Source organism: Juglans microcarpa x Juglans regia, chromosome 1S (genome assembly GCF_004785595.1).
Source record: "Juglans microcarpa x Juglans regia isolate MS1-56 chromosome 1S, Jm3101_v1.0, whole genome shotgun sequence".
In the NCBI taxonomy this organism is placed as follows: domain Eukaryota; kingdom Viridiplantae; phylum Streptophyta; class Magnoliopsida; order Fagales; family Juglandaceae; genus Juglans; species Juglans microcarpa x Juglans regia.
In genome coordinates, this window is record NC_054595.1 from 13,928,815 (window position 1) to 14,000,903 (window position 72,089).

Sequence of the window (72,089 nt, forward strand, 5' to 3'; positions counted from 1 at the left end):
GCAATTACCAAAAAAAAAGAAAGTTATTTTGGAAGTTCCTAACCGATGGAATAGCACTTACCTAATGCTAGAAGCAGCCTTGGAGTTTAAAGAAGTTTTTCTGAGATATGAAGATAGAGATCAAGGTTTTCATTATGTTTCAAGCGTTGACGATTGGATAAAAGTGAAAAAATTTTGTCATATTTTGGGAATCTTTAAAGAGGTAACAAACATTATCACAAGAACAGAGTATTTAATCGATAACTTATTCCTTCCTAAGAAATGGAGAATAAAAGATGTGCTGAACAAGAAGCTCTTGACCAAAGTGGTTATATACAAACAATGGTTGCAAAGATGAATACAAAGTTTGAGAAATATTGAGAGAAATGTAACTTGCTTATGGCAGTTGCTGCAGTTTTGGATCCAAGGTTCAAAATTATGCTTGTTTGGTTTTGTTTTTTAGTAATTTATTCAGAACTTTAAGCTACTAGAAACATAGAAACCATCTAGAACTTGATAAATTGATTGGTTTTGTTTGGTTTTGTTTTTTTAGTGATTTTTCATTACCATCTAGAACTTGATAGATTGATAAGTCAGGCATTCCATAGCCCATGTTGTAAGTGGTAAGGATTGAGAACTTGTCCTAATTAATTTTTCTCTTTCATTTTGTAGAGAGAAGAACCAACTTATTAGGAGATTTTGTTGCCCTGATATGAATTGTGGGCAAGTTGTCAATTTGTAGTATAATCGTAAATATTTAATATTAAATTTTTATTTTGTTATATCTTTTCATTTGGTTCAAGTGTTGTTATTAATGATGTGATGTGTTTTGCATCATAGGTTAATGGGAATTGGCTACTGACTATTTTTTTAGTTTTTTGTGAATTGATCTATTATTAGCAGTGAAATGAAGTATGTTGTTTAAGTAAGGCTGTAACTATTTTTTGTGAATAGAACTTGTTGACTCATTGGAGGTGTCCAATTGGGTAAGGTTGTTGGGAATTTAGAATGTTAGTTGATAAGTTGTTGGTTTTTTTTTAATTTTTGAAAGCTTGGACATATAGGATGGTTTCATTACATGAATAGTTGACTTGCTTAAGTTGTAAAAGTATAGGGAATGTTGCAAACCATTGTTTTTGTAAGAGTCTAATTGTACATGATGGAGTAATATGGAGAACATGAAGTAATTTTTTGTAGAGTTTTATTTTGTACTTGGCGCTCAAAAAATAAGTTTGACATGTTGATATTGCCTCCTTGTTTGTTATTCTTGGCTCTTATAATTAGGTTGTTTATTATTTTTATTTATTATTCTATAGGTTATTATTCAATCTATTGTGCTTCATTCAATTTTAGACTAGGTGTTTATTATTAGTACTTTTTTTTTTCAATAAGTTGTTTATTCTTAGTTAAGATTAATGGATTTAAGTAGTTGAGCCTACCCAAAATAATTCTGGTGCATTGAGAAAATGTGAATGTGAGTAATTCTCAATATCCTATGAATTTCATCTAAATATCTTCTTATGCACAAACGTTATATGATCTTAGAGGAGCTTTTCTTCAAACTTCCATTCTCATGCACAAACGGTAATTTTGGTAAGCTAAAAATTCTGAGCTAGTGAAGCGTTCATATGATTTTATTCTCGCTAAATTAAAACCAACTTATCCACACTTATATAACTCTGTCAGATGTAGAATTGGATCCTATACTCAACGGTGAAAACCAAACTATTTACACTGATTTATTTGGGCTTCATTTGTGTGGGACCTTGCAATGAGAATGTTGTTTGAGTAATGCTATGTCATATATGCATCAGAAATGGGCTTGAAGTGAATAAGAGTTTGAGGACTTTTCTTCAATCATTTTTTAGTTTGTTTTCCAAGTTGATGCTATAATTAGTGGTCTATCATTTGAAATTGTAATTTATTAAGATACCTTAGAAGTTGGAATTATGTACCTATTTGTAACTACATTGTGGCAAGGTGGTGAATCATTGATTTGTCCAATGAGGGGTTAGATAGAATAAAAGAGCTCAATTTAATATTTTATTATCAAAATTCTAATTAAAATTAATTAAAAGAAATAATATTATTCCAAAAGAATTAACTCACGCTGGAGCTACTCAAGCTCTTGATCAACTCGTTTATTTATTTTTTATTCAAGCCTTAGTCGAGTTCTACCTTAATATATGTTAGGCGAGTCAAGTTCGATCAAGAGTTTTCAATTTTTCTCAATCTCGAGAACCCTTGTTCAAATTCTGCTCAACTCAGTTCGTTTGTAGTCCTAAAGGGTAATATAAGGGTGAGATAAATATAAGAAACGAGTAAACTTATTAATTTTGTCCACAATAATCCAAATAACGTAATAAGCTTGAGAAATAGACAAACCATCAACATATGTACATAGAAATACTCAACCATGGTTAATTAGGAATTTGCAAGGTTTGTGATAACCTAGCAAGGGAAACATTCTCAAACTTCATTTGACAAGTACCAAATTCACGTACAAATTTCTTCACATTAGAATGTTTAAGTAGGCAAAAAAATATTTCCGAGCTATGTGCAAGGTCTCTATCTCAACCTGCATGACCAGCCTTATAACTACCATGAGTCTACACAAATTGACTTAGTTTAGCTTCATTAATATGACACTGCTTCCATTCATCTAACCACCCTAAAATTGTGTATGATATCACAAACACCCTCCAAGCTAGCAGGGAGCAAGATTTTATTTATACCCATACATGTTTAAATAGATCCTTTTATGATTTGCGTGAAGAAAACCACCTGAAAGGGTTTCAACCCCTTTGTCCCTTAAGCTTGATGGCGTGAGGTCGGTGGCCGGTCTCCCAAAGGTAGGCAGTCGAGTAAACTTCATCTCCATCTTTCCTATTTCACAATTTCGTTCGATAAGATCTATATCGGTCTCCTGTTTCACTATTTCTTCCATTAATCTCCTTGTGTTTTATGATTTCAATGGTTCACACTTTACCTTTGCTTGGGTTCCTATAAAATAAACAGAGAGATTATAGCATTTGAAGCAAGACTCAAAAATAATAATTCGATTAGGCCGATTCAAATTAAATCGGTAAGATGCCCGAATTTAGTGAACTTTTTTATTCTTTTATCGAACCGCTTCAATGAACCAATTCAGGCTGATTCTAGAAAATTTTAAACAAATTTGAATTGATTCCAATACATTCAAACTGTATTTATTTTTACATTGTCTAACAATTGCGTGTTTTTAATTTTCCATCATTGTATTCAATAAGAATCGCAGAAAAATTGAAAGATAAAACATGTAATTCTTTTTTGTTTAGTTGAACAAAAAAAATTTGGAGATGAATAAGTGTTTTATATTAAATTTGTGAATGTGCATAAAATACTATATTTTTCATGTGCTTATAACTTAATAGTCATTGTCTTCTTCGTATATGGGCCAAAAAATGTTGACAATTGAGTTTAAATACATAAATTACATGTTTATTGAAACTAATCAATGAATTTATATTTTATACTCTTTTGTATATGATATAAAATGATTGAGTTGCATTATTTATGACTTTTAATACATTTTATCAATATTGAAATAATCAATTCAAATTTTTTATGAATCTCCCAATTCAATTTGTTGAAGTGCTCGATTCATTGAATTATTCATAGGAAACACTTTCACATAGACCTAGTCTCGGACTTCAAAATCTAGATTCCTTCTTCTGTTGTCAACGTAGCTCGTTTGCCAACTTTGTATCATCTTCATCATTTTTCTTTGATCATTAGGACTTGGTCCTTTATCTCGTATAAGACTTCTAGTCCAATCACTTTTTTTCCCGACTTTGTCGCAATATAATGGGGATCTACACTTTCTTTCATACAAAACTTCATAGGGCGCCATCTGAATGGTGACCTGGAACTTGTTGTAAGCAAACTCTACCAGAGGTAGCTACTTCTCCCAATTTCCTTCATGCTCCAAAACACAAGCCCTAAGCATGTCTTCCACAGTCTGAATCGTCCTCTCGATCTGTTCATTTGTTTGAGAATGGTAGGCACTACTGAATTTTAGACTAGTGCTCATCAAACTCTGCAAACTCTACAAAAATCGAGACATGGACGAGAGTCTTTGTCTAACATGATCGTTCTTGGCACTCCTTGCAGTCTAATAATTTCAGACACATAAATCCTTGACAATCTTTTCGCGGAATCTGTATTCTTGATAGGTATGAAATGGGTACTTTTAGTCAATCGGTCAACTATCACCCAGATAGTGATATTCCCAGCTGCAGTTCTTGGAAAATCTACCACAAAATCTATCAAGATATCTTCCCACTTCCACTCTAGGATCAATAGTAGCTACAAAACACCTATCGGCTTCTGATGTATATGAAGTGTTATGAGCCTCCCTTAAAACCTTATCTCTTAATTCTTGGTCAGCGAAAATCACTCTTCGATCCTTGAAATACAAAGTTCCATCTTCTCTGATTCTAAAGTCTTTTGGCCCTTCAGACTTCTCTATTTTTTTTATGATTTCCATTAGCTTCTTGTCCTCCCTCTGACAATCCTTGAGTTCTTCCCAATCCAATGGGACAAACTCCTAGATTGAGCTCAAAACAACCTCATGACTATGGTTTTCGGCTAACAAACCTATCATGCTACTCAAAAGAGATGTCATGTCTGATTGTGAAGCAGACGAATCTTCGGCTCTGCTCTTGCGAGTCAATGCATTTGCTACCACGTTTGCCTTTCTAGGGTCATACTTTATGTCGCACTAATAGTCATTGATCAATTCCAACCATCTTATCTACCTCATATTCAAGTTCTTCTGCTCAAATAGATATTTGAGGCTTTTGTGTTTGTGATCTGTAAAGACTTCACACTTTTCACCATACAAGTAATGTCTCCAAATCTTCAAAACAAAAGCCATGGCAGCTAACTCCAAGTCATGAGTAGGATAATTTGCTCATGGTTCTTTAATTGACGTGAAGCATAGGCAACTACCCGTCCTTCCTACATCAGTACACATCTGAGTCCTGCCTTGGATGTGTCACTATACACCACATAAGACTTATGGGGCTCTGGCAGTGTAAGTACCGATGTTGTAGTAAGCCTCTTCTTCAACTCAAGAAAACTCACCTCGCAGTTGTTAATCCACACAAACTTTGCATCTTTCTTGGATAAGGTGGTAAATGGTCCAAACAAACTGGAAAATCCTTCCATGAACCTTTTGTAATAACCAGCCAGTCTCAAGAAACTGGAAATCTTGTGCACATTAGTCGACCTTTACCAGTTCATCACTACCTCGATCTTACTGGGGTCGACTGCTAGTCCACCATTGAAAATCACGTGACCCAAAAACCTCATTTCACGAAGCCAGAACTCGCCCTTACTGAGTTTGGCATACATCTCCTGATCTCTAAGTATGGTCAACGCCATACTTAGGTGGACTTCTATACTCCTATTCACTCTTTGAATAAATCAAGATGTCATCAATGAATACGACAACAAAACTATCTAGGTAAGGTCTGAATATTTTGTTCATCATATCCATCAATGCGGCTAGAGCATTAGTTAACCCAAAGGGCATACTAAAAACTCGTAGTAGTCATACCTTGTCCTAAAGGCAGTTTTTGGCACGTCCTTTTTTTGACCTCCAACTAATGATATCCGAATAGCAGATCAATCTTCAAAAATACCGATGTTTATTGCAGTTGATCTAATAGGTCGTCAATTTGAGGTAACAGATACTTGTTCTTTATCGTCACCTTGTTCAACTTGTAGTCAATGCACATCCTCATTGAACCATCTTTCTTCTTCACGAATAGCATAGGTGCACCCCATGGCAAAGAACTAGGACAAATAAATCCCTTCTCTTATAGTTCCTCCAGTTGCACCTTGAACTCTTTCAACTCTGCAAGAGCCATATGATATGGCACTTTATGGATTGGAGTCGTCGTAGGTTCTGACTCTATTCCGAACTCTGTTTTTCTATCAGGTGGTAATCCAGGTAACTCGTCAATGAAAACTTTAGGAAAGTCTTCAACCACAGGTATCCCACAGACTCCTTCACTTTCGACTGACTCTACAAACGTCACCATAAATGTTGAGGCACCATCCTCAATGCACGCTTCTTGGTTTCGAAACGTTATTTAAACTTGCCATATAGTATTGCTCCTAATTGAAATAAGAAATGGTTGAATTTGGCTTTTGTAATAGCATGTTTTTATTGTTCTGAATGTTGAAAAAGCTTTCTATTGCATTCACTTTATAAAACACGGTCTCTTTTTTAAAACCAAAATATAAAACATTTTATTTGTAACCCTAAACATAACATAAATAACTTAATAGGATTGCCACATAGGAATTTTGTTTATAGAAATGTTAGAACTAAAAAAAATTACCTAAAGAACAACAAATAAATTTGATATATGTTAATTCATAAGTTTCCTTTTTGTACTTAAGAGTGTTGGGACCCTATTGTTAAGGCAAGAAGACTCATTGATCTTTAGTTGAGTTCCTTGATTCTTTTAAGATTTATAAGGCATGTTTGGATAATACCAAACATTCTCAAAAATTTTCATTACTTCATTCTCAAACATCACTCAAAAGCAAAATACCTCTATATTTTAAATTTTAAACCTTTTATCTAATCTTTACCATATCGTTACTCAAACACAAAAATCAATACCACTTTTACAAACTAATTTAAAACAAAGATTATATTAAAAATCATATTCAAACTATTTTTTAACTTTATCTATTCACTTTCACAAACTCCAACACAGTACATATTTTAAAAAATATTTTTATTCAAATTTTTTCTCTGTTCTTCACCAGAACCCAAACATACCCTTAGATGTTATAGTTTCAAGTATTGATCTGTCTCAAAATTTTGGTTGGTAGTGATCAAGAAAAAGTGATATATAATATAACAAAATCACGTCGTCCCGTAGAAGTTCTAGAGAATCTTTTTTAGCAGCATATAGGAACTCCAATTTCAGGCTATCTTTGCGCTTCCATTAATGGTATTGCTATTTTAAGGTAAACCCAATCAATGAAGCGTTATATAATATTTTCCATTACATTAAGAACATTGGTGGGTCCGTGTACACGTATCTAGTGGAATTTAGCTGGAGTGTACAACCCCAAGAATGGAGAAATGATGCCCATTTTTTGTATTAGCCATGGTCAGTGACTCAGTTACTACTACTACTATTATTATGACTTTGGTAAACCACCTACCACGAAAGAAAATCATTGCAAGAAAGTACATAAAAATGATATCCAAAAGGATCTCTTCTTGTGAATCTACGTATCATATAAAGAATATGTAACGTAAATGTTTTACAATCGGCAGCAAAGCTACCCTTGGAAGCCTTCGGCAATCAAAACCCAAAAAAAAACCAATATCGATCCCTAAGACTATACACCTGGGAGGGAGGGAATATTTGCTAGTGACCCAGCAGCTAAATAATAATAATAATAATAATAATAATAATCACTACAGCCATCATCCAGCCGTATGAAACGGAAAAGAAATCCTACATAACTTTTTGTATGCATGAAACCCACCCTGCTGCTGCTCTCAAGCCATGAGAGCAGAGATCCTATGGTTCCCAAATAACCCAAAGGGAATATACTCAACCCTAAGAAATTGTGGCTAATGAACATGAGAGATAAAGGAGGAAAGGACAACACGGACATTTCATTCGAGACGGGACAGCCATATATACCTCTGAATGCTGGACGAACAGAACACCTTACTAGCTCCAGTGTTCACTAATCCCACTGTATGTCAGTGGAACTTGTACAAGCAATGCTTCCATGAACTTTAGACCCAAGAAATCATTGGGGCTCAACGACCTTCCATGATCATCGAAACAGCCAGATGCTCCGAAAGAAGAGTGGGGGGGGGGGGGGGGGGGGGGGGGGGGGGGGGGGGGGGACTCGCAAGAACTGTCTCCAAACCATTACGGATTGGATGTAATATGCAAAGCAAATTTTTAGCCACAACATAGCATCAAAAGCTTAAGAACCACCAGCAGCCACCTTCTCCATTCTTTCCTTTTCAATCTCTGCTTTCCTCTGTTCGGCATGCTGGGCAACACCATTGGCAAGGGCTTGATAATGAAAGTCAAGTGTTTGCATGAGGTTCTGGAAGCTCAATGGATCTGATGCTTGCAAGGCTGGATATGAAAGAAAGTGAGGCAAAAGTAAAATGTATGTTGGGGGGAAGGGGGTGGTTACAGATTAGACACTAACAACAATATTTAAATTGTTCAATCTAAAACATGATGGAAGGGAATATTCTCACTTACATTTGACAGTATCCACAAAGAAAACAAAAGGGTCCACCTCATCAATTGGTGATTGCAACTCTTCATCATCACTATAGTCATCATCCGAATCATCATCGTCCTCATCATATGGGCGAAAAGCCTTAGCCTTTGCCTAGTGATAAAAAAACATCAAGTTATGATAATGTAAATGAACAAAACAGTGAAGCTAGATATCAAGGAATAATACTAAGCCATAGCACGAATTGAAAATGAATAGTGTTCTGATACATTAAGCAAGACTCTATCTGTATTGGATTGAACCCACAAACTAACCCTGGACTCCTTGTTTATGGGGTGAATGTCATCTGGTCCAAACACCATTGTAATCATTTTGACCTTCTAGAGTGTCTTGTGCATGCACTATGTGGACAATTAGGCATGCCCATTGGAGGGCACACTTTTTTTCCCCATTCCCACGAGCTGTAGAGTTATTTATCCCTTATCATCCCTGGTATTCCTCCTCTCTATGAGATGTGGGATGCACCCGTGAGCCTTCCCTTTCTACATCCTTTTGGATGATAAGGCATGCCTATCCATGTTTCATCCAGCCTTTGCTCCACTATCAACCACCAGAATGGTTATTTTGCCTGCCCCGCTTTCCTCTCGCTCGGAGAGAGCCTGTTTGCCAAGTCCAAACTCCCACTTTATCATCCCACTTCTGCTCGGGCCTTGATTTTTCTTCCTTTTCTCCACCATAAAAAGACCAGGCCTTGTATTCATGAGCTGGTTTTGAGTTGGTTTTGAGAGCTACAGGAAGGTCAAGTCAACTTCTGAAACATTGGTTTCTGCTTGTGCCTGCCCACAATGGCTACTTCACCATTTTCCTTGTTTCCCCATAACACCTCTTTTAGCAGTCTGTCATAGAAGCTTGACCCACCCCACATAGCACCGCCATGTACTTCAACTCCACCTGGTATCCCCCATGGCCCTAGAGCTTATGTGAGCTCCTCCCATGAGCCATTATCACGGGACAGGAAAACCAAAGTAGCAGCTTTGTGCGCAAGGATGCATTTCTACCTTCCCAGACTTTTTTTTATAAGTATTTCTCCCTTCCCAGACTTTCCACACCTTTCGGTATAACTCTGAAACCTTGCCGGCTTCTTCAACCATATTTGGCAAATGCTCTGTAGTGACCATGAGCATTAGAGCAATGTTGAGCCAAGTATGTTCTGTTCTCATAGCATGTATTCTTTGAGTCCCGGCTGTAACATCGTGACCACCAGCCACCCTACACTGATATGACCCAATGAGATCTCGAAAACTATTGATTCCACCCACAAGCTGCTCAACAAAACCATTCTGTTCACCAAATCTATCGTAACATAATAACCAGCAAGAAAAGTGTAAACACACGATGATGCCACTGGCTTGAATCACAGCAAAGATCATCCATCACGAAGAGAGAGAGACAACTTTTTAACTCATAAAAAACTATGCAAAAAATGCAAAACAAATATAGCACACGCAAAAACAAATGTCTACAATCTAAACTGTGTAACCATTGTCCTGTATTTCGCAACACAAACATAAAATTAATTTGAAAATCTGGGTTAAAATCCACACCTGTTCAGCCAACTTTTGAAGTCTAATGCTGTCAGCTTTATCCCCATCCTCGGTATCAACTCCCATTTCCTTGTCAGATACATCACCATCATCCTCTTCGTCATCCGTTTGAAAACCATCCATATCATCATCGTCTTCTACCTCTTCTTCCTTTGCAGCTTCTGCCCATCATATAAGTTTAGAAAGTAATAATATATGCAACTAAAAAGATAGAGACCTGCAATTTGACAGATATATATAGAAAGTAAATGACAGATATATCAATGAGGAGAGATAGAGAGAGACCTGCAATTTGATCCTTGTATGCAACTAAAAGATCAATGGTTGCTCTGAAAAGGCGTCCCAAAGCTTCCCCTGGCAAATGACCAGCAGGCAGTGCTAGTAGTGATGTCAATCCCAAGCAACAAACTTTCTTATCATGTTCCCTGTAACATAGAAATTCATATGACATGCCATCCTCAAGGGTAAACGAGCAAGTACCAGATCCATGGGCTATGATGGAATTAAAGAGACTCTTTCCCTTTGATCTTCTGGGGGAGCAGAAGGGCAAGTGGGGGGATGAAAAGATGGAGGGTTGGCAGCACTAACAACAGGAAAAAGAATTGAAAGTTCACCTTTTAAAATTAACGCGTACACCACTCTTTTTAACTTCTTGCAGCATCTGGAACCAAAGATTAAAGATTTCGGTTGCAACACCTAGCTTTTGCAATATGCAGAGTGTCAAAGCTGAATTGTAGAAAAGAGCATCTGCTATCTGCGATCATTTTTCTTTTTAATACTAATCACCTCAAAGATGCTTCCATCTATCACAGGTATTTTTGAAGCACATGACTAGGAAAAGTTAAAAGTAAATCATCCACTGTTAAATCAAGATAATAAGAAAAACTAGCACTGCTATTTGTATCAACTAACAAGGCTTTGATGGTTTCCTCTATTGGCTCGTGTATAATAAAAACCTCTGGTTTCAAGGCCATAGTGGTCTATTTAATTGGTTTATATCTACTTCTAATATTTAAGGGCTCATTGCATCCAACTCTTTTTTTAGGATTTCAATAAGTTAAAAACAACGGACAACCAGATATGTGCTGCTAGAGGAACAAAGGTATGACACGTGACCAAACCTTACAACCAATTCAAGTTTTGTACATCATGTCAGGAAACATTTAGACGATGTAGATTCTAAACAGATCAAGTCAGAGATATAATAGTTTTAGCAAGAGACAAGCCAACAAAACCATGTGTATTATGAAACCCATATCCAAGCCATCTAAATGCCTCAGTTGCAAGTTCAATGTTCACCAAAAGGTAGATGTGTTAAACTTGAGTAGCTTATCTGGCTAATGGGTCCGACACAAACATTATTGCAAGAATCACATGATCTCCAAGGACCATCAATGGTTTCATCTTTCAGTTACAAGGGAGATCAAGCTCGTATTTAAGAGTCCTATGCTGTAAATCTAGCTCCCCATCATTTATTCTGTAGAGCTACAGAGACTACACAGGTCAAATTTTCAATTCAAAAGGCAAAAACTAAAGCAATGGCTCTCATTTATTCTGTCGAGAGAGATGTGCTCCACATACCAAGTCCCCGCCCCCACCAGGCGGGGCCCTGCCAACAAAAATGGGCATACCAACAAGAAACAGCAACTTCCAAATTGCAACTCAGAAACACAATCCTTTTGTTAAAAGGAAAATTTGAATATTTGTAAAAAAAGTTTACATATGCTCCCTACCACTTGCATGAGAAGACATTTCAAGTATGACTTCTCTGCCCGACGTAATCGCTCCACTGTGATTCTGAGATATGGCTCAACCCATTGATCCACCTGCCCCTTGCAGTTCTGGAAGACAACTTGAATGAGCTTTGGAGCTGGCTCAATATCATTGTCCTCCATATTTTTATCTAACAAGATCTGCAAAATTAAAACAGCACACATCTTATCAGCCAAAGGGGAGGAAAGGAACGAAAACACAAGAAAAAATAAATAAATCAGTGTCACAAAAAAAGTCACCAAGATTTTTCACATTTTCATTTCAATGCTTTATCTTAATTGCTAGGCATCAAAACAAACTTTATTAAGCAGAAAGAACTCACAGATGAAATCATAGTCCAAAGGCTTTGCTGGTAATCTGGTTCTTTACAAGTGAGGAAATGTGCAGTTCCCCTGGATATGTAGTTGTCCAAAGGAACCAAGATATCTGCATGAAAATAGCACTTCTCAGAATTAAAATACAGGAAACGTACATGGAAACTGATTCTGAAGATAAATCGGGCTTAAATGCTTTTGTTTTTTTTTTATAAGTAAATTGAAAGCGCATTAAGCAGAAGGTATAAAAGAGAAAGCACCTACTTAGGGGGAAGATGAAAAACAAAAACTCCAATTCTACTCTTTGGTCAGGCGGTAGACAGAAAGTTGAATACATGATACCATAGATATATAAGGAACTTCCTTGTTTAATATTCTTTCCTTTTATTTGTTACCCATCAAATGTGTATATATATACACGAAACTCAACTTAAATAGAATACTAAAAGAGGGGTGCAAAAAGGTCTACAGAAGAGCCTTTTTCAGCTCCAAAAGAAATCACAGGAATACTAGGAATTGGTAGAATAGGCTGCCAATGTTACGTTGTAAATGATTGGTTTTATATAGAGCATAGACACGGATTTAATTTTTTTCTCTAGATTTGGTTTAATTTTACACTTTGGTTTTGGGCTAGATTGATTATGCATCCTCAAGGTGCTGGATTGTAACCACAGCATCCACTCGCCATAAGTGAGGGCTTATCAATAATATTTAGGTATCATCCTCTTCTAAAAAAAAAAACAGAAAACCCAAACTAAACAAAAATACTAATTGCAATAGTGCCAATAAATTTCCCTTGAATATCAAGCCAAGTATATAAATGGCAGAGAAGATCATACTTGGAAAGTAGTCAATAGCAAAATCTGCCAACGCTTCCATCATCAATGACCATAGACCCCACATATCCAGAGATATAGTCGGAGAAAAGAGAGTTATATATGATACAATTTCCAAAACTTCTTCAAAAACCTCTGCACAGGTAACAGGAAAAACAAAATATGTACTTAAGTGGGGAATAAGATATTGAACTCTAAGAAAAAGGGCAACTAAAGCAGCAAATCACACAAAAGTTAAGATTCCAGCAGCTAAATGAAACAGTGACAATATTAAATAGGTAAACTTTAAATCCCCTTTGATTTTCAATAGCAGGAACACTTCAAAATTAGGAAACTGCATGTGCTGCTTAGAGACTCACAAGAATCATTAATATACTGCTCTCATGGGACTCCACAAAAAGCCATCTAAAAGTGACAAAAATGGTAAACATAGTTTTCTGCATTGTATATACTTTCCAAGTGTACTGTATTATGTGGACTTTTTTATATTATTTATACAATTTGGTTGATGCAGGCATGAGAGGAGATTTAGCTGCTTTTTGTATGTGTGCTTCAACTTTCATAGTTTAGAATTTTTATATAAGTTATGATTCATGTTGGGTAGGTCCACGTTAACTTAAAATACTTTAGAGATCAAAATGCCAGGCGTTCAAAGTCCAGATACTCAAACTTACGACAAACTCCCAGAAACTTGTCCAGAAAATGAACCTGACTCCTCGAGGAACAAAACCTTAAAAAAGCGGATTCTACTAACTTCAGCTTCAAGGGCTTTCATGACCTATACTATACCAACGATCTACTAACTAATTCAACAACTATGTTGCAGAATAATATACATTACAGAGGAAACTAGATTCTTCATTTCCTTTATACATTTTCAATTTCTCAGTCATGAGTGAAAGACATCCATTACGTATGTTGTGAAACAATTTATATTTTCATTTGTCGAAGTATAGAATGCACACCTTGGCCATCACTTGTCAACATTCTACGCATTATAGGAAGCAAAGTTGGCTCAATTTCCACAAAAATATGAGGAAGCCTGCTCACTGATTCAAGAATTGTGCTAATGGCACGTAAACAACCAACTGCAGCTAAAGCACCAGGATCATCAACTTCATCATCAGCTTCAGCAGTGTTCATACACCTCCAAAATGCAGCCGCCTAAATTTAGAGAGAAAAATGGACTAACATGAACTGAAGAAGGAAGTTACATATAACAAAATCAAATGAGATTGATAGCAAATATTACCAAATTCTTGCATAACCCAAGAGCATATGGTGCCATTTCCTCCCCAAACTTGTCGACTATAGTCTCCAGAGTAAATACAAGGTCCTCGTTCTCAACCTCATTCATAAGTTTAAAGAACTCTGGATGGAAGAAAAATTTGCGTAATGTAAATCTTTTATTCACAAAGTCACATTGTTCAGAGTCTTGGAAAGATTTCATGAACCACATACCATCAAGGAGTTGAGGAAGAATTGGGCGAATTTCATTCAAATCTGCATAGTTAAAAAAATGCAAATTCTATCAAGCAGCCAACATCTAAACTAACAGAAAAATAAACATTATGAAAAACAAACACTCACACATAGTGTGCAGCATATATATACCTCTGCAAGCTTCAACAAAAGAGCGCAAAGCAAAAACAGAATCAATACGAACAGGAAGTTCCGGATCCCGCATCCCAGACACAACACTGTGTAAAGCCTTACGGAAAGTGTTCTGATCCGAGAAATTTATATGGGCATACTGTCCTGCAACCCATGCAGCCTAAATCCAGAACAAAATTTTCATTCAACTATAATAGGAGCAGGTGCAAAAGTAGCATCACTAGCATACACTTGCCTAATACCAGTAAAGGCAGAAAAATAGTAATGCCTTTAAAATGAATGCCCAGTTAATATGAACGCTCATGCAAAAACAATCAAACGTGTATTTCTCAACCTTCTTTCAAAAGGCAACAAAAAAAAATCAACTGAAAACAGTGTTTGTGATATGAAGATTTGGAGATCAAAAAATAAAGAAAAAATTAACATGAAGTTACTAAATCAGTGTTTGAAGAAGAAGAGCTGACAATCAGTGTTTGTAAACAGCAAAGCACAAAGTGCCATGGCCAAAGTGCTTCGCTTACGGAAAGCAAAGAGCATTTACAAAAGCATGCTTGTGGGCACGTTTTTTGTGCAGTTAAAATGCGTAAAGCATGCTTTTATAATTCTTGTGTTTTTTGGTATATTTTGATCTAACAATGTATTTAATTTGATTATCGCTATCAAATCTAACTGATTTGTATACTAGTGAAGTACAACAGAGTAATATCAATATGTTATGTTTAAATTTTAAGTAATTAATTGATTACTTGATTTTCATGTTGCTTACTACTCTAATAAGTTGAGTTAATATACTAAATATGTTAGTATGCGCTACCATCTTACCATCTTACTTTTAAAGCCTTTTTTTTATAAGTAACTTGTAAAGCCTTCTCGTATTATATTTTACAGATTTACTGTTATTCTACATCATCTTTAAAAACGTGTGCTTGCACTTTACGCCTTGTGCCAAGGCTAGACAGCGTTTATGCTTAAATATGCCTAGCGGTTTCACCAACACTGCCAACATTAGAGTTTAAGACCATCACAACTCACTGCATTATGAAAACTAACAAGTAGCCAAATTGCACAAAGATAAATAAACAGAAAATAAATTTTAGCCTAACAAACCTTGGCCCTAAGATGCCCAAATGGACTAGTAAACTCAGGGAAAACGTGTTGCACTAACATATGCTCAAGTTGAGACCTGTAAGGTTCAGTTTGCTTCAATTTATCACAAAGGGCTCCAATAGCGAGAAGTGCACCATCTTTCTGTCTATATAGTTTGTACTCTACCGGTGCTTCATCATAACTGGAGGAGGAAAAATACAAAGGAACAAATAATACACCCAGTTATTTAATACCCAAATTGTAGACAATAAGTTAAAAAACAAATATATACCTCTTAAAAATTCCCACAATGAATTGAATAAACTTATGAAGATTTTCTTTTCCACGTTTTCTAACCAGCTCGCTGACAAAATCCATGGCAGCAGTCCTTGGACTGTATAGATCTTCAATGATATCTGAAGCCAACAAAGACAGTCCTAAATCACCTGCAGCAATCCAAGGCCTTTAAAGCAATAAATTCATATCTTGAGGCCATACCATAACCCTTCCTCACGTACTCATGTGGGTCTTCATCCCAAAGCTTTTGATCAGTGTCATTGAAGCACATAAGGGGAAAAATTATCTCAAAAAGAAGAGTATCAAGTCGAGATTGGAGCAGGTTATACATAGTGTTCTTCGAGATACTGCATATATATTAGAAATGAGGAGGTCAAATAGATTCTTTCCACTTTAAGTATATATCATGCCAACGAAGCAGCAATAAATGAGGCAAGGCATCAAGAGATTGATGATCTTGATATTAATTAGATGAACAGCCAAACACAACAGTAATTTCAGTTTCAAGGCCCATTGATAAGAGAAAAGACGGTGTTGGTGGGATCTATAACTTTCAGAAGATGCATCATAGCTCGATGCAAATACAACTTTTTTCTTGTTTTTTGACATTAGTTGCCTACTTCTTTAGATTTAAACAAGAACTTCCACAGACTATGATCCTTTCATAAAATGTAAGTTCCCATTCCCTCTACAAAAGGGATTTCAAAGAAAAATCCTGACAAAAAATGATGCTTCTCCGAATGACATGCAAGAAACCCTATCCTTGTGCCCGGAGTCATATTCAATATTACTTTTGGAAGTATGTGTTCCGTTACATGAAAAGAAAAGGACCAAAACTATATTTACATAACACTACATGGACAAGGTTTCCATAAGATAATCCTTGGATCAAAACACAACGGGAAGGGTCGTACGGCTCTCCAAGATAATCTGACAACAGTACCAGTACGGATATGAATCCAATAATACTTGCATGGTACTTCTCAAATGTATCAGCATAGCTTTTGGGCTTTGAAGATCAATCTAATACTTGCTTAATATTTATGGACTCATTTGTACACAGCTCAAACATTAAGTTGTGAAATTCTCCCACAAAATATGATTGCAGAAAGAAAATTAACAAAAAACAATAATGCCTCCAGCTGCCCCTCTCTAAAAAATCATTCGTGCATACCTTGAACAATTTAAACATATAATTTAAACATATAGAGTATCACTATTGTTTTTTTTATAAGGATCACTATTGCTACCAAGTTCATCACCCGCCTCAAGGAGCAAATGCAGCCCAATGCCTTGAGAATTAGAATCCTCAGCCATATGCTAGTTACTAATAAAAAAAAAATGCTAGTAATTTTTAACCTGTGGACTCATTGAAGGTTTTCAGGCTGTGCATATGAGAATTTATGGCTTCAACCTTCACTGAAGTTGCAGCGGCATCAAAATGTTGTCGCTTCTCTGCTCTCCCCCAAGGCTCATAAGTAAAAAGAATTCCATTTTCACACAAGACACAACTCTTAACTAAATTGATTAATTGTAATCTCGTTTATCAATTTTATACTTTTAATATTTGACCGATAATTTCTTTAATTCCTTTATTTGTATAGATTGGGGAAACTATGGATTTGTGTGGTTACAACCTAGTCTGAACTTTATTTCACACACTCTCCGAGACATCTGTTGGTCAAAAGACCAACTGCGAGCATGCATTGGCAAAAAAGATGTTCTTCTCTACCCTTAAAACTGATTCTCTAACAAAAGCTAAAAGCGAAGCCAAAAGAAGAATGAGGATCAAGGAAGGTACCAGGCACTACAAGGAAATGGTTTCTTATTTTTTTATTGGTAAATAAGATTTTATTGATCGTAGGAATAGGCAAAAGCCGAAGTACACAGGTCATATACAAAAGCAACACCTAGGAGTGATGTTCTAGTGAGACAAGAAAATCATGAATGGTCATGCCATTAAATTCCACACCATGATATGGTATTTCTTATAGCCATCATAAAATGGCCAACCCTTTGTAGTTGATAACAGGATTTATTGAGTTCAGTTCAGTTATCCAAAACTTATAATTTGAGCGAGATTGTAACATGAACAGATCTTCTAGCACCATTAAGAACAAATAATCATTTTTTTTATAAGTAAAAATATTATATATATCAATAGAAGTAACCAAGTACATTGGACGTATACAAGAAAACACTTAGCCCATACTAGCTAGCCCCAAAAGACCCAAAAAGCCCATGAAAATTAGAAGTCTATCCAAAATACATCAAGAATTGGAATAGAACACACCTCCCCAACCCCCACCCTCCGTAAGACTAATACTCCACCCGAAACTCCCTCTACGAGGACGTCTTCATAATGTCCTCCCTTTCGTCTTCCCTCGACTTGAGCTACCTCCCTTAGCGTCGTAGTTGATTGCCTAAGAAAGACGCTTTAACTCCCTACTTTTCTTAAAACTTGATTTGGTTTCAAGCGGGTGGCCCGCTTCTATCACAGTGAGTAGTGCTTTAAATTGGTCTACACATCCTCCGTATGAAAGCCCCACAATAAGTTGAATCTCATTAACCTTATGCAAAACCCAATCTGATGGTGAACCCGCTATGTTGTTTGTTGGAGGAAGAGAAACCAGGGAAACAACGTTATCCCTTATCCCCAGACACAGTTCTCAACTGCTCTCCCGACCCTAGACGTTCCTCCTCACAAGGCACCAACGATAAACCCGTAATTTCCTCCCCACAATATCCTACATTCAAATCTCAAACCTCCTCAACAGCTATATTGTTGTTGTCCATTGTTGTTATCAGCATTAGAGGTTCCTTCACCTCCGGCATATGTGTCGTTGTTCCATTGACGAGAACATTGCTTGTAGGTGCTACACCCCCTGACTACCATTTCTGTGCCACTTTGTCAGACCCTATTACTCCATCAGGAGGCATAGAACAGGTGGGGGGAGCACTGCCTTCTGTTACCCCATTTTCATCTTCTGAAAGAAGCTCGTCTGCTTCTTCCAAAGTACTCAAAACCCTGGAAGGACCCCCCATCTTCAACTAAAAGTGAACCCTGGAAAAAAGTACCAACCCCAATTGCAATTGGTGACTGAGGGCAGTCAGACGGCAAACCGGCATGAATAGTGATGTCGACGTCCAACGACCCTATTTCTGACGTTGTCGAAGTGCCTTTTGCTGGCACACTTGAGGCCTTCAAACCCATAGGATCTCCCCCCCGCCCCCCTTCATCCATTTTCAACCCACCACCCAAACCCATGACCAGGTCCAACCCCTTATCCACATTAATCATAAGATCTCTCACATACTTCATAACTCCTGTCAATTGAGCTTTAACAACCCACAAGAACCCCTCCACTTCTCCCACACTCAACCGAGGCAGCCATTCCACCCTACACCACATGGTGCTTACCTCCACATCTCCCAATTTCACCCGACAGCTTGTCTCCTACAAGTGTCTTACCATTTCCTTCCGTTGCAAAGCTATTCTCGACCGGACTACCCGCCGGTGACCTCAACACCAAGGCACCTAAGGAAGGCCTTCCCACTGTCTATGATGTTGAATGTGAGAACTCCATTACCCATCCTTAACTCCTTGAAGAATCCATCATGATAGATGAGTTCTAAACAATCCTCTATCCCCTTACCAACCCATGAAGCAGCCGTCCCACATAGGCACATGAACTTAGCTATCTTTTTACTACGTTCAGAGATGCGAAAGCTATTTCCTCCCTCTTTCATAAAAACAAAAGTTTTTTATTTCACCTTCTACCACCTCTCACCTTCCATCTTAAACAAATCCGCATCGCGCGTCATCATCCTTTGGTACCAAATCACAACATCATGTCCCAAAACATCAAGCTTCCTCTCACTTCGTCATCTCCGACATCATCTCCCAAAACATGCAGATCTGATGTAGGTTGGCGCTAGCAAAATCAAAGGAGTGGTTTCCTGAAAAAATCCAATCGCCAAAGGGAGGACTGACGCCGAAGGGAGGACCGACGCCAAAGTGCCCTCAGAGGAGTTGCCTGAGCCCAATGGTATTGTCTGTGGTGGTGGAGGCACAAATCCGACAGAAGACGGTCCAAGAGATCTCCTTGACAATTTTGAATCTAGTCGTCGGAGGGAGAACCGATGTCGGAGTGCCCTCAAAGGAGTCGCTGGAGCCCGTTGGTCTTGTCTGTGTCAGGGAGGCACAGTTACGACGGTCAACAACGCCTCCAAGAAGTCTCCTCAAAGTCTCAGAGAAATTTGAGAAATTCCAGGTCGCCAAAGGAGGACCAACGCCAAAAGTGCCCTCAGCAGAGACACCAGAGTCTATCAGCCTTGTCTGTGGCAATGGTGGGGTGTCTTAGGTGAAGGGTGATGCCGGTCAATGCCTTAGGCGAAGGGTGACGGCTGGGTTAGCCTTAGGGTTTTGTCTCTCGCTCACCTATCTCCACCATAGCATCGACAAATATCAAAGGAGACAATTATAAAGAATCTAGTGGGAGTGTCCTTCACCATTACGGAGAAATATGTAAGAACAAATAATCATATCATATGTAAAAACAAAAAAGACAGTATCATATTCAATTTTTTCTAATAAAAACATAACTAGACAGCTTATGCTACTGATAAGATTGACTGAACCAGAAAACTCATAAAAGAAAAAGATAGAAAGGGGTTTTTTTTATAATTAATAAGAGAATTTTATTCCGGGAAAAAGATAGAAAAGAGTTTAAAGATTGGAACAAGAAATCCTATACGATATTCACCTTATTTTCTAATTAAAAACATAACTAAACAGCTGAAGCTACAGATAAGAAGATTGCATGAACCAGAAAACTCAGAAAAGAAAAAGATAAAAAGGATTTTAACATTTTGAAGGGGTTTAAATGTGAAAATTTTATCTTAAAATGGAAAAAAGAATGCGTAAAATAACCTGTTGGTTAGATATTGAAGAATCAGATTGATAACTCTGTCGGGTAAATATCCACCAACACGAATGGCATTCAGCAAATTTAAGTGACACTCCAAAATCTTTCCTGCATAATTCTTCTGAAACATCTGTGCAAAAGCTTTGTTTTCTGGGTTTTGAAGTTTCAAATCACCAAACCTGTGACATAATAGTTTAATGCGGATGAAAAGTTAGAATAATAGTTTGTGAATTCGATTCTCACAACACCCCCTCAACTTACCCCAAAATAATAGTTACTCATCAAAAAACAAAGTCAGAATGCCTCACAAGACTCATTCTTAGTTTTTAGGCATGTTTCAAATCTAGAAACTTACCTAGTGTATAGCCTATTTAAAATGTGAATTGTCCATTTCTTGACCTTCCACCACCCCCATGATTTCCGAATCTCAGGGTCAGCAGGCTGCCCTTCTAAGGGGACAGGCCTCTCCAATACGTTTAGAAAAAGAATCATCCAAGCATTGAAGAGATTCGAATCAAAGAGCTGCTTTGGAATCTCCAACTGAAAACAACAAACAATAAACCAGTCGTGCTAAACAATAAAAAAAGGAGCGAGTTTGTAGAGATAAAAGAATAAGAAAAAAACATGATAAGAAGAAAGTTAAAAGATCATCTGCCCCCAAGACTAATTCAAGCTTTTATGAAAAACCAACACTTTGTGGAAACCAACTTTGTTCAAAAGATGCCTTAGCCCCAACACACTTGTTTACAAGGCAATGAACTTCTCACAAGCTGCTGGGGGGGGGGGGGTTGTGGTGAACAAAGGTAGAAGGCAATACACATGCAATCTGCTTCTCATAGTAGGTTAGAGTGTTGAAAGAGATATCAAAGAAAACAGATTGGAGCACATCAAAAGGGATAACAAACACAAATTGATACCCAGTCAAAGCAACTCCTAAAATGAAAATTCCTTGATGTGCTCCAATACTGATGGAAGGTAGACTGTCAAACTATCCATCTACCAACTTACATATATTGATGACCAAAATATTTTACAAATAAACTTGATCAGCTCTGCTACATCAAGCGATGGTTTGTCAATCTGCGCAAGCCTGTTATATATATTGAGCAAATGAGGGAATGTCTCCTCAACAATGAGATAAACCGGTGTTCTCTCCTCATCAGACTTGAACCTAAGTATAGGAAAGAATTAATTGAATTTCAGTAAACAACCAAATTGGCATCAACACAAGTGCACCTTGTAAATAAAAGAATCAGAGAGGCTTTAACGTGGCAAATTTATGATGTGATAGAATTCCTCAAAAATCAGAAAATTTATCCATAACTAGCATTGCAAACGACAACATCGTACATAAATTGAGTGCGCTAATCTCGTCCCCATTTACACCACTTCAATGCTGGCACTGTGCACACTAACGTGTGCATCAACAAAAGTTGATAGATATACACAGGAACATATAAAGAATGCATGAACAGAAATCAAGGACTTTGAATCTGAAAGCTTCAGATACAGGTGATATGAAAAGATAAGAGAGGGGCTGACAGGTTTCAAAAGGCTGAGACTGCGAAGGTGAAAGTGAGTCAAATGCATGCTCTCGTGCTCTTTTCACACAAATCAGTTTTGTCTTTCTTTGTTAAGTTAAGAAACTCTAAGAAATGTAACACATGTCTCATCTGGTGCATTTGGCTTGAGAGGACCGGCTGGAGCTATGTAGATCAGGAACACTCTTTGGATGAACTTAGATGTTTCTTTTTCCACACCTTATTTTTTTGGAGTTCGGCGATTGTATTCAATGGAACTAGTGTTCATGATTTTCTTGTATCCTTTTCTAGTTCCTAACTTGTAACTATGTGTTTACTTTTGTATAATTCCTGTGTACTTGGACTACACCTAATTCAATAAAGTCCCCTGTTTGGATAGTGAGATGAGATGAGATGAGATAGTTTTATATGAAAGTTAAAGTTGAATAAAATATTGTTAGAATATTATTTGTTAATATTATTATTATTTTGGGATTTGAAAAACTTGAATTGTTTATTATATTTTGTATGGAAATTTGAAAAAATTGTAATGATGAGATGAGATGAAACCGTTTCTGTATCCAAACAGGGCCTCTAAGAAATGTAACACATATGTCTCATCTGGTGCATTTGGCTTGAGGGGACCGGCTGGAGCTATGTAGATCAGGAACACTCTTTGGATGAACTTAAATGTTTTTTTTTTTTTTTTACTTACAAAAAAATACTTAAATGTTTCTTTTTCCACACCTTATTTTTTTGGAGTTCGGTGATTTTATTCAATGGAACTAGTGTTCATGATTTTCTTGTATCCTTTTCTAGTTCCTAACTTGTAACTAGGTGTTTACTTTTGTATACTTCCCGTGTACTTGTGCTACGCCTAATTCAATAAAATCTTATTCTTGTTTATCAAAAAAACTGAAATGTAACAACCTATTTTTTTTCCTTGGAAAGGAAGAAAAAAATAAACAGGATCTCATCCTTTTTCATATACAGAACAGTACATTAATTATCAAGAAAAAGGAAAAAGCAAGTGTTAGCCTATGCATGTATGTACAAAATGATATATCAATAATAAGAAAATATATTTAAAAAAGAGAAGAAAAGGTATAAAAGAAAAGACTACCACACATACAGAAATATAAACATTTTTGCTGCCCAGTTCTTTTCATGCCAAACATGGGATTAACCAAAACATACCAAGAAAGCAAGCTAAATGATTTCTGCAAATAACTGTAGTTAAATTTATCAACTATGTTCAAAATGTAATATATTTTTTTTATTCACAACGGATGTCTGGGAACAACACCCCAACTAATCTTGGGGGTGCACAGGTCCTCGGCAAGGAGTTTCCCGAAAGTGCAACTCAGGTAATTCAAGGGGAAAATCCCCCAGTCTAATGGCCCCTAAAGATTGTTTGCACCCAAGGGGGGATTTGAACCTTAGACCTGGGGGGGAGCATACCCCCAAACTCAAGGCCTTTACCACTTAAGCCAACTCCTAGGGGTTTTCAAAATGAAATTAAATTCCATTCCAGAAAAATTATAGCATGGAGTCTATTCACATGTCTGTTCATGCGTCCTTCCTATTTAGGGGGGAAAAACAAAAAATAAAATACTAAATTAGATATACTTAAAGAAAAATTACACAAGCCCTTACAGAATTTTAAGGGAACATTACTTAGTTTTACTTTGTAATATCTCTGAATCTCAACTCTAAGCCAGAATAGGATGAAAGATATAACTTACTCATATTTTCTAGCAAGTATCCGTAACACATACAAAGCTCCATAGACTTGCTTATCTTGTAAGTTATGCTTCACCCAGTCCAAAAGGTGCGGCCATTGTTCAGGGTAGTCAGCATGGATAATCGTCTTGAGGCACTCACCTATCTGTACCCTGTACAGCATGACATTTCATTTCAATTTTCTTCATATTAGAGATAAAAATGAAGTCCACACATTGCTAGGATTATATAAAGTCCATAACATGTATTTCAAATAACACCACTTAAAAATAGATGATCACAAAGATAAATGCATGGGATTTCATATCAGAAAGAACATATCGCAAGATGATGTTTTATCAGACAATCATCCAGAGTTACAATCAACAAATTACAACTTTGGAAAGCATGCAACATAAAGAACGGACACAGCGCAAAACTAGCCATTACAAACATAAGTATAGTAAAACTAATCAAACAGCAATCAAACATCAATCTACTGTAGTTAGAAAATGTTACCTTAACAGAGGAGGAAGTTGGGGTACGGACACTAGGATATGATCCCTCACCATGTCTTTGTCGGTTCGGGAAATCTTCTGCTGCTCATCTATATCAAACCGAAAATGAACAAATTATAAATCGAAATTAACCAACAGATTGAGACGCTAAACACGAACAAGCAAGGCGTCCCACACCAGGCTCATGAGGAGACCAGTTCTTGGCGATGAAGTTCTTGAAATGAATGCTGGCGACTTGGCGCACGGCTATGTCGCAGTTATTATCCACGATGATTTGCAATACCCTCACCAAATGTTGAGGTGCGTACTGAAACTGCAATACGAAAATTATAAAATTAATCTCAAAGGAAATTGATTTGCTATTCTCAAAGAATTCTGAAAAACTAAGCTATAATTGTCTCAATTCTTGAGAAACAATTGTTTCCCAAAAACAAAAAGAAATCAGCGATCACTTCACAATCGAGCTGAAACTAGCAATAACCATGGAGCATAATTCACACGCCAATCATTCACTTAAAAAACAAAGAGGAAGTAAAGATGAAGAGTTGAATGAGCAACCTGATTGAGGCTTTGCTCCGCGGCCTTGCGCTCATCGGGGCTGGGACAAAGAGCACCCCGGAGGATGAAGACGAGGCTGGGAAGGTCCATATTGATCAGGAGTGAACTCGAGGATCGGAAAAGAATCGACGATCGAAATTGATCTGAACCTTAACCTCCCTGTTTGGAGTGTTCTCACTAGTATCTATAGGGTTTTAGGACAGGGAGAGAGAGTACTGCGGAGAGAGAGTAGCGTGTGCTCGCGTGTCTCAGGATGCGGAGGGAGACAGCTATAGGGCGTGGACTGTGGAGGGGCTATTTAAAGTTCTAGGGTTTAGCCTTCTGTTTTCTAACTTCTATTTTTTTTAATTTTAAAAACATTCAAATTAAAAAATTATATAATAAATAATTTAATTTTTTAAAATTTTAAAATAATAATAATATTTAAAATCATCTCATCTCATTTAATCTCATATCTCAATTCAAACATATCTTGGATCTCATTTTATTCTTTATTCCTTACTCACTAATAAGGGGTCATTATTTATTAATTTTTTATATTTTCAAAAAAATAATAAGTGTTGTCTCAGAGTGATTGATAGTAATATCTTATATATCGAAATAAATAAAAATAAAATGAGAGTATAACATATAACAAAATTTTTTAATTTCAATCATATAGATTAATATATCACATTTAGAATAACAAATTTTTAAAGCATGTCATGAATATATATGATTGAAGATAATAAAACATACTAAAAGATATTTAAAAGTTTGAAGGTAGACAAATCAATAGTTCAATCGATAAATATTATTGAAATATTTTAGGCACAAACAGCGACAGAAAAAGCAATTATTTTGAGAGATGGCAACTTTTATATCATGTGACATGTTTACGTAAAATTAAAAAAAAAAAGATTAAAAAACCATAACTATATATAAAATTAGAAAAATTTTTCTTATCATCATCACACTACATGCCACACATTATTATTATTTTTTCTTATCAGATGTGTGGTGTATTGATGATGAGTAGAAGAAATCATTTAGTTTAGGAAGAATAAAATAAAAATAAAATCATATCTAGATAATTTGATATATAAATGTAAAAAAAGAAAAACTAAAAACACAATTTTTGCATGATTATTGATTATTGATAGATGCAAAAAATAATTTCTTGATTATTTTTATATTTTAAAAAATATTAAAAGAAAGATTATTAATACATTTTATAAAAATATAATTAATAATAGAAAATTGCATGGTAATTCTAGGAATGAAATTATTGTAGGAATGAAGTTACTGTAAAGGGAAGAAAAAGGGAAACATATAAAATAATAAAATATTAGAATAAAGATGCTACAGTTTCCTTCATATATGACTCTAGGGATAAGTTACTGTAACTCATCTTCAAAATGAATTGTGTTTAGCTAATCTATTGTAATAGAAATTTAGTGGACATTCTTCAAAATATGACTTTCACTTCATTTGACTAAGCCAATGCTAGTGCTCTGAGATGCAGTTTGGATAGTGAGATGAAATAAGATAGTATTAGATAAAAGATAAAAGTTGAATAAAATATTATTAGAATATTATTTTTTAATATTATTATTATTTTAAAATTTGAAAAAATTGAATTGTTTATTATATTTTATATATATATTTAAAAAGATTATAATGATTAAATGAGATGAGATGAGATAAAATATTTTTCCCTGTATAAACAAACCTTAAATCCGTATATATAGGAGACTGAGAATGCTGGGGCAACAACTACAGTAGTAGCAGAGGATATTTGCAAGTTCGAGGTTGTTGTCCAGTAGTAGACAAGGGAGGGATTTTCATTTTGAGAATTCCTTAGAACCGGTCAGGCTAGTTTTAGTCAAATAACAGCCTCTCAATCACATAGCAACACATAGAACTTCTACCACACTTATCTTGGACTAGCACTACATCAAAAACTCTCTATCTCTCTTCGTGATTTCAATCTTCAGAGCCCTCGCACGCCTGCAATCTCTTCTTCACGATTTCTCGAAGCTAATTTGAGCCCCACAAATCGCACCCCCTCGAAGCCCTTTCCGTTGCATCTGAAGCCCTTTCTGTCGCGTCTCAGTCCTCGCACCCTTTTGAAACTCAACCAACGTCGTGTCTCAACCCCTTCACACCTAAGAAATGAAATTGATGCCTGTTGGTAAGAAATGAAATTGATTGTGAGTTTGTTCATGGGCTATTGTTGTCTACCATTCTGGATTACAATTTACCAAGAAAGTTTGTAATAGTTGCATAGTAGTCTTAATAATTACAACCAAGAGCCCTGCAATGTATGGTTTGTTTGTAGTGAATCTACAAATATATTAAACAAAGAGTGTGGAATAAGATGTAAGAATGAGTGTAATTTATGGTTTGTTTGGGTGTTTCAAAGAAATCAACTTCCACTCGCCACCATTGTGACATTTAATCAAACATATACCTGAGTGTTAGCTATGAAATCTGTGTGGGTAACTAGTTGCATCGGCGTCAGACTTTTTGAGCTGCAGAGGGGCACTTGCGTCGACATCGAACTTAGACGGTGCAATGAGAGTAGCGAGAAAGAGAGGGGCAGAGAGGGTCGGTCTCAAAGGGAAAGGGCTGAGAGGGCATACGACTCTTTGATTCTCTATGGGTAAGTATATTCAAATTATTGTGTATTTTCCTATGTGGCTTCAATTGAGTCGAGGGCTGATTTAGTGGGATTCTCAGCCCGACCACTGGGAAGTGGTTCTCTTTCATTTTTTTAGATGACCCCGATCCCATGTATAAATGCGCTGCTGGATACCTGAGCATTCTAGCTGCATTTACGTTTATTTTCTTTATTTATAACAAATCTTTTAACTTTATGATATGGGATCTGACTAAAATATTATTTCCTGGTAACGTTAGAACCAATAATTTAGAGTGGTTCAAATCAAATAATTTAAAATATCTAAATGGACAGGAACTAATACGAATAAAATCTCTTAACAAAAAAAAATGTTATTTGCAGCCATAAAATGTATAAGTACTAGTATTCTTTTTTAAAAGCTTGAATAAATATGGGATTCCCATAAATAAATTAATTTTTTAATTGTGAACCACACTCTTTTTCAAAAGGAGTGTTTGTTGCTTACACCATTTATGCTTGTATCTATCATTACTCCTCTTATAATTCATTTTTCTTCTTAGATGCTTACATTAAGGGTGGGCAAAAATTCTGGCAACTCCGACTCCGACCGACACCCCACTCCGATTCCGACTTTGTCAAAGTCAGAAAAGTCAAAGTTCGGAGTCAGAGTCGGAGTTGGAAGATAAAAATAGTCAAAGTCAGAATTCAGAGTTGAACAAGACTCCGAACTACCAACTCCGACTCTGATAGATATACTTAATATTAGGATAATGATAGGGTTACTACCCTCCTACTATCTATTTACTATTCTTTTTGTATTTGATTTTTTTTAATTTTTTTATTTTACTTAATGGTTAAAGAAGTGAATATTAGTAAAATTATATATTTTTTTAATTTCTTCTTAATGATTAAGAATGTTAAAAAAATACTTAAAAGAAAATGATAAGAAAATAAAATAAAAAAACTTCAAATAGTCATAAGTAATAAATGTGTAGTAAGAAAATAGTAATCCTATCACTACCCCTTTAATATTACAATATAAATGAGGCCCAATTAGCCTAATGATTGATGTTGTTTTTATTACTCTCCATAATTAGAGTTCAAGCCCCAGTGCCCCACGAGAACAAATTTTTTTTTGGCTTTTTAACTAAAATGGCACTCATGTACCCCAATCCCAAACTTATTTCACTCTTCCCCACAAGAACAATCTTTGATTCTTCACTCTCTTCCCCATTCCCCACCCCCTTCAGACTTATTTCTACCCATCAGTCCACCCTCATTCAGCTTTCTTCACTTTGGGATGTCGAGCTCAAATCTAAGCAAGAAATTTCTTAATCTAGAGTCGAGAGTGCGATAGAGATGGTGCATGTTGTCTGACGAAGATGGTGGCTGAACCAAGATCGGTTAGATCTGTTGTCTGAGGTGAGATGGGTTTCATTAGGATGAGAAAGAAAAAGAGATAGATCAGATCTAAGTAAGAAATTTCTTAATGTTTGTTTGAATGTTGTTGTATATTGTTTGGATGTTGTTTGGAATTTTGGATGTTATTTGGATGGTAGGGAAGTGGGAAGAAAAATGAAAAAAAAAAACTCTAATTCCGAGTTGGGCTTCAACTTTCGACTCCAACTCTAGAGCTCCGATTGGAGTCGGTGCCCACCCCTACTTACATCATGAATTGGCCATTTTGACTTCATTGGAGTCGGTGCCCACCCCTACTTACATCATGAAGTCCTAAAACGCTATTACCTATTGTTTTGAAATATTAATTTTCTCCAAGCGTCTTCAACCCCACACATATGATGTGTTTATGAACAGTTCTCCGTTCATTTAATTTTATAAGTTGATCAGCTCAAAATTAATTTTAATTACTCAAATTAAATGATAAACAAACTAAATTCCTATTAAATCAACTCAATTTGATTTACGTTTGGAAACTAAACCAAACTCAACTCATCTCAACTCATCATTACAACTTTTTCAAATTCCAATATAAAATATAATAAACAATTCAACTTTTTCAAATCTCAAAATAATAATATCATTAAAAAATAATATTCTAACAATATTTTATCATCTTAACTCAACTCAGTTCAACATCCAAACGCAGTTTAAACTCGCGAATAAATATTGTTTTGACTTGTTTAAAACTTGTAACACATACACATATATACACATACATATTATGCTTAATATTTAAAAAAGAAAATTTTTATACAACACATTACCATCTTATTTTCATCCTGCTATGTAAGATGTGGCATCCAATGATGATAAATATGTCACATCTTACATAATATGAAAGTATGATGGTCGTATGGAGTATAGCATTACTCATATATACATATATAATATGTACATGCACATACACACACATATATGATAAGCACTCTTATGTCACGTTTAGAAAAGTTGTAATAATGAGATAAAATGAGTTGAAAACACTTCTTAAGACTCAATCCAAACAGAGCCTTAATTTTAAGTATAGTATGTAATCATCTAGAAATTAAAGTGACTATTTATTTTCACTAAATCCTTACCCTCGTTCATATTTGTTTAATTTGATTATCTGTATATTTCTTGTATTTTGTATTTTCTGTTTTATTTGTTACTGTTTATAAAGAGCACAGAACACAAACATATATAATTCGAAAGAGAGAAAAAGAAATACAATTGCATGCATGCAGTGTGTCCTTTTCACTTACTATTGTTGCTTCTTCTTCAGGAAACTAACAAAGCTAATTAATTTGCTAGCTTTTCTTTTTCTTTTTAAGCAGCAGCTAGCTAGCCCACTCATATGCTTTAAGTCTGTATATATAATATAAATATATATATATATATATATATATATATATATATTTTAGCAATCACCTGATCTATCTATCTATCTATCTATCTATCCATATTTATTTATACATGATATATATATATATATATGCGTTTTGTCCGTACTGTGATTAATTAATTAATTTATTATATTATTAGTACTACTATATTATTATTATTATTATTTACAACTAAAAGTCTAAAACTACTGCTAATATATATCAATTGCTCTAGATTTGTTACTTTTCTTTTAATCGGCTATCTAAAAATATTTTTTTAAGTTAGGTGTTGCGAACATTCCTTGTCGTGCCAACCGCGTACTCGAAGAAGATCCTAATTAATCACGGATAACTTGAGGAAGGCGTGTAAAATAATTACATAAAATAAATTTATAAATTGATGTGATTTTATTTGATTTATTATATCCATTTTATAATAAAATTAATTTCATAACATGACGAACTACATCAAATTATATCAATTTATAAAATTATTTTTGTATATTCTTTTGCATCTAGAGTATTTCCCTTATAGTAATGGACTTGCATTTTATTTATAATCATAAATGTCTTTTCAATTATTTTTTTGATTCATTGTTAGATGGCTGGTAGGTATTTATGGGTGTCTAGTAGGGGTATAAGACTATCGGTCTGGACTAAAAAAATCGATTGGACCGAACCATTCAGTCTGAACTAGACCGGACTGATAGTCTTATTGATCGATCTTAGGGTGGGGTTTTTTTGAATAGGATCAGACCGAAACTGATCGAATATATACATATATATTTTTAAATATTATATATATAATATTATTTTATATAGTAGTTGTATAAATTACTTATGTAATTTTTATCTAAGGGATTATCGTTAACTATATATACAATAAAATTATTTAATATTCATTAACCATATATAAAATACTAAATATATCACTTAATTTTAATTTTACTAATTTAATTAATTTTTTGTATCAATTTTTTTGTCAAAAAAAGAAAAAATATTTATGGATCGAATGGACCGATTGAACCGATAGCTAATGAATCAAACCGGCAAAAATGATGGATTAAGATTTTCGATCCGTGACCTTCCAGACCTGACTGAACCGATTACACTCATAGCCGTTCATTACGTGTTTTTGGGATAAGTGTATAGTCATAGAATTGCAACTTCGGTATATATGGAAGGTCGTCCCCTTTAATATGGTGTATTTGGTTGGAACATAATGATGCTAGCTAGCTAGGACTTTCAATGATTAAGACCTCGTTTGGTAGTAGAGCCAATCTTATAATGCCATGTGGTGCTAGAGTAGTAGTATTGCAATGTGACATGGATTTGACGAGGATTATGATCTTGATCGAGGGAGATTGTGACATCTCAAACTAAGTTTGCATTGGGTGGATGGATTGTGAAAAGGATGCATGGATGCCAACTCCCCCACATAAGATGTTGATTAGGTAAAATTGACATTAGAGCCAATTTAGTAATGCCCCGTCGTGCCAGAGGCTAGATGAGATTTTATTATGATTCTAGGAAAAGGCTTACTTGGCTACACGTTATGAATCTTCTCTATACCATGCCATCAAACACAATGGATGGCCAGAGAATATATATATATATATATATATATATATATATATTTATATTGTTGGTAGTTGGTACTCTATAACTCATGTTGTATCCATATAGATGGGGAAGTTATTAATTATTTACCTCCACACCACTAAGGGTTAATTAACTTCCTACCACTACCACTTAACTTGAGAGAAGTTAATTAACCACTCGTGAAAACTCTTTAAGAATAAAAGCTCTCCTCTCTCTCTCTCTCTATAATTTTCTAGAACGACTATCTAGATTTCTTGATCTTGAAGGTTGAAATTTTTTAGAAGATTAGTAGCCTCCTGAGCGACGTAGAGGTGCAAACAACAAAGACATGGGCTGTAAGACGAGCAAAGATCCATATTGTGTGAATTATGCTCATTGAGGTAATTCAAATTAACCTTGTTTAATATTGGTACTAGAGCGCTGCTTGTTTTTGCCCATATGAATATGATTGCATGTTGTTTGATGTTTTGGAATGAGTTTAAAAGCATGTAATTAATGATACGCCATGATTGTTTGTGTTTCAGATTTTTCATTATAGGCTAAGGTATAACATGTTTTAGGTTAAATTCTCTACGTGAAAACATTCTTTATAATTTCATAAACATGTCCCTTAAATTTTCTGAAAACAAATTTTATATGGCTAGAAAGTTGGGTTCATAATCTTTAAATTGTTGACATATCATTGCTTGATTTGGACATAATATGAATAAGTTATGACCAATTGAAAATGGATGATCCAAATAGAAAAGAACCAGAAAAATTGATTGAGGAAGAAGACGATGAACAGTAATGAACAATCATGCATTGCTTTGTCCACAATGAAACCAGAGTACGTTGCTTGTTCAGCAGTTGTACAAGAGGTTTTTTGATTGAGGAGATTTTTTCAGTGCTTAGAGGTTACGGCTCATGCAAATGAAGCCGTTAAGATATTCAACGATAGTATGGCAACTTTGGCATATGGAAGGATTCCAAATTCCATGACAGAACCAAACACTTACATATTTATTTTCACTACATTTGAGATATTGTTACGCGAGGCAAGGTGATCCTACAACATATCTCTACTAGTAAGATGATAGCTGATTCTCTTACTAAGGCTACTAGTAGAAATGTTTTCTAAACTCATACTAGGAGTTTGGAACTTTATCGGATCTGATATATGTTGTATTAAGGATACCTTAGATTTTATTGTACATTTGACACTATTAGTATCTATTGCATCAGTGATATTATTGTGTGCATCTCATATTATGTTAAATGATACTACGTGAAAGCACACACTATAAAGATGTCACCAGGAAAAGATTAGTCCACTCACATGGATGTTAACCTTGGCGCTTGAATAGCAAGGAAGATGAGACAAATTAATTATTTTGGCTCTTGGAAAGCAAGCAAATAAACATCTTGATGCTTTGGGAGCATTCAAGATAAATTTAAAGAATGTTATCTTAGTTTAGCTAAGATGAGACTTATAAGAGTAGTATATGAAGTATTTTCACAACTTTATGAAGCCTGCTTAAAGAGGAATGTGAGATCTTAGGCAGGCGCTAGATGAGTGACAATGTTAAGAAACTCAAGTTAGAGTGCTTTTGTGCCGACTAAACTAAGAATCTTATGACGTTTGAACATGACAAGCCCAAATAACTGGGAGTTCCACCGTAATATACTTTTCATACTATATGTGTTATAGATGACCATACGAGGGAGGAGCAATGCCACGTACAGTTCCCATTTGGGGACTGCAATGCAACCCCTAGGTAATTTTATCTTTAAAATTTTTTAAAATTACAAAAATTATTCCTTCTAAAATAATGCTTTTTCTCATTTAATAGAGGGTCTGCACATACAGTCTCCAAGTGGGGACTGCAAATAGAATTTCTCATGAGGGAGTGATTGGATGGGTCTTTGCTCCTTCACTACGGAGTCCTAATGGATCAATAAATGATCTATTCCTATGCCCTTGAATTTGGAACTATGTCATGAGATGAAAACTTGATGTTGCTACTTTAACATGTTTTCTTAGGGCCACAAATGATACGGTCTCGCAGAGTATGTCTAGGAAAACAGTCAAATCTAATTGAATTGACACGAGTGTCTGTGGAAGATTGTTTAGACTCTTACTTGTTATTTTATATCTCATAGCCCAGACGATTATGTCGATTTGATTCGATATAATCACAAGCATATTATATAATATAAGGTCAAGAATTGCTTTGAGTTATAAACTCGTGAGGGATTAAGAACCCTTGACTTAGTGAGATCAATTAGTCTGGGGCATAGAGGAGATGTTATGAGTGATGTATTATGTTAGTGAGATGGTAGCTTAATATAATACTCCTATAATTTGCATTCTCTTCATGTCGCACGGTTCATTTTCTATATAAGTGATAATTGATTGAAATATTAGGAGAAGATTGTTAATGGGCATAGCACCCATTGTGAACAAGTGAGAGATGTTGGAAGTGGGTACCCCATGACCCATGTTGTGTCCACATTGGTGATGAATTTATTATTTAACTCTCAACCACTAGGAATTAATTAACTCTCCACAATTACCACTTAACTTCAGGGAAGTTAAGTAACCACTCATGATAAAACTCTTTAAAAAATAGTTTTACGTATGTTAAAATAATTAGAGTGGAAAAGTGAACGTACAAAAAAAAAAAAAAAACTCTCATCTCTCTTTACAATTTCCAAGAGTAACTATCTAGATCTCTTGATCTTGAGGTATCGAATCTTTTAAGAGATTGTAATAGCCTCCTAAGCGACGTAGAGGTGCAAACAACAAAATGATGTGGGCTATAACCGCTCCTTGAGTTACCACACTTCGGATTAACCTTATCTAATATATATATATATATATATATCTTTACTATTATATAAGTAGCTATATAACGATCAGTAAACAGAATTTCTTGTTTTCCGTTAGATTACCGTTAAATCAACGTTAAGTCACTACTACTTTTAAAAACAATGGATAAATTCTCATTTTACATCTTTATCCATTGGATATTAGAATGTTTTGAATTTATTATTTTTTTTTATGTTTTGTCAGTCGTCAGTCCACAACTTTTATGTTTTTCAGTATCTACTTTTTTACTATCTGCTTTTTCTTTTCCATAACTTTTATACTTTTATGTTTTTTCACTTTCTACTTTTTTGCTGTCTACTTTTTTACTTCCGCAGCTTTTATATTTTACTTATATTTTATAATTATGTCAGTATACCATTTTAATACTTCTTATCTATTTGTTGTTAGTACTTTTTATCTTTTGCAGCTTTTTATCTCTTCTGCAGCTTATGCTTTTGTGTCATGCTTTTTCTATTCTCGCTGGTCTTTGTATACTTTTTACATTTGATACTCTATCTCGATTTTAAAAGTCAAAAACCAGACCCACACTCTCTCTCTAGAAACTCGCTCGGCTCATTTTTCCTCTACAAACTCTCCAAAAGTTGAAAATCAGACCCTCTCTCTCTAGAAACTCGCTCGCTTAGCTGGTGGGAGGGGAGCTTCGGCTCCTTCTTCCTCTTTCTCTCCTCCCTCTCCTCGCCGACCATTCGTTTCCGGTGGTTTCGTTTGGTTTTTTTATTTTTTTCAGGTTCTCGACCGAATAAAAGGGGTAGCCATTTCGAGCTTCTCCGGCGAGCATCGTCCAACACGTGCACCACTGGGAGAAGCCTTACCCTTCGATCTTGCTGTCGACCGGATTGAGAGCCAATCGGAGCGGCGGTTTAAAGGAAATGCGTAGGTATGGTTTTTGTTGATTCTATTTCTTTTCACTCTGTGGGATGTGAATTTGAAGGATGGTTTGAATTTTTTTTCTTGTTTCGTGTAGATTGTTTTATTTCATTTTTTTGCTTATTGGATTTTTGTTCGTCGATATGGACCATTTTTTGAAATCCGAAGAAAGTGAGTTTCTTGTTCATTCTTGTAGGCATGTTTTAGTTTTTAGTGTGGATCCTCTCTCTTCTCTTTGTGGGATGTGAATCTGAAGAGCATTTGAAAATTCTTTCCAGTCTTCTTGTTCTTCGACTCAAAACTTGTGTTGTTTTTTTTTTTTTTTGTTTTTCTACTTGTTGGATTTTTCTTTTCCATTTTTTGTTTGTTGGGTGTAAATCTGCTTGTTGGATTTTCGTTTGTCATTATGGACCAAATTTTTTTGGCTCGAGCAATTGCTGGATGTGATTTTGTTGTGATGACAGAGTCTGAGACCGTTTTATTAGCTAGATAGGCTTGCTGTTACTGATAAGTAACATAAACATTTATAACATTTTCATTTCATATTACATAACATAAATATCAAATATTATCATTTACATTTGAACTCATTCTGACATAGTATTGGATGCATATTTTGTTGACATTTGAAGAAAGTTAGGGGATGATCATATCTACTTGCCTCTCCTCAGCTTCATGAATTCCTATAGTTTGGTGTAGTTTGGTGGTCGATTGCTACATCTCTCACTCCCATTGCTGCTAAACTTGGATTGCCTTTCCTTGTTGTTCGTGCTTTCATGGGTATCGGTGAGGTTTGTGCTTTAACTTGCTGCAACAGCTTTGAGAACACTGACTGAAGCTGGTATAACATTTTTATTCTTTTTCTTTGGATGTTTTCTTGTATGATTTTTCTCTTATGCAGGTTGTCAGATTGTGATGTTATTGGGGTTTTTGATGTACTGACAGCAGCTGCTATACTTTTGTGTCAGTACACCATTTTTATGATTTTTCTCTATACACTGCTCTATGTATGCCTTTTCTCTTATGCGGGTTGGGTGCATGCGTATTGGCAATTGTGCCTTTTATATCTTTAAATTTTGAAAAAAAAAATAAAAAAAGGGTGCTCGCTATAGGAGAAGAAAAATGGTGCTCTCATCTTTTATCTTCTCTTTCATTTTTTTCTTTTACTGGTTTTTAATGTTTACTGTCTTAAAATGTGTTTCCATGAAGTCATCCATAGTGTATATATCATGACACTTTCCCTGCCTTGAATGTGCCCATGAGTAATTTAAGGCTCCCATGTTATGGCTTTGTTAATTTGGTTCTGTTTCAGGGTGTTGCTATGCCTGCCATGAATAACATTTTGTCAAAATGGGTTCTAGTAGCAGAGACAAGTAGATCATTCGCATTGGTGTACAATGGGATGTACCTTGGATCAGTCACTGGCCTGGCCTTTTCACCGTTTTTAATCTACCAGTTTGGTTGGCCATCAGTCTTCTACTCCTTTGGTTCTCTAGGAACAGTTTGGGTTTCTGTGTGGCTAAGTAAGGTAATATGTTTGTTGCATTTATGGAAATATGTCTATGAGCATTGAAGTTTTGGATTCATTTGCTCGCTCTTAATATAGCTATATATGCTTATATGTCACCACTTCTCTTCCTCTGAGATTGTTCCTCTAGGCATATAGTTCTCCTCTTGAGGATCCTGAGCTGTTACTTGAAGAGAAGAAGTTGATCCTTTCCAACAGCATTTCCAAGGAACCTGTTAAAACAATACCTTGGGGACTAATTTTGTCAAAACCACCTGTATGGGCCCTAATAGTGTCTCACTTCTGTCACAATTGGAGAACATTTGTTCTTCTAAATTGGGCAAGATATAGTAAAGATGCTTACATGGGACTTCTTTAATACACCATTAATAGCCTTAATCTTGCCTTTTATTTTTTGGATGCTGGTTTTCTTGTTATACACTTGTAAAACCATGCTTGTTTGTTATGGACTGTGGTAGTCTTAGCTTCACCAACTTGAATGCTTGGATCTATTTATTTTTGGTAGTAAGTTGTAGGTATATATTTGTGTCTCCTGATTGTATTTGTTTTAAGTGACTACCACTAAACAAAGTACCTACAAATGACTTTTGATTCATCTTTACTTCGGGAATTTGTTAGTCAACATAAAAGTCGTCATTGCATGAAAATTTGTATCATATCTTCCATTACAATACATTTGAAACTTCAAAATAGATAAAATAAGAGTTGGAGGAAGGGAGAGAAGGTAACCATTTTATAAAATTAGGCAAACATGCTTTGCACGTTACTCCCGCCTAGTATATATATATTTATATATATATATATATATAGAGGTTTCACACTTCCTGTGCTTTAGGCAGTATTGAAGCCATACTTTTTTGGGTCGTCTAACTCATAAAGAGAGAAAAGAAAAAGTCTTTTAGAAGATTTTACTCTCTATATAAAGAAGAGCCTTGTTTTTGGGCTTTTATGACTATTTTGCCCTCATATTTGTGTTAAAATTACAGTATAAGCCACTGAAATCGACAATCTAATGCTCTTCTATTTGGATTATTCCCATATGATATTATGTGGAAAAAACAACAATTATATTCATTTTGTTTATACAATAATTCATAAAAAAATATTTTTTTCACAATTTAATGTGAACATTATGTTTGATCACCTTCCCAACCAAGATTTATAGAGGCGTGACAGGGAAGATGGGATATAAAGCTAGAAGACAAAACATAAAACATTGGGGACGAACTTGAAGTAGGGGGAGAGGCAACAAACATAGAGATCTATTTCATTTGAGGCTCCCTTGAAGTTGGGAATGAGTTGGAAGGATGAGAGGAAGACAACGAGAAGGCTCCTAGACTATTTAACAAATAGAACTTCGTGGGATTCATTGAAGAGAGTTTAATGAGAATTGAGATCTATCTTTTTTTTTTTTTTTTTTTTTTTTTTTTTTTTTTTCCTTTTGTTATAAAGGAGGACGGCACCTCCATACTTTATTAATCTGCCTCACTTATGGCTGAGGAAAACCGTTCACAACAAAAGACAAGAATAAACAAAAGACATCCAAAAAGACAAGGACAAAACTACCTCGCTCATACTAAACACGCCTAATACATGGAAAACCAAGCTTGTCCGTAACATCCCTCTAAGCTTAGTAGGCATATCTTGAGAAAGCCATTGCTGAGTGCAACCCCTCACTCCCAATTGTGCGAGATAATCTGCCAGTGCATTCCCTTCCCGATATATATGTGTGACTTGAGAATCTAATCCTTTCAAAAGCTCCATAATTTCCTCCCAATAATCTTCTAAATACCAAGATTCACAAACTGATGCCTTCAGACATCTGATCACCAGCATAGAGTCTATCTCCAAGTCGAGATGTACCACTCCCAGCCTTTTGATCAAGCACAGGCCATGTAGGAGACTCATAAGTTCTGCAAAATTGTTTATTCCTATATCGAGAGAAACGTAGAAGGCCATGCGCAAGTCTCCATCTTCATCTCTAATCACTCCACCTGCCCCTATAGCACCTGGGTTTCCATTAGAACTTCCATCTACATTCAACTTAAGCCTCCCACTTGCCGGCTTTGTCCATCGAACCAGCTTTGGGACTGATCTTTTTGGAAGTTTAATTGGGATATTAAGCTCCATTAAAATTTCCTCATCCCGTCTCAACAACAATTTCCCCGCTTTGAGTTTTTCTCCCACTCTTGCAATCCATGCCTTGATCTTATACCACACGGTAGAAGCCGACTCTTTATCTCTTTCCATCCGTGCCTTGCACCTTCTTAGCCAAAGACACCAAGTAACAATTGAAGGGATAATGCCCAGTAATTGCCCCATTTGGGAGGACTTAGAAGCTTTTAAAAACCAAGCTGCAACTAACTAGTTCCATGAGCTTGCTGTAACTCTACCTAGACCCATCTGTGCATGAGCTCTTCTCCAAATTTCCTTTTTCCATGATTATTTACTGCCCATACAAGCAAATCGGACCCAGCTTTACTTTTATTGAGGACTTCCAAGACTTTTTTGCCATTCCTCCCCCTAGCAGCCGATGTAGCATATCAGTATCCCATATTTTTTCAATTTTGCAATCTTTAACTTGTAAGTTTGGAGAATCACCCCAAGGAGCCATGTTACAGAGAGGACCATCGTCCAACCACTTATCAAACTAAAATGATACATTTCCATCTTTAATTTTCCATTTCGAAAGATTGAGGACTTCCAGGAAGCACGAGGACACCATCCGCCAAAATCTTGTTCCTTTTCTTTGATCTTCAAGAGAAAGATGATTATTTTTAACATATTTGGCTCTAAAAATTTTTGTCCACAAAGAATCTTCCACCATGATCTTCCACGCACATTTCATGAAGAGAGATTTTTGAACATCTTTAAAGTTTCTAAACCCCATTCCACCTTCTTCCATTGGTAAACATAATTTATCCCATGATTTCCAATGTTTCTTTGGCTTTCCTTCATTCACACCCCAAAAAAAATTGCTCAAGCATCTATTGATACTTTTTAACACCGAATCAGGAACAAATACAATAGATAGTAGATATATGGGAAAACTCATCAGAACATGCTTTAAGAGAAGCACAAGGGCCCCTTTTGGCAATAGTTTATTTTTCCACCCTTCCATCAGTGCCTTTATTTTTCCAACAAGCTCCTCTAAATATACTGCTTTCATTCTCCTAGAGATTATTGGCACTCCCATATATGTGAATGGCATCCCACCTTCTATAAACCCTGTAATTCTTAGAAGCGATCTTCGTCGAGTACTAGTGGTATGTTTGGAGAAGGTTACAGAGGATTTCTTTTTGCTAACCTTTTGGCCCGACCACTCCTTATAGATGGACAATGTATCCATTATAGCTCTCATAGATTTTTTGCTCCCATTGGCAAACACAACAATGTCATCGGCATATAACATATGCGATATTAACGGTGTACCTCTGGGTTGCAAAAAGGAACCAATTTTCTTTTCTTCAACTTTTGCCTTAAGCAGACTTGAAAGGATTTCTTCAACTATGATAAACAAATAAGGAGAAACTAGATCACATTCCCTCAATCCTGGCCCACTTTTGAAGAAGCCCTTAGTAACCCCATTCATGACAACAAAGAACCAAGGGCTGAAAATACACCGCCTGAACAAACCACACACCTGATTAGAAAAGCCAAATTGAGCCAAAACATGTAAAAGGAAATCTCAATCTACACTATCATAGGCTTTCGCCATATCGTTCTTAATGATGATATGACCACCCCAAATGGGTTTATTGATGCTATGGATCAGTTCCGGAGTGAAACTTATGTTATCAAAGATGCTTCGGCCTGGCATAAAAACACCTTGTTCCGGAGATATAATACGAAGAAGCATCAGAGCCAATCGACTCGCCAAAATTTTAGAGCAAATTTTATAAAAAAAAACCGAGCATAGGCTAATCGGCCTAAACTTGTCGAAACTTGATGGCACCTCTACTTTCGAGATAAGAGTAAAAAAGGAAGCTGCAAAATTCATGGGGAGGTCAGCCCCCAAGAAAAATTCCTGCATTGCACCCACCACATCATTGCAAACTATATGCCAACAAGCTTGGAAAAATCCAGACCCAAACCCATCTGGCCCTGGATTGCTGTCAACTGGAATGGAAAACATTGCATCTTTAGCATCTTGCATTGAAGGGAGCTGACACAAACTCTCATTATCTTCCTTCTTAATAACTGATTGTATCAGCTTTGATAGATTCGGAATTGCCCCCACCTGTTTATGAGCCAAAACTTGGCTAAAATGTTGCACTGCCCCATCGTGGATTTCTTCCAAGGACCTCAGCCAGCTACCATCTTGTAGCCTCATTTCCTGAACTTGCCTCTTGGCCCTTGAATTAAAAGCTCGAAAAAATATTGGTAGAAGCTTTACCTTTTTCAAGCCAAGATTGTTTGGCTTGTTGCCCAAGCCTCATTTCTTCACATCCCAGCTAGACGTCCAGTTCTATTTATGCAACCAAAAAGTCCTGCTCATCCTCCTCATTATAGCCCTCCTGCATTTTTTCCTCTAGTTTCCCCATTCTATCCTCCAACTGCCTGATATTTAACTCTGTGGACCTAAAGACCTCTCTATTCTAGCCATGTAAGACATTTTTGAGCTTCTTTAACTTTATTACTAGTCTAGCCATCCCACTCTCCATAATGCTCTCCTCCCAAGTATTTGCCACACATGCCATGAAGGTGTCGTGGGTGACCCACATTTAATGGAATTTAAAAGGAAAGAAGCAATACGGTATTGCAAAGTTTTTTAGTTGTAGCACCAATGGAGCATGATCCGAAGTACTCCTGGACAAGTATTCTAAGTGAGCCTCTGGAAATGTCGTAAGCACATCAGCACTAATTAACGCCCTGTCTAAACAAGCCCAACTCCTCAACATACCTTCATGACCATTACACCACAAAAGTCGATTACCAAAATATCTTATTTCTGATAGACTAGTAGAGTCGATAAAATTATTAAATTCCTCCATTGTCGAGAGGATTCTGGGTCTCCCACCCCTACGCTCCAAATCATTTCTAATGATATTAAAGTCTCCCAAAATAAACCACGACATAGACCCCCTCACCCCATTAGCTAAAGCGTGCCATAAATTCCTTCGTTCCACCTGAGTACATTTAGCGTAGATGAAAGAAATACATACTTTATTATTTTGCATCTCTGTAACCATAGTAATGCATTGGTTCGTTGCCTTCACCAAATCAACCTGTACCCTCTGAGCCCATAGTATCCACAATTTTCCCCCTTGCAATTCATTTGATAAACAGCCCTCAAACTGCATTTTTTTTCTTAAGACTCTCCATGTGCGTTTGTGCTAAAAAAGGCTCAGCCACAACAACAATTACAACTTTATGCTTTCTCACCAATTTATTCAACCTTATCTTTGAAGTACCCATCCCTTGGATGTTCCAAAAAAATAAAGACTGAATCATAAGTTTAATTTCGAGGGCTTGCTCTTAGCCCTTTTGGAACTTCTCAAACTATTTCCTCCATTGTATAGAACCAGGTTCTCAAAATCAGACATGTTTCCCTTATTTTTGCCAATATTCTCCATACTTTCCGCAATCTCCGAGTCTGAGAGAGAAATCGACACCTCTTCCTCTGAGGAATAGGTATCCTCCACAGTCATGTTCTCTTCTACTAATTGGGTCTATTCAACCACCTCCAAAATGACAAAAGACTCTAAATTTGTTTGGGGCACGAAAGAACCTTCAGCCAACATTTCCCCTTCTGTAGGATTAACGAAATGAACTTCCATATCATAAAAAGAAAATGTATTAACATTAATAGCAGGTTGTTGCAGTTCATCACATACCCGGTCTATCATTTTCGCATTTTCTGTTTCTTCCGCTGCATTCATTTCCTTTGCATTCACCTCATTTTTGTCCTCGTGCAATTGGTTTTCTATGCTTAAAATTCCTTTCCCTGTTCTCTCCCTTGTTTCCTCCACGTTGCCATCATTTTTCTCCAAACAACCATCCCTTATTTCAACAACCTCATTTTGTTTGCTTGTCTCAGCCTTTTCCTGCTCCTCACGCTTGAAAGTCTTACTTGCCTCATCATAACCTAGACTTTCTTCTCTTTATCTCCTACTTCCTGATGCCTATTCCCTATTTTCAACCCTCATTCCCAAATATAGTGACATTGTGACCTTGCATTTGGCATCAACAACAATAGGCAGGAAGGGTTTCATACACCCACCTCTTGTAACCTGCTAGAAACTTGATGGGGCGTGCCTATCCAGAACGAATCAAGAGGAGTCTTGGAGGCATCCATTTTTATACAAACCCGTGCTCCATCTGTTCGAGTTACACATCGTGTGCTATTGTCCAGACGAATATACTAACCCAATGGCATCGTTATATTTCAAAGAAATGATTCATGATAGTAGTTCGGCGGAAGGCCCGCTAAATTAATCCAAACCGGAATCAAAGGGGTCTCCTTATCTTCATCAAACTTAGGGTACCGTTGAAATATATGATAAGCTATTCCTTCTACATCACAAATTTCTCTTGAGAAAGCTTTAATAAAGTCAGATTCATTGGAAAAAGGGACAAAGACATACCTGACCTTTAACATTGTAGACACCACCTACTGTGAGTCCAGTCCCCACCGACTTCGAATGAAGGCTCTAATAGTATCAAGCAATAGCCTCTGTCTCAGAAATTTCATTACAAGAAAGAACTTAAACGGTTGTGTAGACCGTTCTATCTCTTCCTTCGAAAATGACCATACGGCACATGATTAAGTGAAATAATTGTAGTAAGTATTTAAGTTAAGACTTTTGACCTGAAAATCACTACAAATGCTCACTTACACATCAATTTTTACTTAAAGGGACAATCCGAAGTCAAAAGGCAAAGAAAGGGGGTAATATGGTCATTTCGCATTCAGGATTCCTACTACACCTTCGCACTACACTTAGGATATTCTCAGATTTTCTATTGCTCGAAACCTAACACTTTCTCTCTCTGCATTGTGCTTGCAGATTCTACACTCTAGGAACCGGATGGAATTGGAGAGGATTCAGTTGAGGGCACGGCAAAGGATGAAAGGGATGTTTTTTTTTTTAGGGATGTTTTTCATTTTTGTTTTGGTTGAACTTGGGAATCTTGAGATGAAGGGGGAGTAATCTCTGAACCCTAAGTCAAGGGAAACCATCGAGCAGGGTTTATTTTTAAGGGTTCCTATTCCCAGATTGTGGCGATTTGTTTCCTTTCATTAAGTTGTTATCATTTCCAAATCAAGTCCAGGATTGAAGTTCTTTTCATATTTTTTTGATCTTTCGTTGATTGAAAGCACGTTGGATAGAAATTCCATTTCTTTACATGTGTTAACCGAAATTGGAATGATAGAAATTTATTGAGAATATCCTTATTATTTCTCTTACTATGTGTACATTTTTATCTATTATCCAAATGTTTACCCTAGACTGGATTAACATTTGTAGAAGGTAATGGGATTGTGAAATTCTTCAGATTATTCACTGTGAGAGGGTTCCCCGAGACTTAGGTTTATTTTCTTTAGATAATCAAAGTTCTTTTCTCATCCATATTAATATGCTTGAGTCCCTCGATACAAGTTTTATTTTAGTTTCTTTAGTAATTGGATTTGATAGAAGAGTAGGCCAATCCTACTTCACTCCTATTAAATCTTTGGGCCACTGGGAAGAGAACAACTCTATTAAAGAACTGCCCCTTGGTCAAACACAGTGTCTAAGAGGGTATTCTTTTATAGATACATTTTCCAATTCTTTTCTTTTCAGTTTTGAAGCATAAGTTGTCTTAATCCCTATGAAATCGACCTTGGGACCTTCACTACACATCAACACAACACCTCTTGCACTTGGGAGGTAATAAAATTGGAGAACCAAGTTTTTGGCGCCGTTGCCAGGGATTAATGACAATTTGCAGGACTAACACAACGAAAAAAAAAAAAAGGGAAGTCTAAGTGTGAACCTCTTCACACTCTGGTGATATCTAACCCTACCTTTTCTTTAACATTTGCTTGTTCTGTGTTTTGATTGTTTTGTGTTAATTTTGAGTGATAATTGCACACTAAACTTGGAGTTGTTTAAAGGTTTTTGGTTGGGTTGTGTATGACTGCTTGGAGTAGAGACTATTCCACTAGATTAGTCAGAACACAACCTGTGACACACTCTGATTGTGAGTCACTTTCATTTGAGTCATCCTCTGAGAGTCTTAGTGCCATGGCTGAAGAAGAACAAGAAGAGAGGATAGTGGAAAATGATAACGGACTCTTAAAGATTATTTGCAACCTGCTAGGACTAGCTCACCCTCATGCATTATACAACCTCTTAATGCAAATAATTTTAGTTTTAAACCTGACATGATACCCCTTATACCTCATTTCCATGGTATGGAGTCTGAGAACCCATATTTGCACATCAAAGAATTTGAGGAAGTTTGTTCAACTTTTATGGATCGAACTTGTACTGAAGAAGTAATCAGACTCAAGCTATTTCCCTTTTCATTAAAAGACAAAGCCAAAACATGGCTAAATTCCTTGAGGCCTAGATCCATAGGAACATGGCAAGAGATGCAGACTGAGTTTTTAAAAGAATTTTTTCCTATGCACAAAACCAATGCATTGAAGAGGCAAATTATGAATTTTGCTCAAAAAGATACTGAAACCTTTTATCAGTGTTGGGAGAGGTTCAAGGACTTACTCAATGCTTGTCCTCATCATGGGTATGGAAATTGGAGGATAATAAGTTTTTTTTTATGAGGGTTTACAACCTAAGATGAGACAATTCGTAGAGACTATGTGCAATGGAGAATTTTTTAATAAACAACCTGTCGAGTACTTTGATTACCTGTCTGAAAATGCCCAGTCATGGGATGTTTCAGATGTGTATGACAGAACTGAGCCTTTAAAAATAACTGGAGGGGGGAAATATCATTTGAAAGAAGTGGATGATTTGCATGCTAGAGTGTCTGTACTTTCTAAGAAATTGGAAACCATAGATACAAACAAGGAAATTCAAATTATTCAGAAAATCCCAGAAAAATGCAACATCTGTGAAGAAATAGGGCATGATACTGGTGACTGCCCTACAATCCTAGCCTTTAGGGAAGTTATTCGAGATCAATCTAACCCTGTCAATTTTATTTCTAAATCTGTTCCAGGTTCCTTTTCCAACACGTACAATCCATCTTGGAGGAACCACCCAAATCTAAGCTGGAGGAATGAGCAATCAGCGCAAACCCCCAGTCATGCACCTGGCCCATTTCAGTATGCACTGAACTCACATGCAACAGCCTCAAGATCATCTCAATATCCTGTTGTAGCAGCTTATGGGCAGAGGAGGAACCTTGAGGACTCTGTCCATCAAATAGCATCAAACCTCTAACAATTCATTCAAGGGCAGACTATCATCAACAATCAGACTTCTTAGGCTATCAATGATATTAGAGGATCTTTGACAAGGTTGACCACAACCTTGAGCACCCAGGAGAAGGGAAAGTTCCCTGCTCAACCACAGCCTAACCCTCAGGGGCAGGTTCATCAAGTATTAGAGGCAATGGAGACATCCAACATTAAACCAGTAAAAGCTGTGACAACCTTGAGAAGTGGAAGAATTCTGTTAAATCCCACCCCTGACCCAGCCATCACTGGTAAGGACTCTAAACCTATGCATGTTGAACCTGAGGTGAATAACTGGCAACCACATGCACCCTTTCCCACAAGACTAACCCCTGTGCATAAAAATAAGAATCATGCTGAAATTTTTGAAGTTTTTAAGAAAGTGAGAATAAATATACCATTGTTAGATGCTATTCAACAAATTCCCACTTATGCAAAATTTCTTAAAGACCTGTGCACCATTAAGAGGAAACTGAATGTGAAAAACAAAGCCTTCCTCACTGAACAAGTCAGTGCAATCATACAAAGCAACACCCCTCCCAAGTATAAAGACCCAGGTTCACCCACTATTGCTTGCATGATTGGAAATTCAAAAATTGGGCATGCATTACTTGATTTGGGGTCTAGTGTAAATCTGTTACCCTACTGTGTTTATGAAAAACTTGGCTTAGGGGAGTTGAAATCTACCTCTATTACCCTACAGCTAGCTGACAGGTCAATTAAAATACCTATAGGGGTAGTGGAGGATGTTTTAGTGCAGGTTGATAAGTTTTATTACCCAGTAGATTTTGTTGTTCTTGACATGAAAATATCAACAAACTCTCTGTTTCAAGCACCTGTAATTTTGGGAAGACCTTTTTTGGCCACTTCTAATACTCTGATAAATTGTAGAAGTGGTGTGCTTAAACTAAGTTTTGGGAACATGACCTTGGAACTAAATATTTTTAATATATGCAGGCAACCCCAAGAAGTGGAAGAAACACAGGAAGTGAACTTGTTGGACAACATTATTTCAAAGATTTGTCCATTGACTAATCAGCACATTGATTCATTAATTGAGTTAGAAGAAATTAGTGATTCAGATGACATAACTAATGAATTATTCTATGCATCGATTGCAGGAAACCCAGTTGATTCACAGTGGAAGCTCAAGTTCGAACAACTGCCCACAGTAGCAACAACCTTGAAACCTTCAGAAGAGCAGAACCCATCGTTGGATCTCAAGCCTTTACCAGACCAGCTGAAATATGCATTCTTCGGACCTCACCATACTTTTCCAGTGGTAATCGTTTCTCACTTAACTGAAAATCAAGAGGGAAGGTTATTAGAGGTCCTGACCAAACATAAAAAGGCCATATGATGGACTTTGGCAGACATTAAGGGTATAGACCCTTTGATTTGTACCCATAATATCTATTTGGAAGAGGATGCCAAACCATCTAGGGAAAGGTAGAGGAGACTTAATCCCACAATGAAAGAGGTAGTGAAAAATAAAGTGCTTAAGCTCTTAGATGTGGGTATTATTTACCCTATCTCTGACAGTAGGTGGGTCAGCCCCATCCATGTGGTCCCAAAAAAATCAGGGTTCACCGTGGTAAAAAATGAAGAAAATGAATTGATACCTACAAGGGTGACCACGGGTTGGAGGATGTGCATTGACTATAGGAAGCTTAATTCCTCCACAAGGAAAGACCACTTTCCCTTACCATTCCTGGACCAAGTCTTAGAGAAGGTTGCTGGAAATGCATTCTATTGTTTCTTAGATGGGTTTTCAGGCTATTATCAGATTGAAATAGCTCCTGAGGATCAAGAGAAAACTACCTTTACCTGCCCCTTTGGGACCTTTGCTTTTAAAAGGATACCCTTTGGGCTGTGTAATGCTCAGTATATTCAGTGATTTAATTGAAAATAGCTTAGAAATCTTCATGGATGATTTCTCTGTTTTTGGAAGCACTTTTGAGAAATGTTTAACTAACTTGCAAGCTATTTTGTCCAGGTGTGAGGAGAAGAATTTACTGCTCAACTAGGAAAAATACCATTTTATGGCTCAGCAGGGTATAGTGCTAGGGCATATAGTGTCTTCTAAGGGTATTGAAGTAGACAAGTAAAAAATTGAGACAATTTCCAAACTTCCCATACCTAAACAGTAAGAGATATTAGGTCATTTTTGGGGCATGCAGGGTTCTATAGGAGGTTTATAAAAGGGTTTAGTTCCATTTCTAAACCCTTATGTAAATTGCTTATGCATGATAATGATTTTGAGTGGACCACAGACCAACAATCTGCATTTGAGCAACTCAAAGAGTTGCTCACTACAGCCCTAATAATACAGCCCCCAGATTGGACCCTACCCTTTGAAATAATGTGTGATGCTAGTGAATATGCCATAGGAGCAGTGCTTGGCCAGCGTAGAAATAAGCAGCCCCATGTCATTTATTCTGCTAGCAAGACTTTGAATGGGCCCCAGAAAAACTACTCAACCACATAGAAAGAGTTGCTTGCAATAGTTTTTGCCTTAGACAAGTTTAGGGCATACATCCTTGGGTCACCTGTGGTCATTTACATTGACCATGCAGTTTTGAAATATTTGTTAACTAAAAAGGATGCGAAGCCAAGACTGATCAGATGGGTGTTGCTCTTCCAAGAGTTCAATATTACAATTAAAGACAAGAAAGGAGTGGAGAATGTAGTGACTGATCACTTATCCAGGCTCACTTTCACAGAGGCTACATCTCTCTTACCTATTTCTGACTCTTTCCCTCATGAAAATATTTTGTCAGTTGAGTCTATCCCTTGGTATGCTGATATTGTGAACTTTTTGGTGACAAGAATGACACCTTCACAGTGGACTACCTAAGACTTAAAGAGGTTCAAAACAGAGGTCAGGTATTTTTTTTTATGATGATCCTTACCTGTTTAAGTATTGTTCTGACCAAATCATTCGTAGATGTGTTCCAAACATTGATATACCCTCAATTCTCACTTCCTGTCACACTGAACCCTGTGGTGGACATTTTTCTACAAAAAAAAAGTTGCAAAGATACTTCAGTCTGGGTTGTACTGGCCACACATGTTTAGGGATGCCTTTGAGTTTTGTAAAAGGTGTGCAATTTGTCAAAAATTGGGAGGAGTCACTAGAAGGAACATGATGCCCTTACAACTAGTTTTAATCCTAGAAGTTTTTGACTGTTGGGGTCTGGATTTTATGGGACCCTTCCCTCCATCCTTTGGGTATCTATATATTCTGGTTGCAGTGGACTATGTCTCTAAGTGGATAGAGGCTATTCCATGCAAAAAGAATGACCATCATGTTGTACTCAAATTTCTGATAGACAACATTGTATCGAGGTTTGGCATGCCAAAAGCTGTTATCAGTGACAATGGGTCACACTTTTGTAACAAACCTATGGAAGCCCTCCTGAAAAAGTATGGAATTCAACATAAGGTGTCCACACCTTATCACCCACAGACAAATGGTCAAGCTGAATTAGCCAATAGAGAAATTAAACATATCCTTGAGAAAACCGTGAACCCAAACAGAAAAGATTGGTCATTGAGGTTAACTGATGCTTTGTGGACTTATAGAACTGCTTATAAGACAATTCTTGGCATGTCCCCTTATAGACTAGTCTATGGTAGGGCATGCCATCTCCCTGTTGAGTTGGAACACAAAGCATACTGGGCTGTTAAAAGGTTTAATTTTGACATGGATAAGGCTGGCTCTGTGAGAAAACTGTAGCTTTCTGAACTAGAAGAATTAAGAAGGGATGCCTATGAGAATTCTAAGCTAACTAAGGAACATATGAAAACTTTGCATGACAAGAACATTCTCAGGAAATCTTTTGAACCCAATCAGCAAGTTTTGCTTTATAATTCCAGACTTCATTTGTTTCCGGGTAAATTAAGGTCTCGTTGGAGTGGACCCGATGTTGTAAAAACCATTTGGCCCCACGGTGCTATTGAAGTTGTGAACCCTCAAAATGGAAACACTTTCAAAGTGAACGGTCAAAGGCTAAAACCCTTTCTGACTAACCTTTTACCTGAGGTTACAACCAGTTTGTTGCAAGATCCCATCTACCCGACTGCTCAGTAGTTCCTTTCAGTTTGTTTTAGTTTTACTTCATTCTGTTGTTTTGCAGGCTTTCTTTTATCAAATACTTTTGTTTATTTTTCTTCCTTTTCTCTCTTTTTACCTACAACATAATCCAAGTATTCTTTATGTTCTTTCCTTGTCCCTTACCTTGAGTCTACTCATTGAGGACAATGCATATTTTTAGTTGGGGGTGGGAACAGAGTTTAGAATCAAAACTATTTTTTTTACACAATCATGAGTCAGTACACATCACATCAGTTGTCTTGAAGCTTGAGAGCAGAAAGTTTTTTTTTTTTACTCATTAGTTTTATTTTCCAAATTGCTATGCTCAAAAAGTTGCAGGAGCATCTGAGGACTGATATGTGAATTCAAAATAGATGTTTATCCATTGGTGGGTTGATTTAGTTAGGAGTGTGTTGCTTAAAACAGTTAACCCCTGGGTTACACTTACACTTGAATTACCTTGGTAACCCCATTGTACCATAAGGGAGCATTCATCAATGTAGCTGTAAGGAACTCTAATGAACTATATCCTAATGGCTTAGGAAGAGATCTACAGTGTATTAAATGAGAAAATGGACAAGCCAGAGATAAAAAAAAAAAAAAAAATCATGCATGATGTATGCTTGTGTATTGGAAAAGGCTGCCTATTACCAGGGTCCTTACTAAAAAAAAAAAAAAGTAGGCGCCTTTTAAAGTGTAATAGTGTGAAAGCCACCATTGCAATAGTTTTGACTTAGAGTAAGATCATTGATCTTTCCTGAATAGCTGCTTCTGATGAATCTCTAGAATGGACTTTAGTGGTCAACTTTGGAAATTTTATCACAATGCACACTCAGGGTTATGCTATTTTTGGTGGTTTCTTGTCTCCTTGGCAGATTGACTGGGTAATATATAAATTTTTGTGGAGAATCTATATCAGATTTGCATTAGCCCTTAAATTCTAAAACCAATGGATGTGATGGATGGCATGAATCCTTGAATTTTCTTTTTTTGCTCTCATAATCACTTTATTTGCTAGAGGCTAGCAAAAAGCTAGTTGGAGGGTGTGATTAAGTGAAATAATTGTAGTAAGTATTTAAGTTAAGACTTTTGACCTGAAAATCACTACAAATGCTCACTTACACATCAATTATTACTTAAAGGGACAATCCGAAGTCAAAAGGCAAAGAAAGGGGGTAATATGGTCATTTCGCATTCACGATTCCCACTACAACTTCGCACTATACTTAGGATATTCTCAGATTTTCTATTGCTTGAAACCTAACACACTCTCTCTCTCTCTCTGCGTTGTGCTTACAGACTCTACACTCTAGGAACCAGATGGAATTGGAGAGGATTCAGTTGAGGGCTCTAATAGTATCAAGCAATAGCCCCTGTCTCAGAAATTTCATCACAAGAGAGAACTTAAGCGGTTGTGTAGACCGTTCTATCTCCTCCTTCGAAAATGACACATACAGCACACCATCAAAAGTTTTCAAAGGTCTCAATGGGATCTCAACCTCTAGAATCGGATGAGGAGTTTGATTCACCATATCCGCAAAAGACCTACGTCTTCCCATGGACGTCGAGGCACCATTGGGGACCCCGGCGGCACCCATACTACCCGCACCCTCCAATCGTAGAGAACTACCAAAACTCAACCCATATGCCCTGCTACAAAGCACAATCGAGGATATGCTCTCTCGATGGAGATTTGTTCTCCGATGAGTCCTGAGGCTGCAGCAGCTGTTTCTACCGACGAGGTGTCTGCAGCCCAAAACCGACGCAGGTCCATTGGGTTGAAGCACAAATGACCCGGAAGGAGGTGAAATAGGTCGCAATGGAGTCGGAAAGCCCATGGTGAAAACTGCCTGAGCACGACGACGAGATTTGTGCCCGTGGTGAGCAGTCACGTGCCGGATTAGGTGGCGATGAGCTGTTTCTCTCCTCACAGGTATTTCTCAACTGGTTTTTTCAATTGAAATCTAGCTTGTATTCACCAATGAAGTTTATTACATCCAACGCTCGTGGACGTAGGCGTTAGCTAGTGTCAAACCACGTAAATATTTATCTTATTTATTTCCATTCTGTAACACCCCGTTTCCCAAAAAATGCATTTTAAAATTTTCGGGGAGCCAGTGTGCTATTACTAAACTTAAAAGCTTTTCTTTTTAACAAAGCGCCAGATGTGAAAGATTTTCATAAATAAAACAAATTTCAATAAATACTGAAAATCCAAAATAAAGTTTGCAGAAGCACTTATTTAAAAAAAAAATACGAAAGTCTCATCTGCTTATCAAAATAATTTATTTAAACCTTAAACCATAAAACTAATCATAGCATAATTTGTCTAGGCCTCTGCCTCGCCTCCCGAGGTCAATTCCTGTCCTGCAGTCTCATCCTCATAAATGTTATCACTTAGGTGGTTTAAAAACATAAAAATATACAAAAATGAGTTGAATACACAATAAAGAACACATCATATAGTAAACATAATAAACATAAGGTTTTTTGGAAAACCTGCATATTCACAAATACATATGTAATTAACATGAACATAAACTTATCTTTCACTTATCATAGTCGTTACCCACTGTTGACTCCCGTGAGTTAGGGTTAGCGAATCTAAGTAGATTCCGATTCCACCTGTGACCGCTGGTTGTGGAATCCATACATAAGGAAGACATACTGGGTGCACTACCAACATGCACGACCTGGCAATGCAATATGCCCATAACATAGGTACCATCTTCATATCATAACATAGGCAGTTACATATTTTATCAAAATCATACTTGCATATTTGTCATCTCATAGATTTCAAAAGAAATCACATACAAATCACATCCATACTTATCATATCGTATCATAGATTTCAAATGAAATCGCATTCTTTCATAAATATCGTGATACATGTTTCCTCACATAAATTCATGACTTTTCATAGATAATTTTATGCATAACTCTCACATAAAATAATTTTATGCATAACTCTCACATAAAATCATGACTTTTCATAAATAATTTCATGCATAACTCTCACATAAAATCATGCATTTCATAAATAATTTCATGCATAACTCTCACATAAAATCATGCATTTCATAAATAATTTTATGAAATAACTCTCACATAAAATTATGATTTAGGTACGTAAAAATGGGCTTCCAATGAAGGGCATACATGCATAATATATTTTTATAAAAAGACAAGCAGTTTACCATACATACGTGTAAGGATATGATCATGCTACTTGCAACACTAATCCACTATTTTCAGCACGTAGTCGGTCGCCTATAAAAATAAACACACAAATTTTCATAAATTTCTAATTAAACTTGTGACTTTATTTAAAACCTAAACTACTAAAATAGTCTATATTTCCTAAACCTAGATTTTTTCCAACACTAAAATATTCTCAACTTTTAATCCTAAATAGGCATGGGTATTTTTGGAAAAACAACATTTGGGCATGGGCATTTTGGAAAAACAATACAAAAGGGCATTTTTGTAATCTCATCAATAACTGCCCTTACTAAACTAAAACCTAAAAGCAACATAATATGTTTGTAGAAAAATAGAAGGCTCAGGAGAGAGAGAGAGACGTGCGATACTCATCGAGAGGAAGCGGCACGGTACGGCGGCTCGTGGCTGGGCAAGGTGGCAACTCCGGCAAGTGGGCGATTATCCAACTGAGAGAGAGAGAGAGAGAGAAAGAGAGACAGAGAGTGAGAGGGATGAGATGAACGAGAGAGGGAGGACATAGCATTAGGGAAACAGAAACTTACCGTGAGATGGAGAGGAGGCATGCAAAGGTCTGGGGTGGCTTGAGGTGCCCGATGGCCCTTTCTGTGCAGGTGGCGAGGAGATGGAGGGGTTGGCGAGGTGCAGTGGTTTTTGGTTCACAGTGTGGTATAAATACTCTATTTCGAGTGTGTAAAAACAGAGTATTTTGTTGGAGGTTTTTTCAACGGCTGGGCGACGGTGGTGTAGGAGTGTTGACGGTTTCTGCAAGGCGGTGGTCATGGCTTGTTGGGTAGCTATTTTGGTGGCTGGTTTGTAGAACGGAGGCTGTCTTAATGTGGCTTGCTGTTGTGTGGATTTACATGTGATGACGTGGTGGGCAGTATTGTATGGCAATCGGACAGATTGCTCACGCAGGTCTGGGTAGTGGGCTGGCGGTTTGGGGCGCACTCGAAGGCTTGGCTGAGCGACGGTGGTGGAGGGCAGCTTTATGGTGAGTGTCGGCACGTTGGGTGGCTTCCGTTTGGGGTTCTTGTGCTGTGTTAAAGGGGCTGAGTGTGGGCTGGCAGTGGAGATATCGTGAGGTTCTTCGTCTGCGGCTTGGAATGGAACTACCTTAAGGTGGTGCGGCGTTGAGGAGATCAAATTGTATATACATATATATATATAGGTGATAGAGAATGTTCAAAATAAAACCTAGGGAAATAGACGTGCAACGAGTGAGATGACTAGACGTGCATGCGGAGCAAACAGATGCAATGAAGCCGTGCATGCAGTGGTTTGATGCGTGAATGGAAGACTCACGGTGGAGGACTTGGGGAGTGCAGTTGGTGAGTGTACCATATATATATATATGATTGAGAACCCAAAAGAAAACCCTAGATAAAAAGAGACGTGAATGTGCATGTGAGTGGATTGTTTGAAATTCGTAGAAGAAAATCCAATAGGGAGGAGTTTTATTATGAAAAGGACTCATGAGCTTGGAGAGAAAATAATAATAATAATAATAATAATGGAGCCTAAATTAAAAATAATAATCTATCCAATAAATTCTCTAATGGGCTTTAACTCATTTATTGAGTTTAACAAAATTATCCGTAATTTATCCCTGGAAAAAAAATATAGGATCGGGTCGTTACACATTCACTTATCATTAAGCACGTTCTAACTAAGCACACCATCACCAAGAATCATTGCGTGAGGACAACCATAGTACTATTCATGCTGAAGAATGCATCAACATTTTGTGCTTTATATTTTTGTTAAAAGAAATAAAAGAAATGGAGAAAATTATTATTTCATATAACAAAGAACTTTCCCAAACAAACTATTGAAGGAAAATACACAACAAAACACAAGTTATCATTGGAAAACATGTACTGAGAATGAAAATGCTATTTTTTTAATCTTAAATTATTTAATTAAGTATCCATTAGGCATATAAAATATTATGGTGACTGTAGTTTGGTTTCTTTAAGGTTTAGGTTATATTATGATATTAAAATTACTTAAGACATGCGGCATTGGAGAAAAAATTAGTTTTGATTTTTGTATTCAAAACACATTGTAAACTGGTTTTTTGGCACCTTCGATCTATGTTTAAGTCTAATACACTATAAGAAAACTACTTATTTGTAGTCAGCTATTTCTTACGAAAATGACTATTTCCCTTCAAAATGAGTTTGTTTTTGTCACAAATAGTCATTATAATCGCAAATAATCACTCACAAATACTTATTTTTCTTATAGTGATATTCCAATCGATGGCCAAATATGGAAGAATGAATTATTCTCATATTGACAGATCTAGTTCATATATAGGCATGCATTCAGTATTCTACCGCTCTTATAAAGTGTTTGCTTGTATTTCAGCATTTCGAACCTGCAAGGTGTGATGGGTTATGAGTGTCGTGCCCTTTGGTTAACACTCCTTTTCTTTTTTTGGTAGAAAATAGTTGTTGTTTTATATAAGTAAGCAAGTCTAATGCAAAAACATGACCTGACCATAGATTGAGATTACTAAACTTTACATAGCACATTGTCAAATGGATCGCTATTTATAAATGTAAGCTATAATAAACTATATTTACGTCCTTTGCAGTGCGCATGCATTTCATCCACATAAAATAAATATATTTTACTTTCTCTTACTTTTTTTTTCCCCTTTCTCAGCAAGTTAATTTCATTAAACTAGAAAAGTGATACATGACGAGGAGGTGGAGTTCCACAACAATCGTCCCAAAAAGCAATAGCAAACAGTGCAAAGTGGTGAACAAGTTTATTTGGGACTAATTTCTTGGTCCCTACCCCTATCCTACGAAAGGACGCCATCTTCTACAAAGAAGGAAATATGTTCGCAAAAAAGCAGTGACAGTGGAACTTCTGCTAGAAGCAATGAAGGTGGTGGGGTTGGACTGTCACATTGTCTGGAGATGATTTTAGGAGAAGTCCACAATCCCTCTTACAAGATCACTGGTTAGAGAAAGCGATAACATAGGGTAGCAGCCAGAATCTATGCCGACTCGCCGGCGACGGGTCAACACAAGTGGTGGCGGCGAGTGCAGGACGCCAACCACCTAAGGAGGTGAACATACGAGCAGATCTGAAGGACCTGAGGCCTTTAAAGCCGGTGGGGCCGCGCATGGCCCCCAATGCCACTCTAGGAGCGGTTGCGACTGGAAAACCCGCACGGCAAGGGTCGTGCATGCGTCAAACGCACAGAATATAAATGCATTTTTCTTTCGCAAACATGAAGATCAGTGACCAAAGAGGCTGAACTAGAGTTGCGTGTTGGTCGGAGGTTGCCGGAAAGTAGTAGATCGACAAGGATCGGTGCTAAGGAGAGAAAACTAAGGAAAAACCTAGGGAAAAAAAGTCAAACAGAAAAGCATAAAAATTAAGAAGCCTTTGGGGTTGGCTAGGGGAGGAGGTGGTCGAAGCCTAAGCTTTGAACCCTGTTTGAATACCTTGCTGCCATCATATGGAGGAGCCGAATCGTCATGCATCAACTGATGAATATCATCATGTGTGAGACCATCATCTACTAGAGCCTCATCCACGATGACATCTTCATCATCTATCTTTGCAACCGGTTTTTGTGTAGGGTATGCACCAAGCTCATGTGGGATCCCAAGAAAATCAAAGTAATGTCTGCTGAGATAGTAATACTCACTCCCCGAATAACGAACAAGAAGGACTCATCATTAGCCTCCATTTGACCCATGACCAAGTAAAAGTCACTGACTATGTTTGGATAGGCCACACCCCTTTGCTGACAAATTGGGCCCCATCCTTTATCTCTGATAATAGAAAAGAGGCTCCGTCCATCCCACACAAAATTATGGAAGTCTTCTATAATGATCTCCTACTCTACCAATATCGACCTCCGCTTCTCACTAGCTTCACCGCTAGGTTGGCCCTCTCTCCTATGTTTTCTTCCCATGTATGCCATTAGTTCACTGTTCATAAAATAAATACACAATGAATATAAATAAAATAGAAAGTTCTAATTATATTATATATTTTGATGTTCGAATAGAAACAACTTCATTCGAACACGAACTATTCTATTCGAATGACCAAGTTTTTAATTCTAACACTAAATAATATTGTTCGAACAATATCGATCTGTGTTCGAATGGTTTGTAACCATTCAAACGATATTGTAACCTATTCGAACGTTTACTATAGATTCGAAAAGATAAATATGTTGTTCGAACAATATAAATCCTATGACCTTCAAACAATATAAATGTTTCGTTTGAACGGAGAGCCAAACCTATTCGAACAGAAAGTCAGCTCAAATTTTAATGTTCAAACATGTTGTTTCAAGTTCAAAGACTAAAATGTATGTTTGGAAAATTCGTGTTCGAAAAAATTTAAACCCATTTGAATGCGATTATCCATGAAATCCATGGCTGAGTTGACTCAGAACCGAACGTGGAAACCAAGGATTCATCAATAATCCTTGATTTTAATCTGTCCAAATTAACATGGAGTGAAGCCTAGACTTCACTCCATCATTTCTATGGCCAAATGCCGTGTGTGGCAATTGAAAAATACCAGAAAGGGCCATTTTCAAGTCATTTTATCCAAATTTCAAGCACTATACTACTAAGTAAGATGAGTCATACCTCTGAGACGGCAGAAAACGATCGATATACAGCAGAGTTAGTGGCGAGTGGTAGCGTATGAAGGAGAAGGTGCCTCGAACTGAGGTTTGTGCAAATGTAAACCGTTCGACATTCAAATTGGGTATTTTGTATCGAGCAGTCACGTTCGAACACATATTTTCCAGTTCGAACGCTATATTTGTTTAATTTACTCTGTTCGAATAGAAATTTTGACGTTCGAACAGATGCTTTAGCTATACGAACTATATACGACCCCGTTCGAACACATGAATTCGTAAAATTTCTAGAATATAGTATGAAGATTCATTTTTGTCCATGATCTCAGTCTGTTCGAACAGGCCAATACTTGGTTCAAATGGCAATATAAGTATATTATATAATTACATACTTAACTATGTACTATACTACTATATACTACTATAGTAGAATAGTATATACTATACTACCATTAAACATAAATATATATATATATATTAGTATACTATATATATAGTATAATATTTAACTATACTATATACTACTATACTATATAGTATACTATATTACTATTTAGTATATTACATACAATACTATATACTACTATATTACTATATACTATACTATATACTATAATATGTACTATATATAAAATATAGTTATGAACTAATTGAGTTGTTCTAATTGAATTATACGATTCCTCTATCGCTAAGTAAGATTACAGCTTATATGATACTACTGCTTATAGTACTAGTGTTATGATACTATAGTACTAGGCATAATTAGTAGTAATAGTTATAATAATTTATTTTAAAATTATTACTAGTCATATTATACTACTATTACTATTATACTATATTGTTAGTAATATACTAGTGTTTATCAAAATACAAGCAGTGAATATGAAAAGACCCTTGATAGCGTTTATCCATGACTTAGGTTTTTTTCTTTTGTGACGGTCTTCAAGTAATGGAAATACAATGGATAAAAGTTGGATGCTGCTGGAAGATAGACTTGGTAGAGACTATGAGGAATATGCACAAGGGGTGAAGTTTTTTTTTATAGAATTGGCTCGCGGGAATATTGACAATCGAGGTTTTATAAGATATTCATGCAAAAAGTGCAAAAACCTTAGTTCTTATAACTTGATGATAGCGGATGAGCATTTATATGTCAATGGAATTGATTCTAAATACTCACCATGAGTCTTACATGGCGAACCATTTCCTAAATGAATCAGATTTGGCACTCAATCCAATCAAATGGAGAAAGGTAACAACATCAACTTAGATGACATAAATGTGGATGTATATGATGATAATAGAGAGAATATGGCGGAAATGTTAGGCAATCTTGGTGCAGGAATGTTTGGAGCGAGGAATGGAGAAGGAACATCTACTCAATCATTTGAGGGAAATGAAAATTTTGGAAGATTGTGGAAGGATGCACAGTGAGAACTATACGAGGGGTGCACTCATCATAGCAAGTTGTCTTTCACAGTGAGGTTGCTTCGTATTAAGGCTATATTCCGTATTTCTGCAAAGGTCATTGACATGTTGCTTGAATTATTTAAAGAGGCTCTCCTACCAAATAATGTATTACCTCATGATTTTTATGAAGCGAGGGCTAGGAATTGATTATAATATCATTCACACGTGTAAGAATGATTGTGTTCTCTTTTAGCAGCAATATGTAGAATTTGATTCATGTCCAGTGTATCATGAGTCAAGGTGGACATCTAGTAAGCGTAATGTACCCCAAAAGGAAGGTATTTTCTGTTGATTCCTATACTTCAAATATTGTTTACGTCCTGGTCGACTGCAAAAGATATGTTTTGACATCACACAGAAAGAGTCCGAAATGAAAATTTCCTTTCGCATCTTGCAGATTCTATATAATGGAAAAAATTTGATTCCGAGTACCTATGGTTTGCCGAAAAACCTCACAATGTACGACTTGGGTTAGTAAAGGATGATTTTAATCCATTTGGCAACAAGAACATTTCTCATAGTACTTGACTAGTCATATTAATGCCCTATAATTTGTCACCTTGGAAGTGCATAAAGGATCCGTACTTTATGATGACTCTACTAAAATACCAGGGCCAAGTTCACCAGGGAATGAAATAGACATGTATTTTTAGCCACTAATTGCAGAGTTGAAAGAGTTGTGCGATCATGGTGTCACTACATATGATGTGACCTCTTCACGGAGCTCAAGATGTGTACTGCAGTGTCGTAGATAATAAATGATTTTTTAGTATACATAAACTCGTCTGGATGGAGCACAAAAGGTAAAATGGCTTGTTCTATCTATAATAAAGATACTTAATCTCAATGGTTGACAAATGGTAGAAAATTATATTTTATGGGACACCGTCGATATTTACTACATGATCATAGATGTCGTTCAAATAGAATGATGTTTGGTGGAAGGATTTAGTGCAGGTCATCACCGCCAGAGTTGTTGGGGCTAGATATTGTCATGTAGTTGATGAATGTTTCAGAAAACAAATTTGGGAAGAATGCAAGAGCTCGAAAGAAGAAACGACAAGTAGTGGAGTTGAATTGGACAAAAAAAAATAACATATTTTTTGAGTTGCCATATTGGTCTGCCTTCACATTGCGCCATAATCTATATGTTATGCACATTGAAAAAATATGTAAGAATATACTGGGCGCTCGGATATCAATAGAAGAGAAGAAAAAAGATACAACTAACTTCGTAAAGATTTAAAGGAGTGGAAGATAAGAATGGAGTTGCATTTGCAAGATATTGGATCGTTAGTTTATATGCCCATTGATTGATATACACTATCAACTGATGAGAAAAAAAAATTATATGAGTGGTTCATGACAATCAAATTACCTGATGGTTATGATTCGAATATGTCAAGATGTGTGCGAACCCATGATTGGAAGATAATTGGTTTTAAAAGTCACGATTGTCATGTATTTTTACAATGTTTGTTGCCAATTGGTGTGCGAGGAAAGTTTACTCGAGATGTTCGTGCAGCTTTGACAGAATTAGGGGGATTGTTCAAGGACATTTGTAATAAAACGTTGAAAGTTGATGCATTAGTAAAGATGGAAGCTGACATTGCAGTGATATTGTGCAAATTGGAGAGTTTGTATCCACTTTCATTCTTTGATGTAATGGTTCATTTTACTGTGCACCCGTGTCATGAGGCTTTAGTTGCTGGCCCGATCCAGTATAAATGGATATATCCTATTGAAGAGTTTGTGGGAAAACTTAAGCGATCCATGGAGAATAAAGCTCATTCAGAAAGTTCAATTGTAGAGTCATACATTGATAGTGAATGACATACATTTTGTTCTATGTATTTCCATGGGTTGATACCAAATTCACAAGATCAGACCGAAATTATGAAGCTGGAAAAATGAGAGTTAAATCATCATTTTTCATATTTTCTCAAACCGTATATCCCAAAGGTGTACAAAGGGGCTATGACTTATGTGGACGAGAGTTTGATAGAGCCCAGTGATATGTATTGAATAACTGCGCAGATATTGACAACTACTTGAAGTTAGTGATCTATGCATATCAAATAAATTAAAAGTCATGGAATATAATATAACTTGATACAAATTAATTGTTAACTTGAACATGCGCAACAAACATATACAATTACTTCGCATGGATAATGTAACTGACGTAGAAAAGAAGCATGAAGATGAGTTTGCCTCGTGATTTGAACAAACAATATGACTAAAAATGTCTTACTATCTACGAATTTCTTACGACTAAAATAGAATTTTTTTTGCTATTGATATAACTGGAATAAAATTTATCAATGTACGTTGTATCGAAATATGGTAATAATTCAGAAGAAATCTCAAGTGAATTGTATGCATTGGCACGTGGTCCATCCAGGCGGGCCATCCAATACTTAGAATGTTTGGTGTGTGGATATAGATTTCACATAGTTGACAGAGAACGATATAGAAAAATTTAAAATTGTGGGATCGTAGTCGAAGGAAGCCACGAGGAGGATAACATTAACTTCTATAGAGTTGTCAAAGATATCATTGGGTTAAAGTATGTGGGGAGATATATGGTCTGGTTGTTAAAATGTAATTGGTGGGATGTCTCAAATCTTAGATTGGGAGTGTGTAATGATGAATATTTTATTAGTGTCAATACATCTCGCACATGGTATGAGGACGATCCTTCCGTTCTAGCTTGCCAAGCAAATCAGGTTTTTTATTTAGATGATTTGGATACGAAAACCCATGGTGAGTAGTATAGAAGTTTGCACCAAGAAATGTATATGATTACATTCCAGAGGTAGATGAATAACATGAAGAATTTAATGGTCTAACAAATAAAGAAGCATATCAAGAAAATGAATTAGACATCAATCTATTTGTTGATTTCAGCCAATGTGACATGATTCCATTGAGTAGAGAAGATGTTGAACTAGAAGTAATTGAGGGTGGATTGTCATAAGAACTTGAGTCAACTTAAGTGCCTAGTGAGGATGAGGGTGATTGGTCAAGCAAAATTGATAGTGAATGATAGCTATTTTTGTGTAAGTATCATTGTTACAAATATAATAACATTTTTGCGAATAATAATTTATTACAGTTTAAAACAGATATGCCTAGGGGTGGGCAAAAATTCTGCCCTCTGACTTCCGTTCGAGCTCCGACGAGGCTCAGACGGAGTCAAAGGCCATGCGGGCTCTGATTCTGAAGTCCAACTATTTTTTAAAAAAAAAAAATGAACAAAACGTCTTCGACGTCGTTTCCTGAAGGAAGGGGGTCTAAAATGCAGGACCCCCTTCTTCCCCCCTCACTTTCAAGTTTCAGCTTTCACACACAGCAAGTCCTTAACTTTCGCATGAGGAAGTTTACCTCCGAACGCCGTTTGCCATCACCTTCAACCGTTGTCTACGACTCTACCGTCACCGGAGTAATTGTAAGAATGATTTTTTAACTTTCTCCTCCAATAGATTTGTTGTTCCTTCGTGTAATTGTAAAATGTGATTTGTGAAATGTGATTTGTGAGTCCCTTTGTGAAATGTGTATGATTTATTGTTCATCTTAACTTCCTTGTTGTTTCAATTTCAATGATTTCAAATTTTAGGCTGATAAATTTAAAAATTGAGAGGTTTAGATTTTGTAAAAATTGAACTTTTTGTTCCAGGTGAAGTTCACTCGAGTGGCGCTCAAGTTTGGCTCGAGCGAACATCACACAGACTGTTCGATCGAGCCTTGACTCGAGTGTGGCTTGAGCGAATATCACACAGATTGTTCACTCAAGTGTGACTCGAGTGGACGTTCATTTTTTATTTATTTATTTTTAAAACCACATACACGACTAGACACATGGTTTTTTCTTTTCAATGTGTTTCAAATTTGTAGATAATTATCATAACATTTAAAATGATAGTTGTTTGTTAATTATTTCAGATTATTTGCTTAAATTATGGATGTTACATCATCTCATTCTCACTCGAGTCTCCACAAGAGGATGATGCACAGCAGTTGGCATCACCAACTGGTACTTTAGGTCATAGACTCTCATCTAGAGCAGCTATCTCCTATGCAAATAGTCGAGTCCTAATAGATCTAGAAAATGTAGATATGCTTAATAAGGAGGAGGAGTTGATGAATGTTGAGGACATCCACTAGCATGACCTAGTAAAAAAAGGTTGTGGATATGGGAACATTTCACCAAAGTTTTCGGTGATCATGAGAACCCGCAAGTTCAATGCCACTATTGTGGGCAACTATGCGGTTGTCATTTGAAGAAGTATAGCATGTCAGAATGAATAGCACATCTTAAAGGCTGCCTGCGTTATAAGATACACAAAGGGCTAGTAGAAACTGATCAGACGAAACTGAGTTACAAGACTTCTACGGCCATTGATGGCACGCAGATTAAGAAGCTATCAATCTCTCAATATAGTGAGAAGATGTTGAGGGATGTTCATGCGGAGATGATCATCATTGATGAGATGCCTTTTACCACAGTTGACAAGGCATGCTTCCTCAAATTTGTGCACACTTTAGAGCCAAACTTTCCCATACCTTTACGGTATACTGTGATGTACGCCTGTTTGAAGAGACATGCCAAGGAAGAGGCAGCAATGAAGGAAAATTTTTTCTTGACTTTGCAGAGAGTGTCATTTACCATTGATACATAGACCTTCATATAGAACGTGGGCTACATGTGTATCACAACCCACTTCATTGATAGTGAGTGGATGCTGCAGAAGCAGATTATCAAGTTAAAGAGATTGTTGATCACAAGGTTCATCCATTGGCAAGGAGATGGATGATTGTATAAAGGATTAGGGGATTAGAAAAGTAATTTGTATCACGATTGATAATGCCAGTACGAATGACACTGTCATTGATTAATTCAAGTGAAATACGATGGTAAAGGAGAATATTATTCGTGAAAACCAATTTATTCATGTTCGATGTTGTACCCATAAATCAACCTCATAGTTTCTAAGGAGTTCAAGGAGGTTGATGAATCCATTATTAAAGTCTAAAACCTAGTGAGATATGTGAGAACTTCCCCCTAACGGCTCCGCCAGTTTAAGGTAATAGTCGAACAACTTGAGATTCCATCTTCCAGTATGTTGCAACTGAACATTCCGACTTGATAAAACTCTACATACATGATATATGCAGAAGTACCAAACAACGTTTGAACGGATGGAGATCGAGGATGGGGGCATAAGATATGTTTTGCTGGAGGAGTCAGTTGGGGGGAGAAAAGGGCTTGGTGCACCGGACACAATTGATTAGGCCAATGTCAGGTATTTTGTTTAATTTATGAAGTTATTTTATAACATAACTATATGGATATTTGGGACCAAATATCCTACTACGAATATGTACTTTGAGGAGCTCTCGAGACTTTATGATCACTTGCAAAAGAGTTGTGCTAATAGTGTGGGTTTGTTGCATGCAATGGCTATGAGGATGAAAATAAAATATAATAAATATTGGGGGGATGTGGAAAAGAAAATAGATTATTATTTGTGGCTGCAATCCTTGACCCCCGATATAAGTTAACAATTGCAGAACATTGGATTAGGGACGTCATCGGTGATGAGGATGCTGAAAAGTTTAATAAATTGCTTAAACATGATATTGCTTATTTATATAGCAATTACAACAGCAATGATTAGTCTTCAACTGAAGATGGTAGTTCCTCTACTGGCTTGACATCTTCTTGGGATGATACACATGCACAAAGTTCAAGTTTATTGTGGCTATGATGGTATCATCAAAATCGTTCATCAAGGAATATTATGCAGTGTAAGTCTGAGGTTGAGCGTTACTTTCTAGAAGATGTCGAGGCACCTAGTGATACATTCCAGATATTAACTTGGTGGAAGGTGAATTCTGTCAAGTTTTCAATCCTTTCCCGAATAGCCAGGGATCTACTAGTCATTCCTATCACTACGGTTGCCTCTGAGTCGGCGTTTAACATTTAAGGTCGTGTCTGGGATGATTATCGGAGTTCATTGTGTCTGACCACTATCGAGGCCCTCGTTTGCACACAGAACTGATTAAGTTCAGCGCCCATTGGAGTAGATACCATTGATGCTAAGAACTATAGGTCTGAATCAGGTAACTTTATGATTTTAAATGATTATTTACATAATTTTAATGGTTTCATTATTTAATTTATAATTTATATAATTTTGTACACTTAGCTGTGAACTCCAAACTAATTGTGGATGACTGAGAGTCTGAGATTGACGCACCGTGGGATGATTACCATCATGGAAAACTCATCAGAGTTAGAGGTGGAGGTGAGTTCATATTATCACTTAGAGTCTTGGTTGATGGTTTAGAAGTCTATAGTTAAATGACTAAAGAAAATATAATGCATCTAATCAATAAAAGTTAAAAATTTGTGCAAAAAAATTGGAAATCACAATTGAGTCATCGACTCAAATGCATAGATTGTCCAAGACTGATACGGGGCATTAGCCTTTGTGGCTATTTTACATTTGAATGAAATCTATAACATTATTAAATATTTTGGTGTTGTAAATTTAAATTTATTGCGATTTGTAGTTTTAAGTTTAAATTTATGGTTTGTGATTGGTAGTTTGATTTAGTTATTGTATTTAAAATTTAGCTTTTAAACTATTTTAGATTTTTTAAATTATTTTTTTATATTATTAAATAGGGCTAATATTGGGCTAATCGGAGATTCAGAGCCCATTTTCTTAGTAGGGAAACTAGGCCTGAAAAAGCCCAGTTGCTACTCCAATTGGAGCTCCGAGCTCCGAACTTTGATTGGAGTCAAACTTCGACTCCAATCAGAGTCAAGTCGGAGGGTGTTTTGACCTGCGACTCCAATCGGAGTCGAAGCCCATCCCTAGATATGCCTCCCAAATGCAAAGTAACTTGTGTGCCATCTCCATCCATTACCGACTCCACAATTGGTTCGCCTTGGCATGAATGGTAGACCAACATCATCAGACTCAGAACAAGGTATGTTACATAAAAACTTAATTTTGTGTGATAATTTAAATAATAATGTTTTAAAAATAAAATAAATTTTTTGATATTATGTGCTTTAATTACTGTATAGCCATTGTAAGCCATCGCTGAGGTCGAGGTGCTACTAGGGTGTATGCATAAAGAAAGTAAGGAAAGCGAGGAAAAATTAAAGTTGATATTCTTGATGATCACACTAGTGACTATGGAGATTCAGCAGCTTGGGTTACTTCTTATGTTAGTACCTTACTCGCATATATGCACCGATGGCTACATCCTCCTGGGTTAAAGTTCTCCAAGATGTGAAAGACCACATCAAAAATCGTTGTCTGGTAATAAGTTACTTAGAAAATAATTAAGTATAACATGTTAATTTATAATTAATTTGTATTTGGACTAATCATTTATAATTTTTTCAATGATGAGTTTGAACTTAATTTTGGCCAGCGAAAGGAACGACTAACGGTTGATGAGCTGATTTCCAATGCATTCCAGAGGTACAAAAGGTAGATGCTATGCACACTATCAGAAGTTCCAGTGCAACAGAGGCGCATCGAAATCCATTCCAAGACATGCCATCAAACAAATGAGAGAAGTTTTGTGATATATTTGAAGATCCTGCATATCAAGTAATTTCATTGCTATTTTTCTTTATGGTATATGATAGATGCATTAAACAAATATAGTAATAATGTTGTTTCTTTTTTTGTAGTAATGAAGTGCTGTAAACAAAACAAATAGAGCAAATTTAACTATACACCATCATGCGGGTTCTCGATCTTTTCTTCCACTACAAAAAAAATTGGTAACGTTATACTAGTCCCCGTTAAATATTAACATATCAAAATCTGTGATTGAAGTTATAATATAGATTTTCCTTTTGCAGGAACAAGAAAGTCCTACTGCCTAACTCAATTGTATGCTAAATCACATACAAATCATGATGGTGTTTGGACTAGTCCTGAAACAGAAGCAATTATGTAAGTTTAAGTGTTTTATTTGTATTGTCTAATAATATTTTTGTTATTTATACTATCTCTAATGATTTTTTTATAGGACAAGATGATATCACTTATGAAAACTGTTGCAGCTCCATCTGATGAATCCTTTGTGAACAATGTCAAATGTTTTCTTAGGTTCTTGGACTATGTTCTGGATATTTGAAGGGCTTAGAACATTGCATGAAGCCTTCCTCAGCATCATCATCCTTTTCTCAACTCAGATCGAATAACAACTCTCGAAAATTAGTGGAAGCAAGGCTCGAGATCGAACATTTGAGGTCCAAACAAAGAGAGTTGCAGACTCAATTAGATCAGACATCGGATATAGAGGCAAGATTATAACAAAACATGCAGAAGAAGCTAGAGATCCAAAAAAAATTCGAATAGTGGCAATTAATGATGTTCTAAAACTCTATGCCACCATAATCCTAGAATTTATTTTCTTTAGTGATGTTTTAATTACAATATTTAATATTATTTTCATATTTTGAATTTATAGTTTACTGTATCATGAGTACCATTCGCACGTAAAATACTCAATTTGAACGGTAATTTACAATTTATTACCATGCGAAGCATTTTAGTTTTCGTTCAAACTACCAATCAAAATCATTCGAATGACTTGAGAACTGTCAATTTTGTTTGAATATATTAATTTTCTGTTCAAACAGACTTCATGTTTGAACATTCGAACAAATAATAGTTTGTTAAAATACATTTGTTATCATTCGAATGTACCATACACCTTTCGAACAAAAACATTAAACCACCCGTTAGAGCAGATGTTTTCAATTCGAACGTATATAAATCGTGTTCGATCAAATTATTTTGTTCAAACATAAATATATCTGTTCAAACAGAAATAAACTATTCAAACACTCCATCCATTCAAATAGGATCAAATAAATTTGTGTCATTTGAATCAAATTTTGATAGAGTTCGAACAGATACCTGACTGTTTGAACAGAACATGTTCCATTTGAGCAGGTATTTTGGACGAAAACGTTTTATCGCAAAAGAATATTCCCATTCGAACGCTTTCGACCAGTTCCGCCAGATTTGTCCCAAAAAGTATTTTTTGGGACAAAATTTAAATTTCATCTCCAAAAATTTTTTGAGAATAACCTTTTGGGACGAAAATGCCATTTTTTGTAGTGATATTTTATTAAATTGACGATGCAGCCATGGAAGGAGAGTTAATAGCTGCTTTTATGCATAATTTCTTTCCTTTGTTTTTTTTAATAGAAGCTTTTATGCATAATTGCAATTTGGCAAATGAATAATATTATTTTCCCACAATTCACAACGAGATCGAATCATATTTCCAGTCGTAAATTCCATTATTTTTCGCAACTAATTTTGTTCGAAAAAGTCACGACTGTTAGAAATACTCTTTTTCCACCCATTTTGGGGGTTTTCCACCAAAAGTGGTTGCAGAAAAAAAAAAAACAATATATGTTGTAGTGAATATAGTAGATTCCACTCGTGACTTTTAGTGGGTTTTAAGAGTCTTTGAATAGGGTCCACATTGAATATTCGGTCGACCGAACTCTAGGACTTAGAGTGAGATAGATAGATACATAAAATGAGACCCATAAAATTTATTGATCATTTAAATGTTGTACAAGAAACTCACTTAAACATCTATAAATATTGTGAAGTCTACTTCATGGTGCCAAATGATTATTGTCACATATTCTCAAAATGGTACCAAATGATTGAGGTCATGCATATTCTCAAAATGGGAAGCAAACTTGTGATCAATTATATATTTATTTCATCTTCCACCGATGTGGTACCAATTGTTTAATGGCACATATATATCGGGAATGATGAAAAGAAGATGTTTAACAAATTATGTATAATTGTATAAAGAAAAAACTTGTGACTCAGGCGTTGTTTGGATTCAAAAAACATCTCAACTTATCTCATCTAATCGTTACAATTTTTTCAAATTTTTAAGCAAAATACAATAAACAATTTAAAATTTTCAAATCCCAAAACAACAATAATATTAAAAAATAATATTCTAACAATATGTTATTCAACTTTCATCTTATCTCATCTTATCTCAATTCACTATCCAAACCTCCTTAAAATGATCTGGAAACACTCACTATAAAACTGATTACTACGAAATTCTTAATGTTGTAGATAAATTAAACAGCTAATGTTATGTAACACCCGAGATCAGCATCAATCTGCTTTCTAAAATTTCTGGATTTATGCGTATGGAAAGCTAGTTAATTTGTCGAATATTTATATGGGCCGATAAATATTTTTCAAGAGACAAGTTGGAATATTGTAGAGTTTTGGTTTAAGGCCCAAAACTTAGAAAATATTCATTTCATTTATTTATTTATTTTATTTACTACCATACTTAGACCCAAATGTTTTTGAAATGGGCCAGAAGCCCAAGCCCGTGGGAACTTAGGATCCGAGTCCATGTGATACACGTCTCCACACTCATGCACTAATTCACGTCTCTCCCTTTTGTTTCTCTAGGGTTTTGTTATCAGTTTTTATTTCTATATTTATGCGCCTTAAACACGTCCTGCTCACTTCTCTTCCTCCTAAACACAAGACCCCATGGCAAAACAACAACCTCTGCCCTCCTAAACCACGAAGTACGTACACTGCCATAAAGATTGTAAACACAGCGTTGCGTTGCATGCCCCTCCCACTGTCCAATTTCAGTGTCTGTCCTCACCACCACGTGAAGCCCAGCAGCCAGTTGTCCTAGCGTCAACCATGGGACCACCGTGGAACAGCCGCTGCCACCAACGTCCACCCAATCAATAACAACCCGGGCACACCTCCTCCTTGACTCCACAACCCAGCCGTGGAGGGTGCACCCTTGCAGAAACCGTAAGTCAGATCACCGTGAACCACCCCCATTGTCAAAGCTCCTTCACAACCCACAATTGCTGGCCAGCTACCAGATCCAACCTTGTATCCACCGTGCAAGGAAGCCACCAAGTCACCTGCAGTCACACGGTGAACCTCTATTTTTCACAACTAAAAACAGAGCAATACACGTACAACAACTCCTCCACGCCGGTTGCCTCAGCCTCAAGCAACATCACTGCCCAGCCATAGAGCTCACCACTATCGACCTCCACCTAGCCCTTTGGTCTGCCGTGCGCCACCTCAGGCTCACGGTGAGCTTCATTCTCTCTCGCACTGAGCTCTCTCTCCGTCTCTCTCTCTTTTTCTACGTAAGGTTCCTCTCTCTTTCTCTCATTAGTTGGTCTCTCTCTCTAACCAATGTTCTGCCACCGCCCCCACCACCGTAAACAACCACCTAGCTCGCCGCCTTCATGCCGTCCATCGCTCGGTGAGTATGGCTCCATACGAATTTATACTATGATATATATGAACCTGTCATTTCCAAAAGGGTCCTTATGTGTTTTGTTTAATCCCTAAAAAACCCTTATCATCAGACTAATTATAGGTTTATCATGTTTTGGTCTATATATATTAGTAGGTTTTGTTTTAAAATATAAGATTTTATAAAGGAAATAGAGAAAGATTTGAGATATTATTAGTGATAATATATAAATTTTAAGAAGTACATAGTAAGTGCAAAATTTTATTTAGAGATCTTTAAAGAGAAACTAATTAGTCTATTTTTATTAAATGAAATTTTTACTTCCTAACTTTTAATCAGTTTTGTTATAATTATGTTAAGAGAATTTTTTTAAACTAGAGATGTATTTTTGTGGCATAGTTGTAGTTAGTATAATATTATTATGCAATTTAGAAATGACTTAAAAGTATAATAGTGAGAGGAATTAAGTGGATATTGATGGTTTTAGAAAATGATGATATTTTAAGAATTATGAGAATTTTAGGTTTTGTGGATTTAAAATAGGTTCTTTTAGTATTTTAGGTTTAAATA

The 72,089-nt window shown here is 36.3% G+C and overlaps 1 protein-coding gene and 1 non-coding gene across 6 annotated transcripts; both read right to left on the reverse strand.

Annotated features, from left to right (window-relative positions):
- Positions 1-7,267: 7,267 nt before the first annotated feature.
- On the reverse strand, positions 7,268-25,326 carry LOC121246081 (importin beta-like SAD2). Of its 5 annotated transcripts, none has more exons than XM_041144075.1 (23): positions 25,039-25,326; positions 24,658-24,793; positions 24,482-24,569; positions 23,986-24,135; positions 21,729-21,891; positions 21,076-21,260; positions 20,726-20,899; positions 15,994-16,139; positions 15,788-15,911; positions 15,517-15,697; positions 14,410-14,569; positions 14,257-14,298; positions 14,048-14,166; positions 13,761-13,959; positions 12,799-12,930; positions 11,968-12,071; positions 11,606-11,785; positions 10,487-10,626; positions 10,158-10,297; positions 9,873-10,030; positions 8,289-8,421; positions 7,904-8,156; positions 7,268-7,871 (listed from the first exon to the last, which is right to left on the reverse strand). In XM_041144075.1, exons 1-22 carry the CDS (start codon positions 25,126-25,128, stop codon positions 7,999-8,001), a joined length of 3,102 nt encoding a protein of 1,033 aa, XP_041000009.1. In that variant the 5' UTR covers positions 25,129-25,326; the 3' UTR covers positions 7,268-7,871; positions 7,904-7,998. The 5 variants fall into 5 exon arrangements, with proteins under 5 accessions (XP_041000009.1, XP_041000008.1, XP_041000007.1 ...); XM_041144074.1 differs by having other exon boundaries at positions 9,873-10,033; XM_041144073.1 differs by having other exon boundaries at positions 14,386-14,569.
- Positions 25,327-45,980: 20,654 nt separating this feature from the next.
- Positions 45,981-46,088, reverse strand: LOC121247962. Its single transcript, XR_005937362.1, has one exon. It is a non-coding gene; the product is annotated as a small nucleolar RNA R71 (small nucleolar RNA).
- Between the last annotated feature and the right edge of the window lie 26,001 nt (positions 46,089-72,089).

Coding starts and splice junctions, on each gene's coding strand:
- LOC121246081 (XM_041144072.1), bottom strand. CDS start 25,128: ATGGACCTTCCCAGCCTCGTCTTCATCCTCCGGGGTGCTCTTTGTCCC. Junction 21,261..21,728: donor TATTTTGGTCATCAATATAT/GTAAGTTGGTAG, acceptor TGTTGTTTTCAG/TTGGAGATTCCAAAGCAGCT. Junction 14,299..14,385: donor ATATATGCTGCACACTATGT/GTGAGTGTTTGT, acceptor TTAACTATGCAG/ATTTGAATGAAATTCGCCCA.